Source organism: Gobio gobio (assembly GCF_949357685.1).
Source record: "Gobio gobio genome assembly, chromosome: 9".
Lineage (NCBI taxonomy): Eukaryota > Metazoa > Chordata > Actinopteri > Cypriniformes > Gobionidae > Gobio > Gobio gobio.
In genome coordinates, this window is record NC_137115.1 from 17,990,498 (window position 1) to 18,062,586 (window position 72,089).

Genomic DNA, 72,089 nt, shown 5'->3' on the forward strand with positions numbered 1-72,089 from the left:
CGTGTGACATCTCCTCGAGACGCAGATCAGCACAGATGAAGGCACCATGGCTGGGAGGCATGTGGGTGGATCATTTCCTTGTACTCACACTTTTACTAGCATTAAAACGGGCATGGTTTTGTTTTGTTACGACTAAATGTGTATTACAAGCGTTTGTTTAAGTTAGAGATCATGTTAAAGTGGTGTTTATTATTAGCTGTGGACTACTGGCTAACGCAAACTGTCTGAAGTATAGCCAGCATCTGCTGTTTATATCTCGGTCTCAGTGTGCACACTTTTATAGCATTTCAATGTTTATAGTTTTATTTTGTTAACTAAATGTGTATTACCAGCATTTGCTTAAAACCTTTTAACGTTAAAGTTACTGCTAGTTTTAAGTTGTAAATAGAATGTAATTAACTTGACAGACTATACATCATTAAAAAGATCTACTTTTTGAGTTTATGATCATTATGAGATCACTTCCTTTCACTGGAGAAAATATAGTACCTGACCGTTACTCCATTAGATGGCGGCAAAGACTGTCTTAATGAGTGAGTCACTCAATAGCAAAGACTTTTATATTGAACTTGTGAATGCAGAACAAGACTCAACTGACAAATGCTTGGACTAGCACTGTCAGGCACGGGAAAACCCCATTATGGTTTAAATGACAAGATATCGCAGCGGACATTCAAATAGATGTTTTATTATGAACATATGACTGACCTGAATAAATAATACAGTAAGCTTCAATTAACTATAAATGAGAATAAACATGTTTATGTTGCTAAGGGTGTTGTGTAGTGATCAAACAAACATCAACAGTAGCTATAAAAGTGTGCACACATTCTGAGCGAAATGAACAGCAGATGGCTTTTTCAGACAGTTCACGTTAGCGGGTAGCCTCTAACCTAAACACTAAACATCACTTTAATTGATCTCTAACTTCTTTAACTTAAGCAAACGCTGCTAATACACATTTAATTAACAAAACCAATCATTAAAATACTATAAAAGTGTGCACACCGAGACTGAGATAAATAAACAGCAGATGCTGGCTATTTTCAGACATTTTGCGTTACGCCCGTTTCACACATACTCCGTTTGCAGTGCATATGCGGTGCATATTTTTTCCGTACCAATGTTTATGGATTACAGCTTTCACACTGCACGTGGATGCTGTCCGTCAGTCCATTCCAGGGGCCTGTTCTTCGTACGTTGCTTATTACATCTGAGATGATTTGACAGATCCCAGATCTTTTAATCGTGATAACTGATCTCTGGCTAATTTGGTTCTTCAAACGAATTTGCGGATTGGATTAAAATATCTGGATTAAATGATCTAAGATTACTGAGCATTCTTTTTTTCCCTGAAGAGGGCAGATGCATCGATACTCGAAACCACGATCAGCAATGCAGCGATTGGCTGGCGTCAAGACAGCAACGTAATGACATCATATAATTAAAAAGCCACCTGGCAAAAAACTTTACAAATTACACACAAAAAAAACACGAATTTCTGAACCGTTATAAGGAAACAGCCAAACGACCAAACCAACATAAAAGTTATAATAGATAAATGATAAATGTTTTTGTGGTTTTTTTTAAACATGATTACCAATTATTTATATTCACGATTTTATACAGTATTTGGACACCCTTTACATTTTTATTTCAATGTTGTAATTTAATTTTTAATTTAATTTGAAGCAGATTTGTACGGAGCCCGGCACGTCACCTATAGGAGAAAAAAAAACAATCCGTGCCGGCGGTTTTGCAATCCGTTCCCTCAGTTTATAAACCGTGATCACGAATTCTTAAACTGTTCCCTCGGTTTAACAAATCGTGGCCACGGATTAATAAACCGTACCCACGAATTTCCAATCCGTGCGCTCAGATTTTGCAAACCGTACCCTCGGTTTTTAAATCCGTTCCCACAAATTCATAATCCGTGCGCACGCTTTAACAATCCGTGCGCACGGGTTTGTAAAAACTTTACTCACAGATTCATTTTAGAAGAAGAACAGCAAACTCCCAGGTAGCCTACGTGTTAACGAATCTTATTGTTTTATTGTGTATTATTCATCAAATTATATTAACTGCAGTGATTCTCTATAAACGGGTGGCGGAATACAACGATTTAATAAGAATTATGTGCGTCAAAATCTTGTTTAACTGTAATAACCTTAGCACTTATTATTATTGCCTAATAAACCTTGCATTGTGTATGACTGACTTTTAATTTATTTGTTCCTGTTTTCTTCTTCTAAATGCATGTAGCCTAAATGCAAAAATATGCACCACACACCCTCTTCCTGATTAAAAAATATATATCCGGGATAAATATATAAAAATGTTTCTCTTCAAACTATGCAGAACAATAATAATTAATAATTTATTCGACATATAAAAAATATAAACATAAGAATCACTGCCGCCCCATGAACGTCGCTGTGCCTTGCAGAGCCGTGACTTATGGCGGACCCTGGTGCAGCCACAAATATCATAACTAGCCTAGGCCTACTGTAATTAAGACATATATTCAAAGAATGTATCAAAAACAGAAAGACGGGCTTAGACTACTCAAAGGCCGCATAAACAGGCCAGTGGGTTCGTACGTACGTCAATACATTCCCAACGATATTGGTTTGCTTCTTATTTATTAAATATACAGCCATTTAGTGGATGAAACCTTGATCAAAATTAAAATACAATTTATAGAAAACGAAATTCACTTTAAAGAAATTATTTCTGCAAAACAACACTCAATAAAAATCATGCCTGAGCCCACTCCATGTCTCCGGACATATTGCGAGTTGTATAGCCTATCTTACTCATGCAGCTCACTTTTCATCATCAACATATGAAATTAAAACAATAATATAATAGGCTAATATTTAAACATATAGCCTAACTATGAATCTAAATAGGCTACGTTTTGCATGTAGCCTACTCCACTCCAAACGCTTCAAAAATGTATTTTGTTTATTAAACGCAAAGTTTTTAATTTCAAATTTAATTTCTAAATTCAGTTCATATTTCCAACAAACGAAATTCCGAGCCAAAATAACTGGCTCGTGGTACAAGTGGTACAAAAAACTGCAAAAATGATAAATATTAAAGAATTTGCGGGCGCTTTCGTCAACATGATAGGCTATAAGACACGCAATATGTCTGGAGACATGAGTGGGGTCAGACATGATTTTTATTGAGTGTTGTTTTGCAGAAATAATTTCTTTAAAGTGAATTTCGTTTTCTATAAATTTGTATTGTAATTGGTATTAAAATGTATTTTGATCAAGGTTTCATAAACTAATTGCCTATAGCCTATATTTAATAAATAAGAAGCTAAATAAGAACACCGGGAATTCGGATTAACGTGCATAATGAACCCACTGGCCTGTTTCCGTGGCCTTTGAGTAAGACTGAAAGCATCTTTCTTTTTAATACATTTCTAGAATATATGTATTACAGTATAACATTCAATATATTACATAAACATTTCTAAAACTGTAAAAATATTTTTTTTAAATAAAGCATTCATTAATTATTTTATTATAAACATACTGTTTTAATTGCACTCATTTATAATATTCATTAAAAATAAGTGATAAATAAATACATTTTAAAAAATCAATACAATAAATAATAATAATTTTGTTTGTTATTATTATTATTATAATTATTATTTGCCTATTGTTGCATTTAGGCTACATGCATTTAGAAGAAGAAAAGAGGAACAACGAAATTAAAAGTCAGTCATACACAATGTATTAGGCAATAATAATAAAGTGCTAAGATTAGTACAGTTAAACAAGATTTTGACGCACATAATTCTTATTAAATCGTTGTATTCCGCCACCCGTTTATAGAGAATCACTGCAGTTAATATAATTTGATGAATAATACACAATAAAACAATAAGATTCGTTAACACGTAGGCTACCTGGGAGTTTGCTGTTCTTCTTCTAAAATGAATCTGTGAGTAAAGTTTTTACAAACCCGTGCGCACGGATTGTTAAAGCGTGCGCACGGATTATGAATTTGTGGGAACGGATTTAAAAACCGAGGGTACGGTTTGCAAAATCTGAGCGCACGGATTGGAAATTCGTGGGTACGGTTTATTAATCCGTGGCCACGATTTGTTAAACCGAGGGAACAGTTTAAGAATTCGTGATCACGGTTTATAAACTGAGGGAACGGATTGCAAAACCGCCGGCACGGATTGTTTTTTTTTCTCCTATAGGTGACGTGCCGGGCTCCGTAGATTTGTAACGTGACAGTTTCTTATGGGTCAAGATAAAATTATCCTCTCTTGCGCTGCATCAAGCCACTCCCATAATATCCGTGATCACTTAATGCACGGCTCAGAGTAACTGTACAACATGTGTGTAAACCAATAAAAACAAAATTATATAAAGTCATTATTCCATCACAAATAAATCGCTCAATCAAGTGGCTGTGTCTATAGTATTATACATTCTCATATACATATACAATATAACATTTTTATATTATTATTTAAAATTATTATTATTGCCCCTGGTTCAGTAATGCACTCTTGTAATAAAGTAGCTGTGGCTGTAAACAATGTAAACAATGCACACTAATATACCACGCTGGCTTAGGCAACGGCTAGCAAAACGTCTTTACTCGCGTGAGATCACGTGGTCAGCACGCTAACAAATGCGACTACAAACAAAAAGCCCACTATACCACACCACACAGACAATGTTCTAAATAACAGATGAACTACTGATCAACTGAGAAAATGTATACAGTACCCACACAGTAGTTGTTCTCCCTGTCGGTCGATTCCTTCCCACTAAACTGAATGTAAACAATGCACACTAATATACCACGCTGGCTTAGGCCACGGCTAGCGAAACTCTCCCTGTTGTTCTCCCTGTCGGTCGATTTAACATCATCTCTAACTTAAGCAAACGCTTTTAATACACATTTGGTCATAAAACAAAACCATACCCGTTTTAATGCTAGTAAAAGTGTGAGTACAAGGATACGATCCACCCGCATGCCTCTCAGCCAAGGTGCCTTCATCTGGGCTGATCTGCGTCTTGTGGAGGAGGCGTGACCATGTCAGCTGAACACGCCCCAGTTTCTTGACTCCACCCCCCATGTCATAACAGTGCCACAAAGTGAAACGCACAGAAAAGTGAAGCGCAAAGGGGAAACAGTATCGCAAACACACTTGACTGAAACGCAGAATAAAAGTTGCGTTGCAAATGAAACCAGTTTATTTTCCTTTTGCAAAACTTATAACTTAAACCTTTTCTCAATATTTTATTTTTGTTTTGCAATTCTTTATTTTTGTTTGCAAAAATTCGCAAATCTTTGCAAATTGTTCGCAAATCTGTGCGCCGTTATATTGACTCCATATGAATACCTCTTAAGCAAACAAGCCCTGGAACATAACCTGCTCCGGAGCAGGTTATGTTCAGAGAGTGAGTTGCTATGGCTACTTACATACCCTGAGAGTTACCTCCGTTTTTGGAACCGAAGGTTGAGGTTATCCGCTTACTCTTAAACATACCCGGGTATGCCACATAACCTGCTTTCTGGAATACCCCACAGGAGATGCAGATAACTTTGTGAAAAAAAAAATGCTGTCTGCTCTGCCATTAGAAAAAAAAATCTTGACCCTTAATTAATGCAGTCACATAACAAATCTGCTTCACAGGTAAAAATTTAATTAATTGCTAATTACAACATTGAAATAAAAATGTAAAGCCTGTAAAAATACTTGAAATTGCGAATAGAATAATGAAAATAATTGGGAATCATGTAACAAACAGTAAATTGAATGTATCTATTATAACTTTTATGTTCTTTTGGTCACTTGGCTCTTTCCTTATAAAGTTCCAGAAATTAAATAGTTTTAAATAGTTTTTCGTCAGATGTGTGATGTTCTTTTTTTTAATATGATGTCATTACTTGCCGCCAGCACATCGCTGCATGGTTTAGAATAGCAATTGTGCGCAGTAGGCCTAATTTAGACATTTTAATCAAATCTGCAAATTCGTTTGAAGATCCAAATTAGCCAGAGATCAGTTATCATGATTAGAAGATTTGGCATCTGTCAAATCATCTTAGATGCATTAAGCAAGGTACCAAGAATGAACTCAAGAAGAGCAGATACAGTAGCAAATCAACATAAACATCAGCCATGTGCTCAAACAGAACACATAACATGCAAGACCAACAGAGGGAACCAAAGCTGAAGCCATGAGCATGGAGCAAATGTCAGAATACCCACACTAAAAAACAAAACCATACCAAAAGACATGTCTAAATCTACACACCGCACCCCAAACTCGAAAACATGGTAGGCTATAACCACCTATATGTCACCTATCACCAATAATAAAAAAATAAAATAAATAAAAAATAAAAACAAAAAGACAGAATTCTTTTGGCATTCTGATTTTCAATCATTTTCACTAAGAATTTTCAACATACATTATGAATCTTTATCTTTGAAGTTTGAATGTTTTTTCACATAAGTACACCATTATAGAAAATGAAAAACACAATTTTACTTCATTGAATTCATTAAATCATATGTAATTAACTAGAATTAATCAGAGATGTGTTTTGTGCATTTGCATATAGTCATTTACTTTTTTTTTAAAAACATAAGAGGCAGCAAAACAAATTGTATAATCACTCTTGCTGCATGTACAGTACTGTAAGAGTTCCAGTCCTCCCTCTCCCTCTCTCTGTCACTCTTATTTTATCACTAATCTACCTTCCTTTATCCATCTGGTTGTTGTGAGTTGATTGCCGTTGTGAGTTGATTAGCTGTCCTTTTACAGTATTTTTTCTTTTCTTTTCTGAAAAAGGGGACGGCTTAGAATATATATATATTTTTTTTTTCAATTAATATGTACCACTTAACAAACATCATGTTTTTGCAGCTGCATGTTGAGGAATTTTCCAGTGACATTGTTATGTGCACTGTATTATAAATCGCTTTGGTAGGAAACTGTCTGCAAAGAAAATGTCAATGTTTGTAGCTGCTTTCCTGGGATTCTGACACAAATCAAGCCCATTTTTTCCTGCTGAGAAGCCAAAGATTTCTGCATTAAAGGACAGTAAGTCCATTTTCTTCAACATGGGGGCGTCCACACAGAGCTTCAGTGGATTTCAGGTGATGTCTCCTGTCACCACACAGAGTATTAGTTCCTCATTAGGAGCAGATCCTGAGCCAGAATATGCTTCTGCAGCCTCCTGCCTCCAATTAGCTTATCTAATGGATGTCACCACCATCCAGATCAGCTTTTATGTTTAAATAAACGGCTGGAGGGCCCTGCCATTCTTTATCATACATATACAATCACCTAAATCCTGATTCTCTACTTAAAAATCTGTCCAGATATAGAACTGGGGGACTAAACTTCTCTGAGTAGGTAGATGGGACCAAAGTGCAGTACAAAGAAAGAAAGAAGTGAAAATGCTGAAATACACATGCAATATAGGGTATATGTTAATTTTAAACAACACATGACATATTTAAAAAAAGAAAAAAAAATGAATGAACCATCAAGGATGTTGATGGTGTCACATTCATCTGGACCAAACAAAGACTGATGTTTGACCTATTAGTGGTGTAGTTAAGTCTCTGAGCCTCTTTTAGCAGCAGGGTCCATGATCAGAGGTCAGAGAGCTACAGCTCATCTCTGTAAAGGATCCAGGAGCTGTCAGACCTGCAATGTCCTGCTTTAGACTGATGTGGTCCAGGGTCAGGGAGAGGGATTTCCCTCCGCACCAGGGATGAGGGGATGAAAAGAGGGGGGTGGTGAGAGGTTGCAAATCCTCCTGTCAAACCTGTCAGATGCATTTCCGCCCTCAGGCAGAGAAAAGAAGGGCATGATAGTGTAAATATATCTGTGATCCCTAGGACTGTTTGATTAAGCATGCGTGTCTATAAAAAATATCACGCAAATTTCAAAACCTGTCCATGCCTTTTACAGGTTTTCCAGAAATGTCAGTAGTGTTGAATACATTGTTTAGATGCTTTAATAGATAAAGAAGGTAATGTGGAAGTGAATATAAATATAGCGTAAATGTCATATGTTTATTACTACTCTGCAAGTACAGAAATTAGAGGGAACAGGAAAGTATCACATTATAGAAAATGTGATAAATCCACAGCCTAAAGAAGCTTATTATTGTCTTTATTCTGATCTGATTCACAGTTAGCACCATCAAAGAAGACATGCTGCGAAAGTCTTTAACTGTTCTTTATTTTAACTTTATCTTCCTTGCAATGTGTGAAGTGAGGACATAACCCTTGTTTGACAGCTCTCTCTCTCTCTCTCTCTCTCTCTCTCTCTCTCTCTCTCTCTCTCTCTCTCACGAGGACTACTCATCAGGTGTGTGATGTTTGACATGTGAACACAGCAAGGGTTTATCAGGCCCATTTGACAGGACCGACTCCCTGAACATGTTTACATTATCCCTGCATGCTGATGAAGGTCAGGACTAAACAACACAGTAGCATTGTGTGATTTGGCTACCCAGAGCCAGTAGCTATAACATACTCTCACGCCTTAAAATTTTTAGCAGTTTTGGGAGGAGTAAAAATCACATATGTTAGCAATTAAACACATATGTGAATCGCATGGGCTGATTACGAGCTACAGGCAAAACAAGTATGTCAATTTTGATCGAATTTAAGCTTTTCACAAAAATTGGTTAATTAAGCCCTCGTCTAGCGATCCCAGTGCTCTAAATAGCAATTAAACACAAAATTTTCTTTGAAAAAGTTTTCTGAGAGGTGCATCTTCCTAAATCTTTCTATGAATCTGAACCAATGAAATGTGATTTTCAAACCCATGCTAATGTACACAAAACCAGTTGAAATAACACCTTCGATGATTAATCAAAACACCCCACGCGATGGCGCATTGTGGTATCATGGACGTGTCCATTCTCTGAAAACTCGAAAAGTAAACAAGACAGGAATGTCAAATTTACAAGCTTTTAATTCAATATTTTGTCGATATATGTCTGTTTTGTAATGGATATGGATGCTAGTGAGAGTGCTCAGTCAGTGGCAAATGCTTTAAATGCACTGTGTATTTACAATAAAGTTGAACATGTTTTTTCGCTATAGATATGGGTTTTGACTTGTTGTGTACCAAATGTGGTGTCATTACCAGGGATTTTAAAGGAACACTCCACCGTTTTTAGAAATAGGGCTTATTCAACTTCTTTCCTACATTTAGATATGTGGGCAAATGCATTTTTGTCTCAGTGCATGCATTGTTTTAGTTTGGGAGGGTCGCCACTAGCTTAGCTTAGCATAATGAATGGAATCCTATGTTGCCAGGTAGCATGTCCAGAGTAAAAGTGATCCAAAAAAAAAAAAACCCCACCTAATTACTTCTTGTGGCCTGCGTATTCACAACGAGTACAAATAGCGATGCAGATTAAGACTAGGCAGTTTCCTAGGCAGATATTGACTTGGGACTATATTATGGGGAAGCACTTGGGCACAGAGATACACGCAACACATGATATCCCCAAACTTCCGTCAACATACCGGCGTGAATAGTAGCTGGCTACTTTTCATACAGTAGCGTTACATGAATGGCGATGAACATGGCTGATTTTGTGAGAGACGAAAAGGGTTACTTCTTAGACAGTCAAGATCCAGAACCATACCTCTATGAACCAGAGTACTCAGAAGAGGAGCTACATCAGCGTGCTTTAGATATAGAACGACAGCAGGAGGAGGTTGCGATCGCTCAACAGCCAGAGGACGTGAGGATGAGAGCCAACACGAACTGGTGATGTGAGTGTGGTGGAAAATGTCACTCTATGCCGACTGAAATAGAGTATCTGTGCTGTAGCGAGTGGGACAAGTTACTGCCATCGATGACCAGGCTCAACGCGTCAGATCAAAATGAGCGTGCCCGCAGTTGTGTCACAGCTACCGAGGATTTCACGGCGTTGATCCATCCTGCAGTACTCTATTTTTTTTTTCTGGTGTGATAAAGTGAACTGGAAAAAACGTCCCACGCCGGATGGACCCAATGGACAGCTGTCCACAGAGTAAGTGATTATTTTAATTACCATGTTTGCTGTAAATGTAGCTGTAACTTGTCAAAATAAACAATCCAAAAGATAAGACACTCTGTGCAGGTCACGCCGGTATGTTATACTTTTTTTTCCCGTTTTTTGTTGCGTTGCACGCCGGTATGTTGACGGAAGTTTGGGGATTTCATGTGTTGCGTGTATCTCTGCGCCCAAGTAGCAGTGCTTCGCCTGTGCTCCCCCATAATATAGTCCCAAGTCAATATCTGCCTAGGAAACCGTCTAGTCTTAATCTGCAGCGCTATTTGTACTCGTTGTGAATACGCAGTATTAGCTGGGTAATTAGTAATTAGGTGTTTTTTTTATTTTTATTTGGATAACTTTTACTCGGGACATGCTACCTGGCAACATAGGATTCCATTAATTATGCTAAGCTAAGCTAGCGGCGACCCTCCCAAACTAAAACAATGCATGCACTGAGACAAAAATGCATTTGCCCACATATCTAAATGTAGGAAAGAAGTTGAATAAGCCCTATTTCTAAAGACGGTGGAGTGTTCCTTTAAGGTATTGCTAGGTAATTTTTGTTTTGTAACCTTCAGAAAACTCTCTAAATTGACTTTGCTGATTTTTATTGGAGTAGCTCCTTCATTTTTTTATTGGAGTAGCTCCTTCTTCAGTCCAACAAATCATCATTTTGAAGGTTTTGTGAAATGAATGTGAGAATAAATATTATAATAACAATAACAGTTGTCGTTTTTGAAAATTTGCTCATTCTGACTTATTTTGCCAGCACGAGTCACATATCAACAACCAGATGCATTTACACTTGTCCAGCTGTATGTTAAATTCGTCTAAAATGGGTCTCAAACCACCTCCTGAAATGGTTTGTGCGATCAGATTGAAATCCATCTTGAATGCGTTTTGGGGTCTTTTCACGATCAAATAGCTATCCGATCAAAGAAAACACATGAAGCAGACAAGTGTAAATAGGCCATATGATTAAGTTGTAGGTGTCTTTGATGTCCATCCAGGATTGAACAGTAGAGAAGGTTGATGTAGAGTCCATTTGGGAGCAGCAGGAGTTCATACTTTTTTTCGAAAATTGTAGAGACATAGATGTTGAAAGATTGTTGCTGGTCTCATGGCAGAGGTTGTGATTTGTAGTTATCGGACAGCAACATCAAGCTGTGCCAGAGATGGATCTTGCAGACTCCAATACCCTGAATATCTGGAGGGGGGTATGGGAATGCAACCAAAAAAAAAAGACTAATATTAGAGTTAGATGTAATTCAATTGATTTAACCCTCTGGACCCGAGAAACGCAACGCGCGTTTTGCTTGATTTTTCCTCATGACAGTGTAAAATAACTTAAAATACTCCATTATTTTTGGCCACACAGACATTAACGATATGTCTTTACAAAGCTTAAAGTGTCTACTTTTATTTGTGTACACTCAAAATAAAAACTAAATGTTGTGCTTTTCGCTAAATAAAGAAAACAAACAGGATGCACGTTCTCCCGTCTGTCTCCCTGTGATGTCTACTCTGAAATGCATAAGAAAATATACTCAAAACTCAGAGAAAACTTGCCACACAGACACGACATATCTCTTTATAAAGCTTGGAATGTGTACTTTTAAATGAAGTCATTTATATAAAAAAAACTAATATTCTCTGTTTATGTAATCCGTATGAAAACAGCGAGAGGTACAGTTCCTCCAGCGGAGCCTCATTATCTGTAAAGTGACCACACCCACACACGCGCAAAGTGATTCACATGCAAATCGTCCACATGGAAGGAACGCGAACCTGTAAACGCCCCCATCACTCCAAACCAAAGAATCAGCTTCATCATTTTCATCGAGTTAGAAAGACACGCTGAGTTTACCTTGGATTTACCTCAGAAACAGAACGCAATTTTAACATGAGAATTTTTATGGTAAACATTTCTTCTCACTTATATGAGTGTTATTGATGCATACACTTCACATTGTAGGCTACTAGTTGAACTATTGCCAGACTAAAATGTGAGAAATCAACGGAAACATATGTTGTAATATGAAATAGGTAGGCAACCTTTCAATGCTAAATAAAGATACACGTACGACATGGGGGTATTTTATGCTCTATAATATTAAACACCGCATGATATAAAAATAAGGTTGCCAACTGTCCCGTATTAGCCGGGACGTCACGTTTATTGGGCCTAAATGTCCCGTACTTGACTGTCCTGTTTATTGACTGCTATGCTGATGTAACCACTGACTTAACCGTTCACATATGTTGCATCTTTTTTGCGCTCAAGTTTGTTATTTTATTCAACGCCGTCATCATGCTCATGCGGTGCGGCGCGCTCGTTTTCCCAGGCGTGTCTATGCGCAACGAGATCAAAAAGCTTAGCAACGTCAGACGTGGCAGGAGCATCTGTTTGTGTATGCATTTGTAGATTACATTGCAAACAAATCATTATGATATTCACGGTGATACTGTAATGAGAAATCCATGTTGAAAACAGTTATGTACATTTTGTTCAGGATTCTTTGATGAATAGAAAGTAAAAAAAAAACAGCATTATCTGAAATAAACTTTTGTAACTTTTTACACGTAATGCATTCGTGCTGAATAAAACTATTTCTTAAAAATGATTAATTATTACTTATTAATAAAACTTTAATTTAAAACAAATTCTTACTGACCCCAAACTTTTGAACGGTAGTGTATAATGCTACAAAAGCTTTAGTTGGTTTGAGTGTAACAATTGACATTAATTTCTATGATGTTAAAATTCTTTTTAGGATTAAATTGTGCATTAATAGGTTGAGCAAAACAAATGTGTTTATATCTGAGAGCCTTTTATACACACACTCAACTGCAGACACTGAAATGACATACACAGTGTGGTAGCTACAGTACAAACATTTTGAGTGTCACTTATAAATAACCACGATTAGTCTGCCTCACCAGACGTTTAAACAAGCCGATATATTTAAATACATTTATTGTAAATTGCATCTATTCCAGTAAAATATTTCTGTTAAAGGACCCACCCACATTTGTTTGCTTCTGACGCCCATACAATATAGTATAAATAGCAGCCTACTATATAGTATTAAATATATATATATATATATATATATATATATATATATATATATATATATATATATATATATATATATATATATATATATATATATATATATATATTGTAGCAACAATGAGTTTCGGGGAATAATTAATTCAAATGGTATTAATATTCATGAGTCTATGAATATGATTTGCTTGTTGTACAGACAATATTACGTATAACGGAACCTTTAATCATTTAAAAGTAACCTTTATCCAAATTGATTTCTTCATCAATTATCAATCTTACAAACCTTAAGAAACATTGATCTGTTTGATCAGGACAAAAAATATCTCTTATGTTTGTACCATTTGTATCACTGAAGGAGTAATACAAGAAAATCAAGCTTAAATGGGTAGCTAAAATCTTACGTCTCATTGACTTTGATATTTGTGATCAAAACAATACGGATTCAATTTAATGCAATCATTGGGTTTTAATAAAACAACTACAGTTTACAAAGCTACGATTCATACGGGGGAAATATGGATATATATGTAGGAGAAAACAAACAATATGGTACAAACAAGGAAACATGAAACTTAACGAATAATAAAAAGGGAAGAAGAATTAACAAGAGAGAGAGAGAGAGAGAGAGAGAGAGAGAGAGAGAGAGAGAGACAGCTTCACAGTCCTTTCGCAAGAGCCCACAAGAAATTCATATAAATTCATAATTCAGACAACCTTTCCCAAGCAGTTTGATTGTGAAATAGAATACTTGCATTACTACGGCTTCTCGTGTAAGTGTCTGAGTTTGAATCATCGGGGAAGTTCGCTAAGGATTTGCGAGTCCCAGATGAGCTTCTTTGAAGTTTAGGAAAGTCGCTCCAGAAGTCTGCCTGTTTCTCTCTCCGTGCGGGGAGGCCTTCTCTCAGGATTGGGAAGACCAGGGTTAGTCTTCCCCTTCAAGGCGAAATGCCAAGAGGTCCGTTCCTTGTGGTGGCAGAAATGCAAAGAGCTGATGGTCGGTTGCAGTTTTTATAGAGGGGAAGGCCGACGGCCAAAGAGTTCAACGCTCCAATCTCTTGCGGCGATGCGATGACGCCTCGGATCTAATCAGCGTAACACACAGGCCCTTTGTTTAAGTATGATTTGATTAGACAAGTCACGAGGGCTGTGAGGTGTTCAGACTTTGGTCTATCCTGCCACATGACTGATTGAATCATTACTGTTACAGTCCCCCTTTTTGTCGGATGATGTCCTATGGTCATTATCGGACAACCCACATCACAATGGTCGGATGGCAGGTGAATCGGGACGGTTGGGTAGCAGGTGTTCGTTATGGCTGCGGAGCCCGCTCGATGAGGTTCGCATCTACTTCTGGCGTGGTACCCTCCCTCCAGGGTTTCCATCGGAGACCTCCAGACACAGCTGTCGTGAGTTTGGCTGTCGAGGTTCTCATCTTGTTGAACTTCCTGTACAGGAGACAGGCTATGCCTAGGGTTAGGGTATTGCTGATGATCATGGAGATACATAGCGCAGTGTCAGCTGCGGTCCAGGTTTGGACAACAGGCGAGGTATTCAGGATAGGCAATCGGGACAATGCTTGGAGGGCTGTGTCGAGGGGAGCAATGTCAATGAGCTGAGGCCCCCCCTTTTTCAATCCACCGTTCTAGTTCTGGATCTAGGGTGAAGTTGTGGTCCTTGAAAAAGTCTGGGATTTCTAGCTCTGACTGATACTCTTCACTCGGAAGATGGTACAAAGCCAAATCGTCCAGGTGGAGGATGGCCCCTCGCGGTACTTGGATCCACATGCTCTGGTCAAACAAGTTGATACGGGTGGCGGTGTCGTTGGGTGCTGGCAGGCACTCTACCCATTTGGTAAACTGGCACACCACCGTGAGGAAGTACTTGTTGCCTCTTGCGGACCTGGGCAGTGGTCCCACCCAGTCGATTTGTAGGTCTGACCACGGGAACGTGATCCCTCTGCTTTGCAGTGGGGCTCTGTGGTTCGGGGTTTGCTGGTTGGGACTGGCAGCAAACCAGGCACTCTCTGACATACTCTGCCACATCTTGTTGCATCCCGGGCCAATATGTCACCTGTTTCAGTGTGTCATACGTGGCCCCGGTGCCGTGGTGTCCAGCCCATGGTGTGTCGTGGGCGTACATTAGCATCACCCCCCTTTGCGACCGTGGCACCACAAGCCTTGGCGCTGTGCTGTCATCGGGTGCAAACCACAGAATGTTGTCCTGTAAACGCAACATGTGTCTGGAGTTATGTAGGTGTTTGAGGCCTGAGTCATCAGTGAGCTCAGAGTCAGTGATAGGGTGGCAGGAGGGGTCAGAGAGGTGGTCAAGAATTGTCTTTATTGCAGTGTCAGAGGCTTGCATATCCGCAATGTCATTGTTGGACATCTGCGGAGTTAGCGATAGCGGCTGCGAGGCGGGCATTGTAGCCGGTGCCGGTCGCTTGCTGCGGGTTAGCACTGCAACTTTGGGGCTGGATGTGGGGTTTGGGGGTACCCACATGTCGCCGTGTAGTGCGCCCGTCTTGGCGAGGGCGTCGGTTTGGTAGCGTCGGTTTGGTAATTTAAGTCTTTGTCGAGACTTGGTAGCTTTGAGTGTGCTTTTACCTTCTTCCAGTACACTGTCAGGTCATGTGTTCTTGTGATGTTGTCACATTCCTGGAACAGGTGTTGGTGTTTGACTGGCTTGTTGTTAGCGGTCTTGAAACCATTCTGTTTCCAGCTTAGAAGGTGGCACACGAAACTGAGTCTGGCATAGTTAGAGTCTGAGCAGATGAGCAGTTCTCTGATGTCATGTGCTGATGCAATCTGTAGGGCTATGAGAGTAGCTGCTATCTCTGCATATTGGTATGACTGAGGACCCAACTTGAAGTGTTGTGGTGGGCACGGCTGATCGTTCACCCACAGCACTCCTGCACCTGCCTTGAGGACGCCATCGTGGTTGTAGGAGCACCCGTCGACGTAGGCCGTGGGCATGCCCTGGCATGCATTCGGTTCAAAGTATCTTTGACAGGTCAGTTGTTGTTGTTGGGGTTCTTATGCATCCGCTGCAGCAGCAGGCGTGTTATCAGAGCAGTTTTGGCATGCAGCCAGGCCATTGCCCAGTGCAGACTTGATTCTGTGCGTACCGTGCCTCAACATTGCGTCCCTGGAGGGCCATTAACCACGTGGCTATACGTGAATTAGTGACTAGGCCATCTTGGATGCGTTGGCTGTTGAGGAACATTATGGGCTGGTGGGAAGTCTCTATGATAACTTTATGTGCCCCAATGTAGTTGTAGAATCGCTGAATGGCCCACACTGTGCAGAACAGAGCTTTTCACAGTCTGAGAACTTGCACTCTGGTGGGAGAAGCGTCTTGCTGCCACATGTGACCACCTTCTTGTCTTGGTCATGTCGTTGATATAGGCCAGCACTGAGACATTAGTCAGAAAACCCGGCTTCCAGGTAGAATTCCTTCTGTGGATCGGGGTAAGCAAGGCATGGAGCTGTGCATAATGACTTTTTAGTGCCGTCATGGCGTATTCTTGAGCGTCTGACCAGACAAAAGGGCAGTCTTTCTTCAGCAGGGCTGTTAGAGGTCTGGCAATGTCTGAGTAGTTTTCAATGAACTGTCGGGAGTAATTGCATACCCCTAGAAAACTGCGCAGCTCAGAGGTGTTAGTAGGAGGCTTGATGTTTTGAATGGCATGAATACAGTTTGACTGAGGTTCAATGCCTTGGGATCCGATTAGCAGGCCCACGTAGTTGACCTTGGCCTGGCACCACTGTCCTTTGTGGGGGGCGATCTTGGCACCGGCTGCGGATAGTTGGTTCAAAACATAGTCTCTTTCTTTCAGGTGGTCGGCCACCGTTGTGCTCTTCATGAGAACGTTGTCTACATAGATCAGGTTGGTCTTGAGAGGTGTAGCAGGTTCATCAGTCTCGCCGACAGGCTGGTGGGAGACTGTGTATACTGCGAGGTGACTGTCCTCAGTCAGCTCCGTTCGGCACACCTGGTCTTTGGTCATCGGCATGACAGACGTGATGGCAATGATTTGAAGGGTGCAGTGAACAGCGTGTTATCTGTACTCCCTTCGGGTATCAGTGCAGGTGGAATGGGCCCAATGATGGGTAGTACAAGTTCAAAGTCATGAAAGTCATGGCTCACTAGCCATCCCAGCCGGTAGGCCTTGGGAATGTTGATGTCAGTTGCTCTGCAGTTGTTGAAGAGGATGTAGACTACACAAGATGACATTTCAGTGAGGGGTGTGGCTTCAAGTGTGAGTCCGAGTTCCACACATTCAGGTGAGGGTTTGAAGAAACCCAGCGTGTGGTTTAAAGGGGTCATAGAATGGTACATGCACTTTTACAAGTTGATTATACGGAAATGTGTGTTGGCAGTGCCTGTACACAACCATCCTATAATGATAAAAATACATCCAGTGTTTTTTTTTAATCTCCTTATATATTTTCCCCTGTCTCAAATCGAGCCGTCTGATCGTGTGACGTTACACGGTGTACGCCCCTCCTAAGATTGTTGATTGACAGCAGCGTTTCAACACAGACCCGCCCTGAGCGAGCTGTCATCAGTCCGCCATTGTTGATACGCTGCAGCAGAATGGCGTCTAAGCGATTGTGGTGTTGTGTTGTTGGGTGTAATAACGAACACAGCAGTCATTTTGATGTTCCTAAATCCAAACCGCTGAAGACCCAGTTGCTGCTGAGTTTTGTTTTAGAAGGGAATATTCTCCCCGATCAACGTCAATGTTTGCGCGAATCATTTCTCAGCAGACTGCTTTATAAACGAGCGTCAGTATAAAGCAGGTTTTGCTAATAAGCTGCTCTTGAAAAAAGGATTGTGTTCCTGCTGCACCTTCAGAAGATGTGAGTGTAACGTTTTATTAACCTTTATATTAATCTTTGCAAATCGCTTGCACGCTTCACGATGAATGAGGCTAAAGTTTACAGGGTAAGTTACATTACGGCATGCTTTCTGTGTATGACGCTCTCAATATAATTCATAATCCCACGTTTATAATGAACAACGCGTTATGTTTGTTATTACAAACTGTGTACTCGGGTGATAAAGTTAACGTGGTAACACTACACTAAGCTTACTTTTGTACATGGTTTATAACGGTGTCTGTTACTGATTAAGAAGTAATGTAAAAAAAAAATCTTATAACATAACATCAATCTGTCAATGAACTAACACATCAGTAAACACATAGCAACTACACTACTCTGCCAGTACAAAGATAGATCAAAGTGACATGACGTTAACCAACCATTCAGAAACGTCCTGTTCGAACTTCGATGGGTTCGTCATCTGTTCCTGGTCCGACTCCGGTTCAAATTGATAAGGTTGCTCAGATGTGTCCTCAGAGACTCCCGTTGCCATTATTTCTCGAAAATATACCCTCAAATGTTGTCAAGGCAACACTCCACGTGTGTTGTGTCGGGTCGAACCGAACGCCCCACAGAGCAGAGGGGGCGGGGTGAGCAAAGCTCATTATCATTTAAAGTCACATACACTGAAATGACTTGCTGAAAACTGAGCTGGTTTTGACCAGGTAAATTGAGTGTTTTCTTACAATACTAATGAGAATTTTTAATTAAAGTATATTACAAACTTTTCATTTAGACACTAAAGAATCATATTAACTTGTACAAAAATGTCATTCTATGACCCCTTTAAGGTTTGGCCACATCGCATGTTGAGCCGAACAGCGACCCCTTTGGTGTATGCTGGTATCACCGTTCCCTGCTCGTTGACTAGGGTGCAGACCTTCGGGATGGTCTGTCCTGCCATGAGGTTGTCATGACTGATGGAAACGTGGGGCTGTAAAGTCAGTGGGGTTTCAAGTCGACCTTGCCTGAGGTCCACAGCAGCGATTAGCCCCTGGTCTGATTCTGGATCAGAGTGTTCGTGAATTAAAACTCGTCGTAGCTGCCAGTAGTCTGCTTTGACAGTCTCTGGTTGACGGTCTAGAAAGCTGCGTACGTCCCGGTTAGAAGTGATTCTGAGTAGGAACAATCTGTCCCAAGTGTTCGCGTTAGCGACAGTCTGCAGGTGAAAGTCTATGTCTTGCAAGTAGGCATCAACGTCGTCTCCTCCTGCAGGGTCTGGGCTGAACGTAGGGATATTTCTGGCCAGCTTGTCAAGGTCTTTATGAGCTACGTGGCTGCTGGCCCTGAATTCCTGGAAGTGCTTCCCTTCCTCTGCTGCTGGCGGGGGTTCGTGGAGGCTAGCGGGTGACAGTCTTAGCAGTGGGTTGTCACCCCCCTTTCTAGCTCTTGGTTCTTGGCAAAAAGGTGCGGACCAGCTGTTCGGGGGAAACTTTGTGTGGTGCGTTCCCCCTTCCCGGTCACTTTGCAGTTTATAGGAATGTTTCAGTTCTCTTTGAACAAGGTCAAGTTCATCTTGGAGCTCATGTCTTTGCTGGACAAGCTCATTGATCTCGGCTCGGGCAGCCTGCAAGTGGTTTTCGGAGGCTTTGGCTTTAGCATCTCTGTCTTTGAGTGCAGTGTTGGCTCTCTCTAGGAGAACTTCGCCTCGCCGGAGCTGTTCGTTGAGTTCTTCCCTGGTGTCTTTCTCTGACTGCTCTCTGCGGTCTGTGTCCAGACGCAGATCTTTCAGGGCCTTTTGAAGTCTTTTTACTTCTTTCTCTCGTTCTGTGTCCATTTCACCCTTTTTCTCGGTCTCTAGAAGTAGCTGGTCTAGATGATGCTGGGTGAGGGCCTGGTTTCTCCGGGCCTCCTCGGCTTGGAGCTTTAATGTTGCCGCTTCCTGTTCCAGGTCGGTGTGGCTCTTTTCTCTTAGCCGTGCATGGGCGACAAGGTTGTGGGCGAGGCTCCCGAGGATCTTGGCCAGTTCTTTGTGAGAGTAACTCTGCGTCGGGTAGTGTGCCGTCAGCTTGTCTGTGTCCAGTTCCTCCTGGCTCAGCTGTTGCAGATCACTGGTGTCCTCCGACGGAACAGTGCTCGTCATCGCTTCCAGCCATACCGCTAGGCGATCCCAAGGGACAGCGGGACTGGATGAACGGGGCATACTGGTTCACTGTGGGCGAGAGAAATACAGCACACACACACAAAGAGGCCAATGCAAGTTTGTTCTAAGGTTACAAGCTCTTGTACGGACTATGCCGTCGACAAGAATTTTGGATAACTGATGTAGACAGTTAGACAATTAGGCGGGCCAATTTTTGGGTCGGCCTGAAATAGAGGCTTTGACAGGCGGTAGCCCTGTGGGTCACCTGGTGACGCCGGCTGCTTGGTTGTCACTCTATTACTTTGCTTTCCTTGGGGTCTCTTAGTGAACTGAAAGAAACAAGATTACAACAGTCCGGCCAGTGAAGGTAGGAAAGAAACAAACACAAAAATGAATTGGTCTGCAATAAAATGAGAATAAGCGCGAACGCTGGGAGTGTTAGAGAAAGACTAAAGGGGCTAAGCCTGCTACCTTTCGTGAGAGTTTCTGATAGGGCCTACAGCATGTGTGGCTATCGGGTTAGGAAACCTAGGAAGAGGGTGCGGCTTAGAGAGGAAAGGTGGGCCAAACGTTTAGGCTACACTCGGGGGAGTATCTAATATTCGGCTTATAATGTGGGTTTTATCACATTTAGTTTATCCGGGGCGAATTGAGGTCGCTCAGGTGGAAAACCAGCGACGCAGTCGGCCTTCCGGGCGTTCCCAAACACCCAACTGCCGTGTCCTCGGTCCTTCGTTACTCTGTATCCCGTTACGCCCACTCAAACAGTTTAGACTTTAAACACAACCTGACAGCACCCGCCCGTCAACCGCCAGCCGCCAGCCAGCACAGCAAAGTTGGCACGTTCCCTAGAACCCTCTTTTTCAAGAGTGGCCTCCCCTTAGACCATGGTTTAGGTAGAGAGGAAGAGAGGAAGATTTCTTCGTTCAAGTCAAGCGGGATAAAACAATATTACGCATGTACGGACTGTACAGAGATTTCTTTATCTCTGCAGGACATCTAATATTGCTAAATTAGCATCTGTTAATATGCTTAAGCTGAGCTCGGCGTTGTGCCTATTCAGAAAGTGAGTTCGCTTTGCGCGATTTGTCTCACAGTTCAAACAAACGAACGAAAACGCACGTGCATAATATTAATACCCAAAAATACACATGAATATGAATATTAATATTGCTCACAAAAACAAAGTTTGAAACGTGCCAAAAATTCTCCACCAGAACTGTAGCAACAATGAGTTTCGGGGAATAATTAATTCAAATGGTATTAATATTCATGAGTCTATGAATATGATTTGCTTGTTGTACAGACAATATCACGTATAACGGAACCTTTAATCATTTAAAAGTAACCTTTATCCAAATTGATTTCTTCATCAATTATCAATCTTACAAACCTTAAGAAACATTGATCTGTTTGATCAGGACAAATAATATCTCTTATGTTTGTACCATTTGTATCACTGAAGGAGTAATACAAGAAAATCAAGCTTAAATGGGTAGCTAAAATCTTACGTCTCATTGACTTTGATATTTGTGAGCAAAACAATACGGATTCAATTTAATGCAATCATTGGGTTTTAATAAAAAAAAACTACAGTTTACAAAGCTACGATTCATACGGGGGAAATATGCATATATATGTAGGAGAAAACAAACAATATGGTACAAACAAGGAAACATGAAACTTAACGAATAATAAAAAGGGAAGAAGAATTAACAAGAGAGAGAGAGAGAGAGAGAGAGAGAGAGAGAGAGAGAGACAGCTTCACAGTCCTTTCGCAAGAGCCCACAAGAAATTCATATAAATTCATAACTCAGACAACCTTTCCCAAGCAGTTTGATTGTGAAATAGAATACTTGCATTACTACGGCTTCTCGTGTAAGTGTCTGAGTTCGAATCATCGGGGAAGTTCGCTAAGGATTAGCGAGTCCCAGATGAGCTTCTTTGACGTTTAGGAAAGTCGCTCCAGAAGTCTGCCGGTTTCTCTCTCCGTGCGGGGAGGCCTTCTCTCAGGATTGGGAAGACCAGGGTTGGTCTTCCCCTTCAAGGCGAAATGCCAAGAGGTCCGTTCCTTGTGGTGGCAGAAATGCAAAGAGCTGATGGTCGGTTGCAGTTTTTATAGAGGGGAAGGCCGACGCCCAAAGAGTTCAACGCTCCAATCTCTTGCGGCGATGCGATGACGCCTCGGATCTAATCAGCGTAACACACAGGCCCTTTGTTTAAGTATGATTTGATTAGACAAGTCAAGAGGGCTGTGAGGTGTTCAGACTTTGGTCTATCCTGCCACATGACTGATTGAATCATTACTGTTACAGTCCCCCTTTTTGTCGGATGATGTCCTATGGTCATTATCGGACAACCCACATCACAATGGCCGGTTATGGCTGCGGAGCCCGCTCGATGAGGTTCGCATCTGCTTCTGGCGTGGTACCCTCCCTCCAGGGTTTCCATCGAAGACCTCCAGACACAGCTGTCGTGAGTTTGGCTGTCGAGGTTCTCATCTTGTTGAACTTCCTGTACAGGAGACAGGCTATGCCTAGGGTTAGGGTATTGCTGATGATCATGGAGATACATAGCGCAGTGTCAGCTGCGGTCCAGGTTTGGACAACAGGCGAGGTACACTGCATGAAAAGTGGGATTTTCGTCAGTATGTGGCACTGTAGATTGCCGTGGTACTTCAGGTTTACGACTGTGCACGGCAATTTGCAGGCAACACCGAAAACTGCCGTAAATTGTCTGAAATTGACGTGGGCCTTGCTTGGCAGTTGTCCCCCCATGACCCCCCCTCCCCTTAATTCTAGGGGAGGCTTTATCATGTAAATGAACATGCTGTGAGCTTTCACAAATGCAAATCAGAGTAGCAGCAGGGGGAGTTTTATCTAGGTTCTGAATTTTTTTAACTAAAACAAGTTTAAAGTTTAAGTTAAAATGTTAACTTAAATTTAAGTTAAAAACTCCTTAAAGTTCATGAGCGCGTGCACGGGTTGAAGCGCTATTTTTAGCACGAGTGTAATGTTTGTTAATAGATTTAACGTAAAAAAACATCATTAATCTTGACAAACTATATATCATTCTAAAGGTCTAACCCTCAAGCATTGAGGACAGACCACTGTTTTTCAGTGAAAAGCTTATAACGGCTGTATTTTTGCATCAATGTAAGCAATACACATCAACGATTTTATAAATAAAAACAGAGCACATACCTTTTGTGTCCTAATTACGAGCCACACACGCATCCACTCCAAACAATACCAGAATGAATGGAAAGGTGAGGGTCCACTGAATAACATCCCATAGAGCATTTTTAATCCAACGAAACGATAATGGTGTAATATTGATGGTTAATCCTTTGTTTACATCGCATTTCTGCGGAGCGGAGTATCATACTAGACTGTTATGCAATAAAATAATGCACCAAAAACAGTCTCCCGGTAGCATAAAGTGGCATGGGTTTAAAGCTTAGAATGTTACGAACATTCTACAACTAACCCCACTCAAAAACATGCAAAGATAGCCGCGATATAGTCAAAAATATCCAACCATTGTACTCGTTTTAGGTGATGTCATGATGTGCTCATCCAATGATATTGTCTGTTTATCTGGAGCCAATAAAAGCATTGAATCGTCATGACTGACAGAAAATGTAGCCAATGAGCACACGATTCCAACGAGACCTCTCATGTTTATATTTGTCACATGGGCGTGAATATTTATTCATCTGAATGTGCCAATGTGGCGCTATCTCCCACGAGATGCTCCGATTCTGACACCCCCCCATTTGACAGCTAAAAGCTAACGGGCTAGTAAACAAACTGAGGTCTCTTTGTAGTAACTGTTTGCTAATCTTACTAACTGGACGGAATTTATTATCCAATGGATCGTCAAAAGAAGTTTTTATTGTGCTGAAGATGCTTTATTTGAGCTCACTCGAAGCAGCGATGTGGAAAACCATTGAGGAGAGTGGAGACAGCGATGACGGTGCTTGTTGACAGAGAAGTTGATCCAATAACATACCGGTGAGTTGCTATGTGTAGTTGTTTATGTATATTGAGAATGTGTGTGAGAATGTATTTATTTTATTGTTTCTGTGTGCTAGAAAAAATGCAATATACCAGTATGCATTATACATATGCTGATATTTTGCATTTTTCCTAGCACACATGGGGAAAAAGTATAAATAATTTTTCCCCATGTGTGTGTAAATAAAACATATATATATATAACACATGTAATTGTTTATATATATATATATATATATATATATATATATATATATATATATATATATATATATATATATATATATATATATATATATATATATATATATATATATATATTGAGACTGTATTTATTTTATGTTTTTCCTGTGTGCTAGAAAAATTACAATATACCAGTATAGATTATATATATACTGATATTTAGCATTTTTTCTAGCACACACAGAAAAAAAAAAAAATATATATATATATAATATATAAAATGCATTTTTTTCCCCTATGCTACAAAAAACAAATTGACGAAAAAAGAAAAGTTCTGGACGGCCGACCATCTGTGTGATTGTTGAATGCTCACTGTATCACCGGCCATTATATTGATTGTAGGACTGTGTGAGAATGTATGGGCCACCGTCAATATGAATGCTCACTGTATAGCCGGTCGTTAGATTGATGCTTGGGCTGTGTGAGAATGTATAGGTGGCCGTCAATATGAATGCTGTCTAACCGACTGCCCATCAGTTTCATTGTTCATGGGATGGCCTGTAATTAGAGTGAATGATGACAGTGTGATTGTTGATTGAATGGGCAAACTATACAGAAATAGGACATGCAGTGCTAATTCTCTTTCCTTTCCTTGCCATTCTACAGGCATCAGGTTGAGTCTTCAGATGAGCTATGGCATCCAAGCACCAGCCAACCAGCAGAAAAGAGAAGAAAGCTTTCAGATTCTTCAAGATCTGCACTTGCTGTTGTAGACCTGAATCCGCCAGTAAAAGGCCAGTAAATGTTTTTTTTTTTACATTTGCAAATTGTGTGTGTTTTTATAGCTATATATTTATATTATATTGTTATTTATATTACTAGTTATATTTATAGTTATTATACTTATATTACTTGTTGTATTTTCAGTTGCAAAGAAGTTTAGCTCTTTTTTATTAATATTTCATTTTTATTATATTTTTATAAGTTCTGTTGTACAAATAAATCACTAATACAAAGTCTTATGGTTCTGCCTATTATTTTATAGTTGAAAAAGCATTCAAGCATCATATATGATGGCTAAAACAGCTTGCAGTACACTTCATAACATTAGGTTATCAAGTCTCCTGTAGGTTTCTTGGCACCTGGACATATTCTTAGAAAAAAGCATGCAGGAACCCCATTTTTCATGATATCTTCGTCAAATTTTAAATATAAACTGATGAGACTTTTGCCTTTCAATTCATTAACTAACTGGATTCCTCCAGGCTTATTTTCATATATTTTTACATCAAATAATAAAGTGTTCATTGTAGTACAAATCATCTTCAAGACACTTCAACTTCTATAACTGTTTGTCTTTCTAAGTTTTTTTCTACTTTAATGTTTGGGTAATAAACTCTAAAGTGTCTTCTTTTTAAAGATGTCTAAATTGTGCATGTAGTGCAAATTGTTTAGCAACTGCAATTGTTTTAGTTGGGAGATGTCATTTCTGGGGATGTGTCTCAAGCAGGCGGAGGGAGAAATGGAACAGACATAGTCTTGGAAAAAAGCTTGCAGGAACCACATTTTTCATTATATCTTCCTCAAACTTGAAATATAAACTGATAAGTCGTGTGGCTTTCAATCCATAACTGAACTGGATTCCTCCAGGTCTATTTTCATATATTTTTACATGAAATAATACAACATTCTGTGTAGTGCAAATAATTTTTGAGGCATTTCAACTATTATAATTTTTTATCTGTTTGAGAATTATCAACTCTGATTGCTTTTTAGTAGAGTCCCAAGTGTCTTCTTTCCAAAGATACCTTAATTGTGCCTGTAGCACACTGTTCTCAGGAGCTATAATTGTTTTAATTCAGGTAGGTCGTTTTCAGCTGTGAGCCCCAAAGTGGGGTTGCAGTTTAACAGGTTAAATGTACTCGTTTTAGTTCACATTACTAAATTTTTAGGGCAACCAGTTTGCTCCAATTTTTTAAGTAGATTCAACTTGTCCGGGCTCACAGTGTAGATTAATTACTCTGTATGTCATTAGCAATAACCAATGTTATGTAAAAAAAAAAAAATACAGGACAGCAGTTCATGTCTTCAACCTTTAGAGAGGTTATGTGATGCAACAAGACAATGAACCAAAGCACACAAATAAATCAAGTAAAGCATACAGTTTACATACCAAAATTAATTTTTCCACCCTGCACTGTGAATGATTTCTAAATGGCTATTAATCATAAATGTGAAAAGTACAAGTTTGTGTGTTTATAGTTAAGTCAGATTGTGTTTTTCTGTAATTGTCATTTAAATTGAGCTCACACCACATTTTATGAATTATCAATGCAGATTTTCAAGAGGTGGTTTCCTGGACAGGGTTTAAATTATGCCAAGAGTAGGCCTAATCTAGTAAATCGCGAGTTAAAAAATTGTTGCCTGGAACAAAGATTAAGCACAGATTACTAACACCTGGACTATGAGTCCTGAACTAAAATAAACTGGATTCATTTACAGTTTTATCTAATTGCTTACACACAATTTCTGAATATACGGCTCCATTTCTTGTAACTCTACACACAAAACACACAACATGCAAAACATCAGACATCGCTTGCAAAAGCAACACTTTGTGCAAAACTATTTTAACTCTTCCAAAAATGTTGTTTTTGCATATATCTAACTACACACAAATATGCACAACTGAGGAATTTACAGTTGAACTGAAATCAGCTGAACTGAATCAACACTGAAGTCACTTGAGCTGAATATTGACACTATATTGGCTTGTTAGAGCCGGTTTACAGCAGAATTTGTTTTGAACTTGTTACTGAAGCTGCTATGAAACAATATATTTTGTTGTATGCATATTCTTTATTTCTCAAACCTTAGTTTTGATTTCTAAGTGATCAATTTATGTATAAGTGTTTTCACACATGATCATTGGCTGTATGGGTCCTCAGTAAATTAATGTGGCATTTAAATGGCAAAAGTTATTCTTGTCTCTATGACTTATGGCTTCCTAAAGACACGTTTATGGTAATTAAAATATTAATAATATCAATAAAATGTATATCAAAACATATTTTAAATATAATGAAGTCATTTTATTATAGCACTCATCAGATGTTCCTGGAAACAAAACAGAGACAGAACAGTATAAACAAACTATACAACAAACTAAACACCAAATTACAAAAACATTATTATGTGAAAGTGAATAAAGTTGTGTGTGTGTGTGTGTGTGTGTGTGTGTTTTCAGTTATAAATATGTGCTGTGTAAATTAGCCTATATATACTTTTAGAAATTATATATAGCCTAACTTTAAAAAACAAACAATAACCCATATAGATAAATTATAATAATTGTATAATATTAAGCACTTACTTAATATACATTGTAACATTAGGCTACTTTACTCTAGCACAGTAGTCAGTTAAGCAATTAATAAAAATCTTATATTAATATGTATGTAGCCTAGGCTACATCTAAAGGTAAGTCTGCTTTAAAAAATATATATATTACACTTCGACATGTACAGAATGTGCGCGTTAAGAAACATGTTCAAATGTGTCTTCTTAACATGTTAAAACTGTGCGTCGACTGTGCGTGTATGCCTGTTACACGACCAGAATGTGCTTGTCTACACATACAGAAGAAACACGTAAAAAATTGCTGCGTTGACGCGGAAAACAGTGCGTGTTGAAACCATAGACCGTAAAAAACAGTCATAAGTCACGCGTTTCGTATAAAGAGATTTGGCCCCGGGCGCGTTCCATAGTAGAGCCCTAGTCCAATGACGTGCAAGGTCGAGGTCATGGCCATGACGCGTAGAAGACGAGCTTTAAACTTTTTTTTTTTTTTTACATTTCCTATGTTTTTTGCTGCTTTCCTTTTTCGCGATCAACTATGACAGGACACCGTCTTCAACTTTGCATGGACGCAACCAACTTTTTCGACTAATTTTCAGGAGGCTGTCTTCGTCTTCACAACTCTGAGACAAACTGCAGGCGCTATGAACAAGGGCATGGGTAATGTAACGGGTAATGTTACGATTTAAAGAATATGCTTTTATTCAGCTGTATAAGGAAATGGATGCGTTAATAGATCCAAGCTTAAAACTGCACATTTTGTTTTCACAGACTATCCTCGCCTCATAACGAAGCCGTGAGCTCTTGCTTGGAGCGATTTCCAGATTTAACCGCTGACCATGACGACATTGTGTGTAAGTAACTTCTAATGTGTTTCTCATTCCTTGTTTAATTTTACCGTGACTGTTTTTATTAATACCAGTCTCATGTAATTGTTTTCCAGCTGCCTGTAAGACGTATTATGAATCGACACGCCGCAGCTTCAGATACAAACAACCTGAACTTACATAGCAGGCGGAAACTGCGAAGTTTAGCTCGGAGTCGATCAAGAAGAAAAAGGGTAAGATTTATTATATTAGATCCATTTTTTGTCAATGTGAGTATTTTTCAGGTTGCTTATTGTCTTTATGGATTGTATTACAGTTGCTGGAAGCGAGATACTCTTCACTCGGAAGATGGTACAAAGCCAAATCGTCCAGGTGGAGGATGGCCCCTCGCGGTACTTGGATCCACATGCTCTGGTCAAGCAAGTTGATACGGGTGGCGGTGTCGTTGGGTGCTGGCAGGCACTCTACCCATTTGGTAAACTGGCACACCACCGTGAGGAAGTACTTGTTGCCTCTTGCGGACCTGGGCAGTGGTCCCACCCAGTCGATTTGTAGGTCTGACCACGGGAACGTGATCCCTCTGCTTTGCAGTGGGGCTCTGTGGTTCGGGGTTTGCTGGTTGGGACTGGCAGCAAACCAGGCACTCTCTGACATACTCTGCCACATCTTGTTGCATCCCGGGCCAATATGTCACCTGTTTCAGTGTGTCATACGTGGCCCCGGTGCCGTGGTGTCCAGCCCATGGTGTGTCGTGGGCGTACATTAGCATCACCCCCCTTTGCGACCGTGGCACCACAAGCCTTGGCGCTGTGCTGTCATCGGGTGCAAACCACAGAATGTTGTCCTGTAAACGCAACATGTGTCTGGAGTTATGTAGGTGTTTGAGGCCTGAGTCATCAGTGAGCTCAGAGTCATTGATAGGGTGGCAGGAGGGGTCAGAGAGGTGGTCAAGAATTGTCTTTATTGCAGTGTCAGAGGCTTGCATATCCGCAATGTCATTGTTGGACATCTGCGGAGTTAGCGATAGCGGCTGCGAGGCGGGCATTGTAGCCGGTGCCGGTCGCTTGCTAAGGCGAAATGCCAAGAGGTCCGTTCCTTGTGGTGGCAGAAATGCAAAGAGCTGATGGTCGGTTGCAGTTTTTATAGAGGGGAAGGCCGACGCCCAAAGAGTTCAACTCTTCAATCTCTTGCGGCGATGCGATGACGCCTCGGATCTAATCAGCGTAACACAGCGGGCGGTCCAATGGAAGACTTCGCCGCATTCGTGGAGTGGGTACTGGTATCCAATAACTCGCATATATATAACTTCCATATATATATTATACTATACAATTTGTACATAAAAAGTCTTTATTTTTTTAATTAAATGCTTATTAGGGCCCAAGCCCTGAAAGGGCGCAGAGCCCTATTGTTCTTCCTCAGATTATTCTTTGTTTTTTTTTTTTTTTTGTTTTTTGTTTTTTTTTTCGACTTCTCGGGTACTTTTGGGGCACTTAACATGCTCGAAAACTCTTGAAACTTCGCACAGGCGTCGGAATGCGCGGCCATCAGAGCCGGGCTGAAGCTGGTACCCGGGCGTGGCAGGGGGGCTCGACAGCGCCCCCTTAAGTGGGGTCTGAAAACTTGGTCCATATATCAAACACACTTGCACGTACATGTATGAAACTCGGTACACATATAGACCTCATCGGGCCAAACAACTTTCGTGCTCATAGTTATGCGTCAGCCCAACAGGAAGTGAGCTATAATCGGTTGTTCGGAAAACCCATGCTCTGGAATTTAATATACTCCTCCGAGGCCATTGTTTCGATCATCGCCAAACTCGGTCAGCATGAAGAGAACATATCCAGGATGCTAAATTGCGAGCGGATTTTTGATATCTCAAATGGTGTGGCCGTGGCGAAGCAACGAATTTATGGCGAGAAAAGGGAAACAGGAAGTGTGTTATAACTTGTGCAAACATTGACTGATTTGGATGAAACTTCAGCTGTGTGTTTGTTGTAAGAGGCCGATCACATGGATATGACTTTTGTGAGTCAAAGTTATAGCGCCACCAACTGGCAGCAGGAAGTGTGTCACTTTCAAAAATGCTTTGAATCACCATCTTATTTTCACCCCATTTACTTCAAACTTCATCAGTATAATGTGAAAACATGAGAGATAGAGACGTATGAAATGGATTCCTGAAATTTCAAATACTGTTGCCATGGCAACGTGTCAAAGTTTAATAATCTTTTGGCTGTTCTGAGGCTCTTAGCATGCTTGAAATTGCTTGAAACTGCTTGAAACTCAACACACACATCAGAGATGTCAGTCAGTACACATGGGCAAAGCATCAGAAACGGGCGGGGATGAGGGGCTCTCTAGCGCCACCTTTTGACAAAAGTGAAGGGCTTCGTTTCATCTACAATCACCAAACTCAGTATATATATTGACCTCATCGAGCCGGACAACTTTCTAATTTACAGTCATTAGCTCCGACCAACAGGAAGTCAGATATTTTGGTTTGAAGGTAAATTTTTGGTTAAATCGGGGTCTGAGTTTTTACGTTCTCCTCGTAGGCGTTTTATTCAATCTCCACCAAACTCGGTCAACATGAAACAAAGATACTGAAGATGCTAAAATGTGAACGGATATTGGATATCTCAAACGGTGTTTCCATGGCAAGGGATTAAATAAGGACAAAAAAGGGGAACAGAAATTCTCTGTCTGCTGCTCTCCCCTCAATGAACACAAGATGGCAGCATTGTATTAGTTTTGAAGCAGGATAAAAAAAAACTTGTTTCTCTCTCTCTCTCTCTCTCTCTCTCTTGTTTGTGATTTATGAGGACACAAATTTGTATAATGACATGGGTATTACACTGGTATTACAACGTGTATGTGTGTGTGTTTAAAAACATACTAAAACAATGTTTTATTAAAATGTAACCAAATAGCTTTAAAATAATCATACTATTTTTCAGATCAATATATTTATTTTATTTAATATATTTCTTCTGAATATTTATTCTCTGTCTGCCCTCCCCTCACTAAAGGGTGGCAGTGTTGTGTTATTTTTTAAACTCTCTTTCTGTGTGTGTGTGTGTGTGTGTGTGTGTGTGTGTGTGTGTGTGTGTGTGTGTGTGTGTGTGCAGGCCCGTCGCGACAAGGCAGGCAAACCAAGCAATTGCTTGGGGCCTCGAGCTGGCCTGGGGCCCCAAGACAGCGACAGGTTAAGAATAAAATGAAACGACAAACTGTGTGAGCGCCCCATTGATAGTCAATGCAGTAAAGTGCAATGACACTGTTATCGGGATCCCCCTTAAGGGGCCCCTCTCAGAAGTCGCTGACAGCAGCCAGCCAACCACGCGATCTCTGCTGTCGGCAAAATACAAAATCTTCGGATTTTAAGCGGAATTTTATGCTTCAGGAAGCCAGAAAAGAAAATAGAGAAAGGAAGAGGAGGATAAGAAAAAACAAGATAGTGGTATGTGATAAATTACACTGGATAAAATAGCTCTACTTGTCTTGTACAAAAAAAGTGTAAGTTTGCAGCAGGTAGGCTAGCAAAAATATGTTTATGTTAGCTATCGTTACCTGCCTGACGGCAAATGCTGCTTGTAACGAACAGTTAGTGCAACTTTTTTTTCGAAAAGACGGAATGACATGAGATTGCTATAGCTTTGTAATAGGTTTTGATGAAAGTGGCATAGCATGCTCTACTAACTATTATTTATGCTATGCATAAATAACCTGGAATAGTTAATATAGCATGCTATATTAACAATTATTATAAACATTATTTAACCAGAAAGAGGCAGAGGAACATGATTTTTTTCATAGCTTATCTTAATGTGCTAGTGTCGGGATATATACGGTAGTGACAGTTTATGCAAATATGACATTATTTTTATGAGTTACCAATAGATCTTGAACAATTACTTTATTCTGTGGCAATTTTTACACTGTTACATTTTGAAGTACAGTATCAGGACAACCCACATGTTTGACTGGTACTGTTTACATGTTTTACTGGTACTGCCCACGTTTTACTGGTACTGTTTATTAACTATTTAACAAGGTATTATAGTCATCGGTTGCAACTTTATAATAACCATCCAGATAATGTTTATAGACAGTTTACAAAACAACTAGTAACCCTTAAGTATTCCCAAAGTGTTAGGAATATCTGGTCCGTCTATCTATGTAAAAGTAATGTTTATAGATGTTAAAAAAATTGTTACTTAAAGGTTTAAAAAAAATTTAATGATACAGTGGTGTTTTTTGCAAATGTTTTCAAATTTTATGCACAGTATATGCAACAACAGTATTTGCACTGTAAACCTTTTTATTAATATAAAGTGTAGGTGAACTTAAACTGTATGGCTATGCTGGTATGCTGTGTGTGTGTGTGTGTGTGTGTGTGTGTGTGTGTGTGTGTGTGTGTGTGTGTGTGTGTGTGTGTGTGTGTGTGTGTGTCAGTGTCCTATCTGTGTGGATGCGTCTCATGTCAGCTAATCAAGGGACACTGACACACACACACACACACACACACACACACACACACACACACTCGACGCATAGATAGACTCGCGTCAGTTTCCTGCTCACATCGAGTTCTCTTTTGCTCTTGAACAAACAATAACACAGAGGATTTTGAGTATTCTCATATTAGAGTCTTAAATTAGTTAAATAACGTCTTAAATGAACTTTAAAGAGTTGTGAGGAAATGAGATGCGCGGGACCGCGCGTGAGATCCACGGCTGTTCTTAAAGTGACAGGAGCACTGATGATGCCTGTCATTAATGTTCATCAAAGAACAACGGGAACAGAGAAAATTGTAGCTTTAATGATGATTCATCTATATTTCATTTATTATTTATGCAGTTAAGGAAGGTTTGATAACTATTACATTTCTGTATAACAGGGAAGGCCATGGGTAAATATAACATTTATTATTTTGGTGATTTAGGTAAAATGGTTTAAAAAAAACACAGCAGAACCACAGCGCATCTGATATGACTGGCATAACGCTGGCGAAGTTAGGGACCGTCTGCAAAGTTACATACAACATTGAAACGTGTATAACGTTACCAAACTTCACTAGCATTTAAAGAGAATGACAGTCATAAAACTGACTGTAAAGTGTTCATCTAGGTGTCAGGTATGATGCACACATTTTGATATTTAATAAAATAAACTGTCAAATCATATGGAAATATGGATATGCATTATTTCACTTGGATACTGTTTGGGCTCTAACACAAAATATGCTTGATTTAAATGCATCGTAGCTGAACACTGATGAGAATATTTATTGAGAATATATTTACAGAGATAATATTAGAGATTATATTTACGACAAATTATTATTATTTATGCGTTATGCGTTGCTATTGACGACGGCCATTAAGTAAAGAAATCCCACAGAATCTAGCTTAAAAAAGTGCTTAGAGCTGCTTTAGTTATTTGTTGTTTGTTTAATTTCAAATATAAAACTTGTTGAAATGTTTTAAGTGTGTGCATCTGTTCTTTTTGAACACTTTCATCTTGTTTGAACAAAACCGTGATAATATTGATAACCGTGATAATTTGGGTCACTATAATCGTGATGTTAAATTTCCATACCGTTTCATCCCTACTTTAGTGTGAATAAGTAAAAAAGAACTACAAACACCTTGAATTAAATACTGGCCTTCTGGACTTACAAAATTTTGAGCAGGAAAATATAACTTTTATTTATTTTATCCTATGATATTAAAATTAATCTAGATTTAAATTACATCATGGGTGTGGCTTGTGGTGATAGTGGCACCAGTTGCTGCGGTAAATGTGGCATATTCGAGCGATTCTAAAATATTCTCCTGTTTAAATGCCTATTGCCTGCCGTGCACAGTTAAGCTGATGCCACCGGCGTGGCGGTGCCACCGGCTTGGGCCCGTCATCGCTGCTCGCAGCTTTAATTAATTACTTTATTATTCATTACCCTTTCCAAGTAAGTTCAGTGCCACACAAGTAAAGAGCTATAGGGTTAACTTTAAGCTTGTTGGCTCGTTTTTGGAGTAGTGGAGTAGCTAATGGAGAAGGAGGGTACATAGGGCGAATCGGACAGCGGTAAGGTACTTCATTCAGGGCGCGACTCTATCAGTGCGTTGAGAGTAGCCTACACCGTCTGGTTGAGAGTGAGAGCGATTCAAAAGCATAAGGAGTCGTTTCTCGTTTGCTTTCTAAACGCTCTTGCGGGACTTTGCTGTCATACGGCGATCGGGCATCGAACAAGCATATTCTCCAGCGCATACATCTACTGTACACTCGTTATTGCGGTGCATTGTGGGATTGAATGAGTGCACTCAAAAACGTCCACTATTGTTTCAGACACCACTACAAATGGATGTTCACTCAAACAGTGCCCTATTTAAGGGTATAGGGGGCGATTTCGAACACAGCCCTAGTTTTCCCCAGTCTGTCTAATTAGTAATGTCAATCACCTTGTTATTCGCATTTGTTTTGTCTACTTAGGCCCTCAGTTCTCCCTCAGTGTTTGTCGGTTCTCGTCTTTAGTTCTACGTGTGAAAGAGTTTCCTGAGTTTTATTTTAAAGTGCCTGTTTCCTGTTCACCCATAGACGGAAATTACATTAAAAAAGGTCATATTCCTCCATTCAGATTTATTTGAATAAATCTTGCATACATGATCCACACAAAAATCTTTTTTACAGTCTTTTCTGGAATAAAGTGGAAACAGCCCAAACTGTCTGCAGGGTGCTAGAGCACACAGGGCCTGAGTTACACACTTTCAAAAATGAATTTATAACCAAAAAATAAATAAAAAAGCGTCTCTTTTTTTGGGGGGGGGGGGGGGGGTAATCACAGCTCAGACAACATATACTTACATATTTATCACTTTTAGCAGTGGTTTATGTAACTTCAAAGGGTTTCCTCTAAAATGACACCAAAATTGTGAATTTAGACCACTGTATGTGGATATAGGAAGCTTTTCAATTTGGGCAGGGCAAATCCATACAGAAATGGTACCAGAGTAATTTAGTTTAAATAAGTTACTTTGTGTAAAATAAATGCCAAAGTGATGCATGTCTCCAGAAAGTAGAGACTCTAAGCTTTCAAATGGTGCCACATATGAGGTCAGAGCTCCTCCATAGACATTTAAAATTGAAAGTATATACATGATGATGTCATTCTGGACCCTGTACAAATGTACAAATGACTTGTTCAGCGTTCATTTGAACGGGCCGTAAAGATCAACTCTGCAGCGGATATTAATATCCGAACAATAGTGAAACACTATTTAACAGCCAGGTAACATAGATCGGCAGTTTAAGACATTAAAGGGATCCCATGGTGTTAAGACTTGTATGGCTTAATATAACATAAATGATGTGTCATACTGAAATATGTAGTAGAAAACCCATGAAAGATCTACGTTTAAAAAAAAAATCCATTATAAATTTGGACAATGGGCAGCGCCATTTTGTTTGTGTTCTAGGTTGATGATATAGAATGGTTGCACTCGGCAATCAACTGGCGCTACCCGCAGCTATTTATTTTACCACAACTAGGGTTGCCACCCGTCCCGTAAAATACGGAATCGTCCCGTATTTACAAGCAAAATGACGCGTTCCGTATCAAACCAATACGGGACGCGATTTGTTCCGTATTTTACATAGGTCCACACGTAGTTCAATAAACACACAAGGATTTTGCAGTGTGGAGAATACTTATAGCAAATATAAAGAAATCAATTTCACAAGAAGTAGTACAGGAGCTCATTTGTGCGTGATTGCGTTTTAGCGGCTTTGTTGCCATAGCGGCGGAGTCTCGAGAACATGCGCTGTGCCAGAGTGTGCCTGTAAACTTGCGCGTTTTTTAAAAACATGTCGAGCTCGCGTCGCGTCCACCGTTTAAACGCAAGAGGATCTCCAGATATAGAGCTGAATATCAAAAAGGTATCAATGGGTCTGTCCAGTAACTCGTGATGAACCTCAGGCCAACTGCACACTTTATGAGAAGCATTTCAGTGTCTCAGACTGTCGGACTTAAAGCAACAGCGGTGACAGACACATCTGTGCTTCTAAAGTTAGCCTATAGTTTTTTTTTAATGGATAATATCTTAATATAATATTATCAGAGCTTTGCAGACAAAATTATTATTTTTTAGACAGGTTAATTAATAGATTATAGCCTAATAAATGTAATTATTAATTTATAATTTAGCTACGCTATAATCATACATAAACAATAATCCTGTCATATAAAGTTTATGACATTTTAAAAAAAAATTGATAAAAATGGGACAAATAATTACATGATAATATAGTCATAATTTAAGTAAATTAATAAAAAAAAATTACATTTTTGAAATTCAAAAAAGTGATTACTGGTTCAGAATGACTGCTTAAAGGGACAGTTCACCCAAAAATGAAAATTCTGTCATCATTTACTCACCCCCAAGTTGTTCCAAACATGTATACATTTCTTTATGTTGAACACATAGGAAGATTACTATGGAAGTCAATGGTGCCCCCAAAGAAGCCTGGTTACAAACATTCTTCTAAATATCTTCTTTTGTGTTCAGCAGAACAAAGAAACTCAAACAGGTCTGGAACATCATGAGGGCGAGTAAATGATGACAGAATTTTCATTTTGGGTGAAATATCCCTTTAAAGTGCACCAAATAGGCTACTAAAAAGTTCTTTAGAAATAAATAAAATAATCAAATGTAAAATAATATAAAATGTGTTCTGTTGCAAGTTCACATACTTGATCTCATGTTTTCTTATGGTTTATTATTGAGCTGTAAAGTTGTCAATGTAGAAATAATCATTTCATGACGTGTTTTTTTTTTTTTGGGGGGGGGGGGGGGGGGGGTCATGAATGGGTGTCCCTTATTTTGCCACACCAAAGGTGGCAACCCTAACCACAACACACCTCGAAAAATGTTTTAGAGTTAAACAAATCCAATCAATTGCTTTGTAATTGCATTTAAAACACACGTGCACACAAACTCTCTCTCTCTCTCTCTCTCTCTCTCTCTCTCTCTCACACACACACACACACACACACACACCAATATATCGGCGCGCGCGCCCTCACACACACACACACACACATCCACGCACTGTGCGCGCACACACGCTCAATCAGCTGTAATGTTATACATGAGGTTGACTTGCCTAGTTTGTCACCTGGTTCCGATTCGGCAGGCCAGCACTCTCCCTGGCAGAATCCGAAATTTACCCTCAAATAGGGCATTGTTTAAGGGGGCCGCCATTTGTTTGTGTGTGTGTGTGTGAGAGAGAGTGTGTTTGTGTGCACATGTTAGTTTCAGTGTGTTTTAAATGCAACTACAAAGCAATTGATGGGTTTTGTTTAACTCTGAAAATTTTTTCGAGGTGTGTTGTGGTAAAAATAGCTACGGTTAGCGCCAGTTTATTGCTGAGTGCAACCCTTCTACGTAATCAACCTAGAACGCAAGCAAAATGGCGCCGCCCATTGTCCAAATATATAATGGATTTTTTTAAAGGTCCTGTTCTTCGTGATCCCATTGTTCAAACTTTAGTTAGTGTGTAATGTTGCTGCTAGAGCATAAATAATACCTGTAAAATGATAAAGCTCAAAGTTCAATGCCAAGCGAGATATTTAACAGAAGTTCCCTTTCAAAGCCTACAGCGAACGGCTGGTTAGGACTACATCCTGGTATTTCCTGCTTTAATTACGTCAGTAGAGCAGTAGAACAGACTAACCTCCGCCCACAAGTAAACGCGAAAAAAGGGGGCGTGGTCTTGTTGCTGTCCCACGTGGAGAAGAAGAGGACGTCGTGGAGAAAAGGAAGTGCTGCGTTTCAGTGTGTTTGTCGCCATGTCGTCGAGACGCTGTTATTTTCATCCCGGAGTCAAATCACCTTTGTTTGGCTTTCCCAGGGACGCTGTAGAGATTATTAAGCGCGTATATATCTCCCGTTAAGAGGCGTGACCTTTCCACGTGCGCTAAGCTGCTGTCGAATCACAACACAGGACCGTGCTACGTTCGCTAAGCTGCTTTCAAATCGCAACACGGGAACCGCTGACACAATCAGAACTCGTTACGTGTTTCTGAAGGAGGGACTTCATAGAATAAAGGAAGTCTTCAGTCGTTTGTAGGACAGTGAAAACAGCGGTGTACAGATAAGTAAATTGTGTTAAAAATACAGTTTTTTTTTTACACGCGAAACATGAACACATGTTATATTGCACACTGTAAACACAATCAAAGCTTCAAAAAAACACGAAGAACGGGACCTTTAAATAACGTGGATCTTTCATGGGTTTTCAACTACATATTTCAGTAAGAGACATAATTTATGTTATATTAAGCCATACAAGTCTTAACACCATGGGATCCCTTTAAATTCGTAAGCACATAACACAAGAACACTTATCTTTGAATACAAACAGAACTTTATTGACTACTCTAACACATAAAACTAATATCTAACACAAACACTCGCATATTCACACGTGTTGCAGAAAGAAAGAGATGAAAGAATGAGTTAAGAGAGAGAAATTATGAAATCCCAAGTAGCAATATATGCATTTATAACACATGACCTGAAGAAACCATTGATCAAGTAAATAGTAAGTAAGTAAATGTATTTATAAAGCACATTTAAATTCAGCTTACACTGACCAAAGTGCTGTACAAAACAATCATAAAATACAATAAAGATAAAATAATAAAAATAACAGTCCAAAATAGAATAAGAAAAACAAGAAAACTGTTACTAATTAATAACTTAATAAGAAGGGTAATGCTAAAACGGCTGTGTGTCCACACAGCGTGTGGGTGGAGCAGAGGGCCAGAAGGGCAGCAGCGAAGGGCGCACTGAGGAATGGACCAACTGAGGAGGTGGGAGAGGGAGGCTAGGTGGGAATTCCTGAAACTTTGAAGATACTGGGGACGCTGGAGACTTGGAAAACACAGGAGATACAGGGGGTATAGGAAAAACCTCTCCATAAAAGTCCATCAGGTCCACCTCAAAAACTGTCCTCAGCTCCTCCATGTAGCTGCCAGCGGCTTCCTTCAACTCATCCACTGCGGCGGTGTTGTGGGCAGGGCTTTCCTCCCAGCCCTCGAACTCCACAATAACTCCCTCGGCGTTGCCGGCTCACGCACCTGGTCAGACCTTGTTGGTGGTCCGGGCTCCGTGGCGATGACACACTCCGTCCTTATCCTCGGTACGGGCTCGTCACTTGCGGGTGGCCGGTCCCCACAGTCTGCGGGGGGCTCGTGCAACTTCTCCGTTGCATCACTCGCTGGTGGTGGTTGGCTGGTCTCTGGCAGTGGTGGAGTGGGACTGGTACCGCTGTCCTCCTCAGCGGCGCCGATGGTGAATGGCGAGTTATTGGATACCAGTACCCACTCCACGAATGCAGCGAAGTCTTCCATTGGACCGCCCGCTGGAACGCGTGCCTTTGACCGCTCGCTCAGGTTGGCGTGGTAGAATACACAGAGCGAGCGGTCCGGGAAACGGGTAAGGCACGCGTGCTGTAGGAAGTCCCGGGTGTGTGCTTCCAGCGTGCGGTCTCCCTGCTCCAGGCAGAGAAGCTGAACCTCAGGAAGGGCCATGGGGAAGACGGGAAAAAAAAAAGCAAAGACGCCGCAAAAAAAAAAAGGTTCGGTCGGTTCTTCTATTACGGTTACGTGCTGGCAATGAGCTCACGGAGACGAGGAGAACAGGAAACAGGAACTTTTAATAATAAAACTCAGGAACACACTTAGACACGTCAAACATGAACGAGAACCGACAAACACTGAGGGCAAACTGAGGGTTTACATACAAGAACAAATGAGGATAATGATGTGCAGGTGATGGACGAGACACAGGTGACAGACATGACTAATTAACCAAACTGGGGAGAAACAGAATCTTAATCAAAACACAAGACAGGGCATACATGTAACAACTAACTATAGAGTTTCTGGTTTTGGAGTGACCAAATATAATCACCTCAGTTTTCTCATTGTTAAGCTGGAGGAAGTTATTTGCCATCCAGCATTTAATATCCTCAAGACAGTCCAAGAGAGGCTGCAGAGAATGTCTAGATTTCAACGGAAGGTACAACTGGGAATCATCAGCATAGCAATGAAAAGTAATCTTATATTTCCTAATTATATTTCCAAGTGGAAGCATATATAAGTTAAAGAGTAATGGCCCCAGAATGGACCAAAAAAAAAATATATATATATATATATATATATATATATATATATATATATATATATATATATATATATATATATATATATATATATATATATATTAGGGCTGGGCAAATTAACGCGTTAACGCGGGCGATACATTTTTTCAGCTTAACGCAATTAAAATATTTAACGCAAATAACGCAGCGTCCGTTTTTATATCCATTTTTGCTTAGCGTTACATGATCATCACGCTCTTATTCATGTAAATGCTTCCAAGCGTGACAAGACACAAGCGAACGCGCTGTATGCCAATGTCCTGTGTGTGTGTGTGTGTGTGTGTGTGTGTCAGTGTCCTGTCTGTGTGGATGCGTCTCATGTCAGCCAATCAAGGGACACACACACACACACACACTCGACGCATAGATAGACTCGCGTCAGTTTCCTGCTCACATCGAGTTCTGTTCTGTTCTGTTTATCGATTAGGGGTAGGTAAACAGACATGTGCTGAATGTTAGAGACGATAAAAGAGAGTGGGTCCAATATCATTGATCGTAAAAAGTGGGTGGGTCTTGTCCCAGAACTTGGAGAACATCATACCGGATCATCTTGAGGTTAGGATTAGGTATAAATCAACGGACAGGGAGAACAGCTCCAGTAATAAATGGTTTTGGCGCAGGTATTGAGAGGTTAGGGTTAGGAAACAGCTAAGACTAATCTAAACAGGCTATGAAATTGTGAACTTGAAATATAAATCTGAAGACACGCACATATAGCGCTTTTCTTAGTAGGCTATGTTGGATTGACTTCGTTTAACGACGATCAAAACAGACTAGCTGACAGCCTGCCATGAACGTGAGATATATAACCAATCGGAGGAGAGCCCTTCTAGCCAATCATAGACGTAAAAGGCGGTACCTTCCCCTACCATCCTGGGAAAAAAAATATCGCGCGCGGGACAGCGCGTGAGATCCGCGGATGTTCTTAAAGTGACAGTAGCACTGATGATGCCTGTCATTAATGTTCATCAAAGAACAACGGGAACAGAGAAAATTTTAGCTTTAATGATGATTCATCTATATTTAATTTATTATTTATGCAGTTAAGAAAGATAACTATTACATTTCTGTATATGTATAACAGGGAAGGCCATGGGTAAATATAACATTTATTATTTTGGGTTTATGTTAAGATTGTTTTAAGTTCACTTAAATTAAAAGTTGTTTTTTTTAAAGCCTAATAAATGTTGAAATTGGGAGCTTTCAGTTATACTGTAATGTAACGTCATTAATGTTTCATAGACACTTTAGTATCAGTGATACTGGCCTTCATTCATAAAAATATGACAATACAACACATTTAAAATATGCTGTCTTTAAATTGTTTATACATTAATTTGGAGAGTAACTGAAATTATTACAATATCAAAATATTAAAAACGTAAAATATTAAAAACTTGCGATTAATCGCGATTAATTACAGAAAAAAGTGTGATTAATTAGTTAATTTTTTTTAATCGATGCCCAGCACTAATATATATATATATATATATATATATATATATATATATATATATATATATATATAATATATATATATATATATATATATTAGGGGTGTAACGGTACACATATTCGCATCGAACTGTTTCGGTACAGGGCTTTCGGTTCGGTGTAGTGTTGTCAAAAATATCTATATTTCGATATGTATCGATACTGAAATATCTGAAACGATACAATACTCCTTTTCTACAGTATCGATACCAGCTGCGCTCTCCTCTCCGACCAACAGCGAGTTGACACGCACCCGCCTCCTCTCATTCAGTCCGGTTTAAACCCTCTGAACACGGCGCGCGCGTTGGTGTGTTCTGCTGGATTTTTCCTTATGACAGCGTGTTAGTGTTGGTGTGACCGGTCTGAATTTCGCGCGGGACTGCACATAACGTTAATTCTACTCATTCCCGCAGATTTCGCGCTCGCATCTGAAGCGCACACACATACCGTGATAAAGTCGCCTCTGACATACAAGTGCAAAAAATGAGCTCCTTTTTCCAGCTTATTAATGGTCAAATACACTCAAAAATGTCTTAATGCCCATCTTGGTGAGTATTAACGTAAACACAGTCCTAAACAGTTCTGAAGAATGTGTAACAGGAACAGTGTTTTGATTCCCCGCGTGCGTCAGGTCATACAGGGAAAGCAGTTATTTGTTATTCAAACTACAAAAAGACAAACAATCACTTACTGCTCTTGACTCATTAACTTGTGTAACTTTAATGGATTCATCTGTATTTAATTTTTTTCAATGAAGATTATCCAATATTATATTAAATTAGCTTACTTTGTTTTGTTTTTTTAATTCAGTTTCTTACCTGAATACTGTTAGGCCTACCTGAAAAAATAAAGCAGTCTATTTCATTTGTATCTTTATTCTATTGTATTTATTTGTGCTATTTTGATTGTAATTTGTTTATTTGTTCTTATTTTATTATTGTTTACTTGTCTTTTTAAATTCAATTTACCATTTGAAATCAAGCTTCCTTGTGCTGTATGTAAGCTATTGCAAAAAATTAGTTATCAAATATTTGTAAGATAATTTTAATGGTAATTGATCAATGTTCATATATGTCAAGATTCAAGAGCGACCTGAACGGCGACCGAGCACGGCGGCGCCATCTTGCATTCTCAAGATGTGACCCTGTCTGTGAAACACATAAGTTGTTTTTAATAAGTTGACATAAGTCAGTGACACATATCACTGTCTGTGATATGTGACCCTGTCTGTGAAAACCCAGCTAGTCATTTTTTTGTCATTCGCTGTTTTATACATAAAATCATCCTACATAATGTAAAGAACATTCTGTGAAAATATAACCTTGATATCTTTAATATTGACTGAGTAAGATCATGTCAAAAATTTGCTGAATTTCGGCATCAGAAAATCATGATTTTGAGAAATTCCAATTTTAAAATCAAGCTTATTTTTGAAATTGTAAAACATTTTAACCATTATTATTCTGATAATGTACCATATACCACATTAAAGCTAAGATTCTCCCATTTTCAGTGATATAGGACACATTTATGGGAAAATTCTTAGTTTTGTAAAACAAGTCTATTTATTATGATGTGCATGTCCAAAAAGCGTGAAACATTGAAACGAATGGAGCACCACAAGTGCTTGATTTACCAAGTCAGTTCACTCTAATGATTTGTAGGCTATAACTTTATTAGTAAAATTAAATCTCAGTAGAAAATGTCATTAATAGGCCTATATATACTGTATATCCATTAATATATAAAACATCCATAGAAAATCTCACTGTGTAACATTTGGAGTAAATCCAGGACTAGGCCTAATGCCCTAACAAGTTAACAGGTCAGTCTCAAACTTTGTGCAGATAGTTAGTCATAACTGTGAATCTTCACTTGTCTCACAATTCGATTAGATTATGATTCATTAGGATTTTTTCATGGCTCATTGTGCTTAATAACTCTTTTAGCCTACATAAAGCACGTCCTGCACTTTATGTTCTCATTCATGCATGTTCTATTCCTATAGGTTTACAAACCGAAACCAAAACATCAGACGCAAGTGCTTTGCTTCCGAAGGACACATGCAACTTTTTTATATTAATATATAATACGGGTTCTTTATTTAGCCTACAAAAAACAGTAGGCCTATATTAATCCTTATTAATTAAACTATCAGCTGTTCTGTTCCTTGCACTTCACTTGCTGCGGCCTCCCTGTCAGAGAGCGAATTCATAAACCTAGCGCATCAGCATCCAAAAAACGAACTATTTAGACATTAAGCAGCCATTAAATGTCTTTAAAATAAGATGGATGTATAGGCAGAAGGTGGAGTTAGGAAACAAATAAACTGTTCCTGAAATGTCGGTGATGACACAAAGAAATCCACACAGAAATCGGAACCCGGCTTAAGTCGCCGTTTTCTTGCCTTTCCCGACACTGATCTGATCCTTGGTCGTGCGGATTGATATTATGGTCTGTTTGCACTTTGTAATTGTAAAAAATACGTTTCTGAACCGAATGATATGAGAATCAGGAGTTGTTTCTGCGTCCAAAGTAAACAAAGAGATGATTCAAATCAATATTTAAGAAGCCCACGTCCGGTATTTTTTGGTGCAAAATAATAAAACGTAGCGTCAATAAAATCATTAATTTCAGTATTTATAATATTATCAATGAAAAATTGAGTACTGCATCTCAAAGCCCTTGGTATAATCTATTATTTACAGCAATAAACACAAATTGGCTGTTTTGGTCATTTTTATGGCTATGACTACTTTGACGCTCTATATCTCCTAATTAGATTATGCGACTTTAGCCGGGGTTTCACAGACGGGGTCACATATGATAAAAAGCTTAAAAGCTTTATCATATAAATTGATCTCTTCAGAAGAACATTTGAATTGCCTAGACTTTCAATAGACGGACAAAAAAAGCAAGTATATTAAAAATATCTATTTGACAGTGTGCAGTGTTTTTTCCCCCGTGGTATCGAAAATGGTATTGAATATCGATACTTTTTTTAGGTATCGTATCGAAGTTAGAAATCCCAGTATCGTGACAGATGCAATCTTTAACAGTTAACAGTCTGCTTGTTTTAAGCGCATAACGTCTCGGTTACGGATGTAACCCTCGTTCCCTGAGGAGGGAACGGAGACGTAACGTTAGTGACTAACGAATGGGGGTTTCGCTTAGAAGCCTATCATCTTCGAGCTTAGAGAAAACGCCCAATGGCGTGCCAATGCCATGGGGCATGCGGAATTTGCATAAGTGACTCCGCCTCACCGCGTGAGTATATAAGGAAGTACGTGGCAATATCGCATTATGTTACCTGCTTGAGGAGCCAAGACTGAACTCCGCGTTCCAGGCAGCACAGCTGATGTGGCAACGGTACGTTCCATCTCCGTTCCCTCCTCAGGGAACGAGGGTTACATCCGTAACCGAGACGTTCCCTTTCGTTCAGTCACTACGACGTAACGTTAGTGACTAACGAATGGGGGTCCCAATATAATCACGCCACTCAGCTGTCTTCCAGTTCCCTGCGTAAGTGTGAGTACCCTGTCGTAAGACTAGTACGGACGAAGGACTCCCACTGATATCCCAGTGAGGGAATGCCAAGATGCCTACCCGTGGGGAGGACTTAAGAGAACACATATGACCCGCTAAGGGCTGCATATGGAGAACTCTAGGGTACCAGCCGAAGGTGGATTTTTAACCCTAGGGGTGGCGGGGACACGCCAAGGGAAGAAACCCGCTCGCTGCGGAGACTTACGGTGAAATACACGTGTGGGGGTCGCCGGAGGGGAACCATGCACACGGGGCACCTGGCCGGAGACGAGGGTCTGGGCTCGCTTAGAGGGCAGACACGCAGGTATCGGCGTAAACGGTGCTGGAGGAGCTCAGGGCTCTCGGGGAGCTCACCTGAGGGAAATATCGCACGTATCCAGTCTGAGGAGTGGAGTGGCGAGCAAGCGAAGACACCTGAGCCTGGCCCATTACCGGCCCCTCGGGGGGGCGTGTACATAGCCGGACACTGGCTCCACTCTGAGATTGTAGAATCTGGCGAATGTGTTAGGTGTCGCCCAGCCTGCAGCTCTGCAGATGTCTGTTAGCGAGGCGCCATGCGCTAGAGCCTAAGAGGAGGCCACACTCCGCGTGGAGTGTGCCCTCACACCAAGGGGACATGGTCGACCTTGCTGCTGGTAAGCCAAAACAATGGTGTCCACTATCCAGTGAGACAGCCTTTGCTTTGAGAGAGCACTTCCCTTCCGCTCTCCACCATTACAGACAAAGAGCTGGTCTGAGGTCCTGAAACACTGCGTCATGTCTACGTAAGCGCGGAGAGCGCGTACTGGACAGAGCAATGCCAAGGCTGGGTCTGCCTCCTCCAAAGGCAGCGCTTACAGGTTCACTACCTGATCTCTGAAGGGAGTGGTAGGAACCTTGGGCACATATCCAGGCCAGGGTCTCAGGATCACGTGAGAGTTGGCCGGCCCGAATTTCAGGCACGCTTCGTCAACCGAAAATGCCTGCAGGTCCCCGACCCTCTTAAGGGAGGCCAATGCGGTCAGTAGAGCCGTCTTCATCGACAGGAACTTAATATCGACCGACCGCAAAGGCTCAAAGGGAGGCCTCTGCAGAGCACTTAAGACTACTGAGAGGTCCGAAGAGGGTACGAGAGGGGAGCGAGGAGGATTCAGTCTCCTCGCCCCCCTCAGGAACCTGATGATCAGGTCGTGCTGACTTACCTTTTTGTTCTCCAAGAGATCGTGGTGGGCAGATATTGCGGCCACATAAACTTTGAGGGTGGAGGGAGACAGCCTTCGCTCCAACCCCTCTTGGAGAAACTCAAGCACGGACCCGATCGGGCATTTCCAGGGGTCTTCTTGGCGGGAAGAGCACCAGGTGACGAAGAGGTTCCACTTCAACGCATAGGCATGCCGAGTGGACTCTGCCCTAGCGGAAGTGATGGTGGCGACCACCGTAGGTGGCAGGCCACTCAAACCTGCCACGTCCCGTCCAGGAGCCACACGTGGAGGTTCCACAGGTCGGGACACGGGTGCCAAAGGGTGCCCCGTCTCTGAGTGAGGAGGTCCGGTCTCAGAGGAATAGGCCAGGGAGGGGCTGTCGCAAGGAGAATGAGTTCGGGGAACCAGGTCCGGCCGTGCCAGTACGGGGCGACCAAAAGGACCTGCTCCTTGTCCTCCCTGATCTTGCACAGGAGTTGTGCGATTAGGCTCACTGGGGGGAACGCATATTTGCGTAGGCCCCGCGGCCAGCTGTGCGCCAGTGCATCCGAGCCGAGCGTGCCCTCGGTCAGGGAATAAAACAGGCTGCAGTGGGAAGAGTCGTGGGAGGCAAACAGATCTATCTGCGCGTCCCCGAACTGTTCCCAAATCAGTCTGGGGATGGAGTCTCCATTCTCCCGGGAGAGGCTGAAACCGCGAGAGCTCGTCGGCTGCGTGGTTCAGGACTCCTGGAATATGGACAGCACGAAGAGACCTCAGGCGCTTCTGACTTCTGAAAGTAGGCGTCCTTCAGGTCGATCGCTGCAAACCAATCGTGAGGACGAACGCATTCAAAAAGGCGTTTCGCAGTCAACATCTTGAACGGAAGCCGGTGGAGGGATCGGTTCAAGATGCAAAGTTTCAGGATTGGTCGTAACCCACCGGTTTTCTTGGGTACAATGAAGTAGGAGCTGTAGAACCCCGACCTCATTTCGGCTGGAGGGACAGGCTTGATCGCACCCTTCGCCAGCAGGGTGGCAATCTCCGCACGCATGATGGAACACATCATGGCACGCATCATTGGCCCCGATCATGGTATAACAGACTCCCCTGTAGCGGGGAGGAGCCTGCGTGAACTGAATCGCGTAGCCGAGCCTGACGGTCTGCGCGACCCAGCGGGACAGCCCTGGAAGCTGAAGCCAGGCTCCCAGAAACTGCACCAGCGGGGTCATACGGACGTCAGACGTACCCAGGGTGGGGCAGCGAGGCAGTGTTACCGGCCCGGACATGGGAGGCTGTGGGGCGTCCCGGTGTGGGGACGCGGTTAACGGCTGCGTCCTGACAGAGGAGACCAGGGAAGGACGCACGTTCCACTGGGGTCTGCTCTGAGAGGAGGCTGGCGACAGAGAGGGATGCGAGTGGCGGGACCCGGGGGTGGCGCGCACTGTCATCACCAGTCTCTGGGTGCTCAGGGATGGGATTGTCAGTTCTTTCTTTAACCACATTAGGGTGCTGCTGACCCGGGGGCCAGCAGCTGAACAAAAGATTCTCCCCCGGCCCTCCACAGCGGCCCTGCTGCCGTCTCCTGGAAAGAATTGCCCATCCCTGAGCTGTCCGCATCAGGAGCGCCGCTTAGCCTGGCGTTTCTTCACGGGCTGCGGGGCTGGAGCAGACTGGGACGCCTTCCTGCGGTTGAGGGAACCGCGGGAGGGCGTCCTCGGCGGCGAGCAGGCTGAGGCAACTGCGCGGGCGGTGGGGTGGAGGCAGCAGCTGACCGCCGGGGCAGTATGTGTTTTATCGCCTCAGTCTGCTTCTGAGCGGCCGAGAACTGTTGGGCGAAGCTCTCGACCGCCCCGCCGAATAGCCCATCCTGGGATATGGGAGCGTCGAGGAACCGGGTTCGCTCGCCGTCCCGCATATCAGCCAGGGTGAGCCATAGGTGTCTCTCCTGGACCACACTAGTGGACATCACCTGACCCAGGGAGCGTGCGGTCACCTTCGTCGCCCGGAGAGCGAGGTCGGTGGCGGCACGCAACTCATTGCTGAGTCCTGGTTCAGCTCTACCCTCGTGCATGTCGCACAGCAACTGGGCTTGGTAAGCCTGGAGGGTTGCCATGGCATGCAGCGAAGCAGCGGCCTGCCCCGCAGCTCTATAGGTCTTCGCCACCAGAGACGACGAAAACCTACAGGCCTTGGAGGGGTGCTTTGGGTCGCCACGCCAGGTCGAAGCACTCTGAGGACACAGTTGCATCGCAACAGAGCGTTCGACTGGGGGAACCCCAGTGTACCCTTTAGCTGCGGCTCCATCAAGGGCAGAGAAAGCAGAAGAGCTCGCCAAACGGTCGCGGGAAGACAACGGGTTCTTCCAGGACCGCGCAATCTCTTCATGCACCTCGGGGAAGAAAGGTATTGGAGGGGTGGCCGGACGGGTGTCCGGACGCGCCGCCCCCAAAAACCAATCATCCAACCGCGAGCGCTCAGGTCGGGGCGGAGGGTTCCACTCCAACCCAAGCGTCGCGGCGGCCCGAGAGAGCATGGCTGTCAACTCTGGGTCCGACTCGGGCAATGCTGACACACCCGAAGGCGGCAGCACAGCCGAGTCATCATCCTCAGATGACTCCAGCCCACCTTGCGATGCGGCGATAGACATTTCTTCGTCCTCCGCCGCGCCAAACGCCACAGTCAGGACAGCAGGAGCTGGCCCCGATGTAGACGCCTGAACGTGGTGCGGGTCAGGCGCATGAGAGGGGGGTGTGGGCCGAGGCACGAGCTTCGGAGCTTTATTCCACACCGTCACCCTCAGGTCACCCTGGCCACCAGCCAAAGTGCCGCCTCCGGTGGAGACCGCAGATTGGGGTGTGGCAGAGGGGACTCTCGCTCCGGCATCAGCACGGAGGTCACGGAGTCTCGACCGTAACACCGAGATGATCATGTTCCCGCAGTGAGAACATGAATCATCCACGAGCGCTGCCTGAGCGTGCTGAAAGCCCAAACACGTCACACAGCGCTCGTGCCCATCAGAAGGCGAGATAAATCTACCGCACCCAGAAGTGCACGGGCGAGACATCCTGAAAAGGACGTGCCACGTGCAAGCTCTTTTATGAGAGGAAGCCTCGCAGTCGATGCCGAAGCGCCCAGGGAAACGCACACCAGCTGTCAGACGGACCACTGCGCAGATCAGCAGGCAGGAAGTATGCGATCACTGGAACACGCCGTAACACCAACACCGACTGGAAAGCTGCTCGTCTCGAAGAAGCTGACAGAGTCTCAGAAGGCTGTAGGAGTGAAGAGGTAGGTACCCTTGGCTCCGAAAGCAGAAACATAATGCGATATTGCGGAGTCACGTATGCAAATTCCGCATGCCCCATGGCATTAGCACGCCATTGGGCGTTTTCTCTAAGCTCGAAGATGATAGGCTTCTAAGCGAAACACCCATTCGTTAGTCACTAACGTTACGTCGTAGTGACTGAACGAAAGGGAACACACATCAATCCTAGTTCCCACACGAACATATTAAGTATTCAGTCCATTTTATCACAAAATTAAAACGATAAATTCCGTTTTGACGCTCTTTAACCCCCTCGAGTCGGCAGTCGCCTCACTTTTTTTCTTATCAGTGGCAAAGAGATTGTCGTTTTTTTATCATTCAGGCAAGTGTAATACAACATTATAATCTGTTAAATTTCAATTTTTTTTGTGTACAGTCACAATAAAAACTAAAAGTTGTGCTTTTTGCAAAATAAAGAAAACAAACATGATGCGCGATCTGCAGCCTCTCTGTAAATGAGGTCTAATCTGAATGTCTTCAGCAAATTACCTGTAGCTTAGTTTCTTATCACACAAACCTGAGACATATGTCTAAAGAAACGTTGAAATGTCAGGTTTTAAATAATGTAAACCAAATTGAAAAAAAAAAAATTGTGTTTATGTAATCTGTTTGAAAACAGAGAGATGTCAGTTGTTCACAAAACCTCTTCATTATCCGCTAATGCGACCACATCCATGGAACGCGCGTTCTATTGAGATTCAAATACTGACGATCCATGCGTCAATACCCACATCAATTCAAATAAACACATCAAGTAGTGCTATAGCCTACTTCAGCTACATCGTTTTGAGACGCGATGAATAATCCTGGAATCTGGAAGAAAAGAAGCTGTTCATTTCTGAGAGCAACGGATTCCGCCGCTGAGTGTAAGGTAGGCTAAGTTTATTCTATTAGCATCTGTGAATATTAAACGCAAACACCTGCGCGAGGACGCACTGAAGCTTTCTTTGTTTAAATTAGCTCAAAATTACTGTCAGATGTAAGTAATTACCTTGACAAACTATACATCTTTAAAAAGATCTAAGACTCAAGCCTCCATTTTTTACCTCTGTTTTATTCTCAAAGTCTTATAGTGACCGTAATGTGTTAATATGTGTCAGGAGTTATGAATATGAAAACCGGCGTCGGTACCTTTTGATTGTAATATAAGCGTAAGCTGCTCTCATTCATTAAAAAAACTCCTCAATGCCATGAAGACTCGGGGAAAAAACAACATATTTAACAACATTCTATACAGATAAGTATTATTTATTCAACCTTTACCCAAAATGCGCAGATGTAATCATTATGAGCGCTGGATACTCTGATGTGTTGTGTTTTCAGTTCATACTGGCAGCTGGAGGGCGCTCCGTGCACATGTAGTCCATATATGGCATAGACGAAGAAGATAAATACCATGTGACATTCCAGGAACTACCTGACATAAACAAAGCTTCCTGAGATCGCTATAACATGCAGATAGACTAGGGTGACCACCATCAAACAAACCAAATGTGGGACGATTACTAAGTTTGTGTGGGACATGTTACCAACATGAAAACATAACCTGAAACTGTTATATAATCTTAAATTCAACATCACTGAGCCCAAAGGCAGCAGGCATCATGCAGATAACTATTTTTAAACAGTTCTGACCAAGTGCAACTAAAATCCAACTAAATAAATAATGAAACAAATAAAACAACATGAAATTAGTTAATCTTATATATTAATTTATATACAGAACTATCCATTCACTTTCTGACAAGGATCACATGGAACGAATCACAGCTCCACATTTTGATTGACAACCGTCACAACCTACTAGTGAACGTGTTTACTCCTTTCTTTTCAACAATTGGATATGATTTAAAAAACTGCTTTTGTATTTGTGAAAGGCAGAATGTTACTGCTGACGAAGCGCTGTTAAATATAGGTGAAAAACGATGCTGCAAAAATAATAAATAAAATGCTTTCTTAAAAAAGGCAAAAGAACGCATGCATGTTTTCTCAATATGATCATTAAAATCAACAGACTGATGAAAGTGCCGGACATTTTCTCAATATGCGACATGCGGGACAAGGGGTGAATATTCTGTGCAGTACAACGCAAAGCGGGACAGGTGGTCACCCTAAGATAGACACGTTTGAAGACAATAAACACACAATTGCGACAATATATGGTTTATCTGTGTTCGTTATACCATTTTGGGTGTTTTCATAATAGATTATATTTATAATGCAAAGCTATTCATCATAGCTTTTATAATTATGCAGAATATTGTAAAATTACATATTTTCTGTCTGATCTTTTGATCCAAAGCCAAATGAGATCACAGAAGGTTATTTAAAACATTTGACTTGTGATATAAAGTAAGTTTGGTTTTAATCTCATAAATTGTTGTGTTTTAAAGGGGTCATGAACTGGATTTTTAAAATTTTTTATACTGTTGTCTGAGGTCAACTTATTGCGTTTGTGTGGTTTTTACATTCAAAAACATCATAATGAATAAGTAATAGGCTATTTCTTACCTGGCTTTGAGGCTCTCTGAAAAACGCTCAGTTTTGATGGGCGTGCCGCACTGAAGACTGGGAAGTAAACAGCCATGGCTAGGATTGGATAAGATTTGCATATTTAATGAGCTTCTGCTCCCCCTGTCAGTGACAGCATTTGGCAAACGGCAACCAGAATGAATCGCCCAGCCCACAGCCAGGGCTCGCAAAATGTCTTTATCAAACAAACACAATGAGTCATCTCTCATCCACCTGCGATTGATTGGAATTATATTTTTTAATTAATGTTACTTGGCCCGCCCGATCAATGAATACAACCGCAAACTGTATACACACACGAGCGCACGGGTGCACGCGCCCTTCAAATATCGAGTCAAGAGAGTGAACAACGCACATCAAGACCGTAATGAACCAAGAACACCACAAGTAAAGTATTCTCCAGCCTGTGACAGTGTGCAAAGGTATGTTCTGATAGACACGTACACATAATCCATAGATATCAAACGATCTGTAACAATGCAATACTATCACATATAAAAAACATTTTTTACTCACATTAGTGTGTTGCTTCATTCGTTCATGTAATCTCATCCTGTCTGCAAATCCAGTCTCTTGTTTACAAACGACTCCGTGTTTAAATGAACATACGTTCAATGTCTTCCCCACGTGAGCTGGATATTCATTAAAAATAAAGTTCATCCATGCATTCATAATATTGGAATCCGAATGCTTAAGCATCCGAATCAGAAAAGCTTATGTGGTATGTTTACTGCTTAGAAATCCGATGCTGTTTTGCTCTATGCTGCTCTTAGCTGTCATGTTAGTGGCACGAGTCAGTGGGCTGGGCTACAGAATCATGCATTGTTCTTCTTCTGTTGAGGCGGTGATTCACTACACTCACACGTCATAGCCAGGCACATTCTGATATCGATCGTTTGCTGGGCCTGGTGTCAATAAAAGCTTTTCTTTGACTAACAAGGAAGTTTTCAGCTCTGAAACTTACAGGATATTCTTATATTACCATGACCTTTTATATATCAAAACCTCAAGGGAAAGTTGATTTCTCAATTCATCACCCCTTTAACCCTTTAGGCGCCAGAGGTTTTTTCCTAAAACGTTCGATTTTGACATCTTTATTTCAAAAGGCTATATCTTAAAAGTGATAAAAGATAGAGACTTTCTGTAAATTAGAGAAATATTAAGGATGACCCAAAGTTTATGTAGGGATTACATTTTCCCATCTAATTTGCATATTATGGCGTCATATTGTGGTGGTCATCTTGGATTATAAAATTTTCATGAAAAGTCACATGTTTAAATGATAAAATGCAGCACTTCTTTCCCCCCAAAATGTCCCTCACCTTCTGTATGCTATATTGCACAATACTGAATGACCAGGTAAATAGTAACAAACCGAATGCATGTAGCGGTTGGCCTTTTTCTGTAGAGATTTTCCATTTACTACATACAGTAGGCACTCTGATTCCATGTATGGGGCACATATATATTATTCACATGACACACAAACACAAGTAGACTATGCATAATAGCCCCTTGTCACACCGTGTCTGCTCCTGCTACGAGCAGCGCGGCCAGATCTGCCTCGCGCACTCGCAGAGTGTGCAGCACGTGCCTCGTTCCCCACAACACTAACATGCCTGCTAACTTCACGATGAACACTCCGACCCCGGGAAACATTGTTCCCACCACTGACATTGGGCAAAGGACCATCTACATTGGGCAAAGGATTCACTGTTTGTGCGTGGTGTAGTGCTATACTTTCACTTTCATAATCACTGTCATCTTCTGAAGGCATGCAGATATTCCCCTTCAGAATCAGGGTCCGTGAATAGAAGACCCAACACTTCATTGCGGGTAAGCTTTATTGATGCCATTAGAAAATAACAATAATAATCTAATGCAAATACTCGCTGACGTTGACAATATTGCTATGATAAAATGGCTCACTCACACACTAGCTCCGGTTTTGTTTGCAACGATTCAATGCGCTCTTGCTCGAAGATTTTGTATAGAAGTATGACGTTTTTTTGAGTCGGGATGAAGTATGACATGTCTGCCATCTAGTGGAGGGGAGGTTGAATGAAATTTGACACCCTATTTGACAAAATCGGCCGTTTTATTCAGTGCCGCATCTTGTCGAGTAAACTCAACCGTTGCGCCTAGAGGGTAAATGTAAATTTACCCTCAAACCTAAATTGGTTTAATAAATCATAAATTATGGTTTAATAAATCATAAATTGTTGTGGCAGATAATTTAGCTTGTTTTAAGCAAAAACTTTTTTCCCCCAGAAAATTGTACTTATCTAGTATCTAGAATTTTAAATATTTGGACTGGAAACAAGAAACAATACTAAATAAGAAGAGCGTTTTTTGCAGTGTAGTCAAATCTTTTGATAATTTAAAATACAATAGGCCTTTGTTGACTACACTCTAAATAAACTACATAAAAATATATTTCCTTTGTCCTGTTTGTCCCTCACAGTCACATACCTGAAGCTCATTTATTATGCAGGTCATTATGCGGGCCATTATGCATGCTTTTGTCTCTCAGGTGTAATACCCAGTATTATTAATTGATGTTCACGCCTCCTCGCATACTGGCTTTGTAAAGAAAAAGTGTCTTACACATTTTAAATCAGTGTATTGTTTTATGTGAATGTGTAGGCTCAATGATTCTCACATTAGTTTGAAGCAAAAACTCAAGGCAACAACACCCATTAGTCAAAAGTCTTGTGGACACATATCTATTGTGTGTTTTGAGGCCTTAATTTAAAATATATTTTTTTTAGTTTTTTTCAAAAACCACCATTAACATTATTCTCTCAAAAATACAAGCAGGTACATACATGTTGCTTAGATATTATGGTAGCCCAGTCTGTCTTGAATACAGTGTAATTACCCTTTTGCCATTAATATGTTTATAAGCAACTGAAAAAAGCACAAATGTCAGAGCATGTCAAAACTTCTAAAGGGCCCCAAAACAGCTCAGACTTCTAGGGGTTAATGTGGTGTGACTGATCACTTTATAGGCACGTCAGTACAAGCGGCCGCGCAAAGCGCGCACGCACATGAACGCGATCATCTGTGAACGCGATCAATCATCTTCCTTTAGAATAAACATGAATGAACATATGTATGTTGAGGATACATTACATCTTACTTTCATGTATCATGTGGTGTAATCGCTCAATCAGTGTTTCAATGGCGGAAAGACCTCAGTATAACTGCTTGTAAACAATGTCACGTATGTAGCATCACATTTACCTCAGGCAGTCATTCAGTGTCCACAGAATTGTATTCACTAGAGAAATCAACTCTTTCACTAAATATATGCACTATATTAGCCTATATATATATATATATATATATATATATATATATATATATATATATATATATATATATATATATATTAGGGATGCCACAATTCTCAATATAATATTAAACCGTTCGGTACGGCATTCACGGTTCAATACGCGCTCGTGAATTACATTTTTGCATTTAATTAATTATTTTTCTAAAAATTCTATCATTTGCCTCCATCCCAATACTGAACAACGCGACATACATTCACAAACTACGTTAGTGTGTAGAGTTATACTCACGGAACACTATAGTTATTCACAATCAAGAAAGTTCCTTATTTGCATGCATTTTAAAGCCTTGCCGGCTCATTCGTGTGCGCGGTTTTAACATGCGCTTTTCCGAGTGCGCGCACAAAACGTCTGTCAAACACTTGATTACTGAACTAAGTAGTTGTCTTACTGCGCTAATACTGTCAAATACACACAAGGTTAACATAAACACAGTCGGTTATTTCTAAAGGGAAAGTAAAATCGCGTGTCTGTATTTTAGATGCACGGAGGTCTTAAAATGACAGCAGCGCAGCCTAGTGAACACGCTGTCCTTAAAGGGACAGTTCACCTGTAAAATTATGTCATTCACTCTAATATTGTTACAAACCTGTATTCATTTCTCGATGAATTTTCATTTTAGAATGAACTATCCCTTTAATGTTAATACAACAACAAAAGACAAAGAGAAAATCACTCATTGCTCTTGACTGAAAAACTAATACCCAGATAGCACACGTACGTCCCACTCTGTGGCCGACGTCGGCCTCCTATCTATAACATCTAATAAGTATCTGCCAGGCATAGGCGAATAAGCCAGGCATAGGCGAATAGCGCTTTATTTCCAGCTCGTCGGCTTTGGGTCGGCACACTACTGGAGGCCGATGCCGCGCTTATCTGTTTGCGCGTGTCCGTTCATCGTGACCATGGAAACGGGCCGAGACTGGCAGCAACAACACCACAGTAACGGACGGACACGCTCTCACTGTTGTTTTCTCTGCTTTCAGGTGAGTTTAGTCCCTAAAATCACACACACATAATATAAAACTGTTCCTGACACGTTTCTTACCTGTAATTGACACGCTTCTGTCGAATATTTACTTTATTGAAATAGTTCAGTATCTTTGAAAAAGTCTGTTAGCATCTCACAACAGGTGGGCTAATAGGCTAACGTTATAACTTACTTAACGTTAACTCTTATGAAAGTTTGTCTTCCTAATCACGTCTTTATGTGCAGAAGAGAGGCTTTGAGAGTTTTGTTAGGTTTTGCTGGCAATCTGTCAATGGGTAATTGGATGTGAGCTAATTTATTTAACGTTAAACTAACTTACTATAAGTTATGTTAATGGCATCCCTTACAGGAAGCGTGAACATCAAATGAAACGAAATTGTCTTTCATGGTGTATATGATAGGTATATGACATTCTTCTTTCAGACAAATACAATCTGAGTTAAATTAATAAATGTCCTGGCATTAAAATGGCAGTGAAAGGATGTTTCTGTTTTGAAGTCCATAAAAGTGCATCTATCCATCATAAACGTGCATCTATCCATCATAAATGTACATATCCATATTTAAAACTTTATAGACTAAAATAACTAGCTTCTGGCAATCAGCTGTACACAAGTCGACTTGCACAAAAGAGTAACCCATGACGCGATGTACAGGAGCATCTCAAGCTTTGACGCCTCTCGCTGAGAGTGCTGGACAACAAACTGAAGCCCCTCTTCTCTTATATCGAAATCCTCTGCCATTTCTCTTTAAAAATTCTCGTTTTAGACTCTAATTCATGACCGGTGTTTTGTTTTGCTCTATCCTCCGCACTTCTGTGTTTGTCATTACGCATGCGTCAAGGGTTACTCTTTCGCCGTAACTCGACTTGCTGACCACCGGAAGCTAGTTATTTTAGTCTATAAAGTTTTAAGTATGGATATGTTTCTTACACAAACGTGCAACTTCACATTTATTAACACCTTTATTAACCCTCCAGAGCCGCTTGGAGCACTTTTATGATGGATGGATGGATGCACTTTTATGATGGATAGATGCACTTTTATGATGGATAGATGATGGATGGATGCACTTTTATGATGGATAGATGCACTTTTATGATGGATAGATGATGGATGGATGCACTTTTATGATGGATAGATGCACTTTTATGATGGATAGATGCACTTTTATGATGGATAGATGATGGATGGATGCACTTTTATGATGAATGGATGCACTTTTATGATGGATGGATGCACTTTTATGATGGATGGATGCACTTTTATGATGATGGATTATAAAGCTTGGACTTTTTCAATATAACTCAGATTGTGTTCGTCTGAAAGAAGAATACACACCTAGGATGACTTGAGGGAGAGTAAATCATGGGATAATTTTAATTTGTTGAACCCTTTAAATTCATTTAGTCAAGACTACTAAGCAAATTGTGTCATTCCTACTAGACAGCCATGCCTAATAAAGAAAATTGTATCAGATTTAACTGTTTAATTTTGCCATGCCTTATATTTAAAATAATGTCATGTTAACTACATTCCCACACAAACATATTAAATCCATTTTATCACGAAATTCAAACGATAAATGCCGTTTTGACTCTCATTAATGTGGCGTGACTGATCACTGTACAGGAGCGGCCACACATCGCGCTAGTGAACGCGATCATGTCTTCCTAAAGAATAAACATGAATTAATATCTTAAGGTATATTGAGGATACATTAACACTTACTGAAACGTATCATATGTCGTAATCAATATTGTGTTTAGAATTGTGGCATCCCTAATATTTATCCAAATGTGGTTTGTAAATGCATGGATTCCTTATATTTTACATTGATCGTTAATTTTGTATAAAAATTACATATAGAAGAAAATGTGACAAGGTCACTGGGCTTCCCACAAAATGCCATATTAAAGGAATATTCAGAGTGCAAGTCAAAACGTTTATTAAAGTTTATTTTGTGTAATATTATGCTGCAAATATTGTCTATTGAGCCACAGTTACATTGAACCTGGAAGGATAATTTGTGTTGCCAGATGCGATACTTTGCAATGAGTATGTATGATGTATTTTGAACTGTACTATTTTTATTACAGGTTCTCTGGGAATGCCCATGCAGTTAAAGGAATGAAGACATCAGATGTTGGCCTGGACAGATGTACCAACAGTCCACCACACTGACCTTTTATTACTGGATTGCTGATTACTATCATGTTCTGTGAGGGCATCATTATAGCAAAACTGAGCACCTGTGACAGTGGGATTTGTAGTTGTAAAGAATAGTCACACATCACTTAAAGTCAGAGAGAAAAGGTATTTTTAGAAGTTGCAAACTGTTCTCTCTTACAAACAACACAGTTAAACCTTTTCAAATTCTTTTCTGGTGGTGCACAAGTCATATTCTACAAATAACAAATTAAGAAATTCATATGCTCACATTTAAGCTGCGGACAAACAACTTTGACACTGTAACAGTCATGATATGACATCACTCTGCAGTCTTTTTATAAACATGAATTCAACATTTAACAAAAAGTATATTCAAAATATATCTTCTCAACTTTACTACAAACATTTCTTGTCAATGGAATGTAAAGTGTAGTGTGACCGCACCTTTATTCTGCAGTTGCTGCACACCTGCATCAAAAGTATGAAGTCGTGGACAAATTTAATTTGTTAACTGACATGCGAGATCTCACATAATATTTGTAATGATATGACATATCAGTATGTGACATTCACACACATGCTCTATCCAGTGATAAACATGTTCTTGTTGTGGCAGGATGAGTAAATTCCCTCCCACGTATTTATTGAGAGCCTATCAGTAACTCGATTCCTTCCTATATAAGAACTAAGTTTAACCTACCGGGGGATGCGTCATTGTTAGCTCCGCCCCCGTGGCGCGGCCGCGCTGCCATTCAATGCTGAACTAGTGTTTTGTTTGCGACTCCGCGGTGGTGCGCAGGCTGTTATTACCCCCAGGTAGGTTGAGTTTCCATATTTGTTGTGGAACTCGTGGTGTTTGTGGTAACTCGCGTCTATTTTATTCCAGTTTGTTTCCTCTCAATGCATTCATATGCGCAAGCTGCTGTGGAAAACTCTACAGCAATAGTACGTTCTATGCAGTGTTGTGATCACCTGGTACGTATAGATATTCAGAACTTCATGTTACTCATTTGAGCTAACCAACTGATGTTTTTAGCAGGATGCTCGATTCCTTTGAGGGTGCTCCGTCTTAGTGGGAGTGCTGGGGAGATCGTTCCTGCATAAAGGCGCCATCAAGACTGCGCTGCTGTTCTGCTGTTATGCGTATGCGTGTTTTTATTTTCACGCTAAAGCCGTTTGATCTCTTTATCAGTACCGCTGTATGTGCCTGAGCTGTGCACGCGGTCTTGCTCGTCAGCCATTGATACCGGCTGCAGGTGTGTCAACTAGTTTGTTTTCTTTATTTTTTGTTTGTTTGTGTATTGAGTTATTACGTTTTCAGTTTGTCTCTTGTCTTTGTTTTAGTTTGATTTTGTTTATTTTGTAACTTATTCAGTTGTAATATTTTGCTTGCTTTTTGTTGTCTACGAGTCAGTGCTCATTTGTGGTGAGTGTTTTACATCAACAATCATTTGAAAGTAATTGTATCATTTGGTTGGTGTCTTTTGATTATATTCAGTGCATTAGTGTGTATGTATATTGGTTGTCTCTTTTCTTCTTTTTTTGTGTTTATTTTAGGCTGATAGGCCCCGGATCGGGAGGCTAGCTTTTCCTGCCCTTCTGGTGGTGGTATTTCTCGCACAGAGTGGTTTGCTGTGTATAACTGCTTACACCTCACTTGGAGTGTGTGTGGCGTGTATAGTGTGTGTGTGTGTGTATAAGTCACCTTCCAGCTAGACCAACCCGTTACGGGTAAGCCTCAGCCGCTTTAATGTAATTTCTGTGTGTTGACAAACACTCTTATACCGACTTGAGTGAAGCTCTGCATTGCAGCAGTAACCGGAAAGTTATCTATTCATGTGACCTAATAAATTCATTTTTGTACCGATATCCACGTCTCTTTGCCTTCCATGGTAACGAACCTGTGCCCTATTTCCATTGGGTAGTTATTTCCCCTTTCTTTAAAAAGGGGTGGCGTAGTCAGCTTATTATTTAGCGTTACCACCAAGGAGTTGGTGTATGTGATCTCCTTGCTCCCCACCGCCCCGCCACATTTGGCGCAGTCGGCAGGATTCCGTGTTCGGCAGAGACGTGGGTACATTTGGTTGTATTGTTGTTTTTCCTTTTGATTGTTTTTTTTTTTGTATGGAGTGTTGTAGGATGAGTAGCGGCAGAACAGCAGCGTGCGTCCCGTGAAATTGATTCCGAAACTTACTTCGGGTATATTTCCTCTTCTTGGTAAGGGGCTGAAGTAATGGGGCTGTAGGAATTAGGGGAAACGGTAGCTAAATTGAGGGCAGATGAGAGATTGCATCAGGAATGTCTGCCTGCATAATCTAGTTCCTGTGATGCGCTTCGTATTGAGCCTGGGCCTTCTACTACCACCTCTCAGTCAGGTAATGAGTGTGCTGCCCTGCCAGAAAGACTGGTTTTTGGGCTTCAAGCCAGACGGTATTCCAAATTCAATGGCGGGGTTGGCTGTAGTGATGATGGGTGGGTTGAGGAGGTCCAGGATTGTATGCATACCTGGCTATTTAGCTAGGGATTGCGACGGAAAAGTGTTCTCCCTCGTCCTGTTTCGTTGGCAGCTGGGGGTGTGCAGCCTGGCCCATCTGCATCATTGGGAAAGTAGTCCCCGCCGTTAAGCCAAAGCGCGATTGGGCAAGTGACCAGTCTCTCGTGAGTCATGTTAGGCTGAGGTTGTCCATGTCATATTCCCAGGTGGCATGAAGTCGTATATTGAATGAGTGACCAGTCTCTCGTGAGTCATGTTAGGCTGAGGTTGTCCATGTCATATTCCCAGGTGGCATGAAGTCGTATATTGAATGAGTGACCAGTCTCTCGTGAGTCATGTTAGGCTGAGGTTGTCCATGTCATATTCCCAGGTGGCATGAAGTCGTATATTGAATGAGTGACCAGTCTCTCGTGAGTCATGTTAGGCTGAGGTTGTCCATGTCATATTCCCAGGTGGCATGAAGTCGTATATTGAATGAGTGACCAGTCTCTCGTGAGTCATGTTAGGCTGAGGTTGTCCATGTCATATTCCCAGGTGGCATGAAGTCGTATATTGAATGAGTGACCAGTCTCTCGTGAGTCATGTTAGGCTGAGGTTGTCCATGTCATATTCCCAGGTGGCATGAAGTCGTATATTGAATGAGTGACCAGTCTCTCGTGAGTCATGTTAGGCTGAGGTTGTCCATGTCATATTCCCAGGTGGCATGAAGTCGTATATTGAATGAGTGACCAGTCTCTCGTGAGTCCTGTTATGCTGCGTTCACACCAAACGCGAATTGAGCGTCAGGCGCGAGTGATTTCAATGTTAAGTCAATGGAAAGGCGCGTTGACGCGCGTCTGGAGGTCCCGCGGCGCGGAAGGTGCGTTACGCGCGGCGCGAAGGACGCGAATCCGCTTCATTCGCGCGTCCAGTTCGCGCGAATGGCGCGAATTGGACGCGAATTGAGCGTCTTGCGCGATACGCGCGTTACACGCGAATGGTGCTTTTGTGCATTCACGCGTTTGAAGCGAATTCGCGTCTGACGCCCGAGTTGAAAAATTTGAACTTTGGCGTCAATTCGCGCCGCGTTAACCAATCAGGAGCCTGCTTGCTGCTGTCACGTGGTAAAGTGACGTGTATGAGAAACCCTGCATAAATTAAAAACAGTACTATTGTGTCACAAAATGTAGTTTTAAGACGTTTTCAGGTGGGAATTCAGTTGTTTAAAGCTCAAATCTGTGGTTTATTTATAAAGAGAGCGCCTATTTTAAAAAAATAATCTTGTGTTTTTGGAGTTGTGAGATCCAGGCGATCACCGGGCAATCACTGCTCATAACCCCGGCGAAGGCAGCCTTTCCTCGGCCAGTCCTTCTGGCGTCTGCCGCTGGCTCTGATGTCCTGTAGTGGTTCGTTTTGTGTAGATCTAACGGCCGAGCTTTGCTCTCATGAATCTATAATTTGTTGTCTGCCAAATCGTTTTGACTGAGGGCAAAGAGAAGTTTAATAACTTTATATTTTTAGGATATTTAAATATACATGTACTGAAGATGATGTAGGAGTTGCCTGGACCACATTTGTGTGGCTATTAATGCTTAATATATATGTTTAATGAAAATGAAAAGAGGCAGAGTGGTGTTTTATGACATATTTCTCCTGGAGTGCCTTGAACGCGCGTCAATTTCGCTTCAAACGCTCGATTTCTACGCGCGTCCAATTCTCTGCAGACGCGCGAATGCATTCAAAATGTTCGCGCGTGAAATTAGACGCGGTAGACGCGATTTTGACGCTCAATTCGCGTTTGGTGTGAACGCAGCATTAGGCTGAGGTTGTCCATGTCATATTCCCAGGTGGCATGAAGTCGTATATTGAATGAGTGACCAGTCTCTCGTGAGTCATGTTAGGCTGAGGTTGTCCATGTCACATTCCCAGGTGACGAAGTCGAGTAGTTCCATCGTCGGGGCGACGATGCAAGAGCTAGCGGTAGATTGTGGCAGGATGAGTAAATTCCCTCCCACGTATTTATTGAGAGCCTATCAGTAACTCGATTCCTTCCTATATAAGAACTAAGTTTAACCTACCGGGGGATGCGTCATTGTTAGCTCCGCCCCCGTGGCGCGGCCGCGCTGCCATTCAATGCTGAACTAGTGTTTTGTTTGCGACTCCGCGGTGGTGCGCAGGCTGTTATTACCCCCAGGTAGGTTGAGTTTCCATATTTGTTGTGGAACTCGTGGTGTTTGTGGTAACTCGCGTCTATTTTATTCCAGTTTGTTTCCTCTCAATGCATTCATATGCGCAAGCTGCTGTGGAAAACTCTACAGCAATAGTACGTTCTATGCAGTGTTGTGATCACCTGGTACGTATAGATATTCATTTAACTTCATGTTACTCATTTGAGCTAACCAACTGATGTTTTTCAAAGGATGCTCGATTCCTTTGAGGGTGCTCCGTCTTAGTGGGAGTGCTGGGGAGATCGTTCCTGCATAAAGGCGCCATCAAGACGGCGCTGCTGTTCTGCTGTTATGCGTATGCGTGTTTTTATTTTCACGCTAAAGCCGTTTGATCTCTTTATCAGTACCGCTGTATGTGCCTGAGCTGTGCACGCGGTCTTGCTCGTCAGCCATTGATACCGGCTGCAGGTGTGTCAACTAGTTTGTTTTCTTTATTTTTTGTTTGTTTGTGTATTGAGTTATTACGTTTTCAGTTTGTCTCTTGTCTTTGTTTTAGTTTGATTTTGTTTATTTTGTAACTTATTCAGTTGTAATATTTTGCTTGCTTTTTGTTGTCTACGAGTCAGTGCTCATTTGTGGTGAGTGTTTTACATCAACAATCATTTGAAAGTAATTGTATCATTTGGTTGGTGTCTTTTGATTATATTCAGTGCATTAGTGTGTATGTATATTGGTTGTCTCTTTTCTTCTTTTTTTGTGTTTATTTTAGGCTGATAGGCCCCGGATCGGGAGGCTAGCTTTTCCTGCCCTTCTGGTGGTGGTATTTCTCGCACAGAGTGGTTTGCTGTGTATAACTGCTTACACCTCACTTGGAGTGTGTGTGGCGTGTATAGTGTGTGTGTGTGTGTATAAGTCACCTTCCAGCTAGACCAACCCGTTACGGGTAAGCCTCAGCCGCTTTAATGTAATTTCTGTGTGTTGACAAACACTCTTATACCGACTTGAGTGAAGCTCTGCATTGCAGCAGTAACCGGAAAGTTATCTATTCATGTGACCTAATGAATTCATTTTTGTACCGATATCCACGTCTCTTTGCCTTCCATGGTAACGAACCTGTGCCCTATTTCCATTGGGTAGTTATTTCCCCTTTCTTTAAAAAGGGGTGGCGTAGTCAGCTTATTATTTCGCGTTACCACCAAGGAGTTGGTGTATGTGATCTCCTTGCTCCCCACCGCCCCGCCACATTGTCATTATTAATCAATCAGTAATTTATTATAAATGCTACTATTTTACTATTAATATTTAAGACTGTTATAAAGGGATATTTTTGTTGTTTTTCATTCAACTTTATTTGAACGATCTAAAAAAATCTCTTATTTTGTGATTTGTAGAATGGGTTTAGTACAAACTGTTGTATTTGTGATAGAGAAAAGAAAACTACAAGTTTACAAATCCTAATACATGTTATTGTGACTTTTCTGAAATATTCTCTACAAACTCCACTGTCACAGGTGCTTAGTTTTGCTACAATAATACTAGATATTATACAGCACATGCATAATTTGAGTCGATATTCTGATTACATTTTTTACAATTTACCAATGCTGAACCACATCTAGCTTATTAATGACTGTGTGGGTTAAACCTCTTTTTTGGCCCATAATATGCATTTTATTTTTAAAGTAATTAAAAATATTTCTCTATGCTATTGAAATTGTGGGTTACATCTTTGTCACCTTTTTCACCTAAGGAGTTTACATTTGCTGATTTGTACACTAGTTGCAAAGAGTAAGATTTCTTTATAAACTATCTACTCACCCATATGCACTTATTTTGTGGAACACAAAAGGAGTCACTTAGTCTCAGTCACCTTTAGAAACAAACCTGTGATTTGTGACTAAGGCTGTCAGTCTCATTAGGTTCTGCCTTACATCTCCTTTTTGTGATGTGCTCCAATAAAAATAAGAGATTTGGTACAAAACAACATGATCAGCTGTATTCTTGAGTAAGTATTGCTTTTAATTTTTTAACTTGAGACTGTTGATATTAGTCTTTAATTTACTTGAATACCTCTTTGTGTATTTGAATGTAAATGCCTTTTTCTATTAGTCATATTGAAGATTGTATAGATGGTTTATGCTTTAAACATATATTCTATCTGTAACTGCTTTGTAAATATTAAAACAATGTTAACTGAATGTGATGTGTGATTATTACGTAAACAGGCTAATTTATCTTATTAGTATTAAGTAATTGAGATTTTTAAAACAGAAAATGTGTTAACTGTATACAACTTTAACCAAATCAACGTCGTTTCAGCATAAGGTAAGCAAAACATCTGCGTAGATTTACGTTAGTTTTGAATGTCGTGTCTGACGTTGGTCTTTGATGCCGTGAGTAGCCTAACGTTGATTCTATGCCAGTGCTATCTGGGTGTATCCCGAAAGGTTCAGCCTAAATTAATAAAGGTCCTAGAAAGCCCATGTAGAGCGGCCAGGATTTGCATCGTCCACACATTGGCCGGAAAGCACTCGCGATCAGATGCCGATGACGCGGCGGCATTTTCCCATTTAGCAAACGCTCTCTGAGCTACATCTTGCCGATGGAACTTTGTGCATCGGGTCGACATCGGCCCGACGTACGTGTGCTATCTGGGTACAGTATAGCTTTAATAAGAATCAATGTATATTTTATAGTGAAGTCTATGTAGTGTTATTTTTACATTTATTCATTAAATTTCATACTTAAATGCTGCTGTACTGCTCTTGAGATGTCAGTGTAAATCTTTATATATATATTTATTTTATATTATACAATACACTAGGAATGTGTACAAGGGTTTTTTTTTTTTAAAGTAAAGTTTTAAGTTAAGTAAGGTTTTTCAATTCTTTTAAGTAAAATAAAGAAATAGTATTGCAATAAAAAAGAGTCTTTTTTCTCCTTAACCTCTTGTTGTTCCTGGTATGAAAAAACCGAGGTATGTATTGAACCGTGGACTAATTGTATTGCTGCATCCCTAATATATATATATATTTATATATATGACTAGTAAGTCAAAGTCCAAATCACAGTATTTGCTGTCCTAACTTAACTGACATAAGTACCAATGTAGAACATTATATAGAAACTGTGTCTGAACATAACTGTGTAGAACATTATATAGAAACTGTGTCTGAACATAACTGTGTAGAACATTATATAGAAACTGTGTCTATTCCTCGTTTAGTGAGGTCAAACATTAAATCTACTGTAAGATCTAGGAAAAATCTAATTGTGATTAAACCAGAAAATCTCAATATTAGTGAACAAAAACAATGCTGTCCAAACTTAATTGACATAAGTACCAATGTAGAACATTATATAGAAACTGTGTCTGAACATAACTGTGTAGAACATTATATAGAAACTGTGTCTGAACATAACTGTGTAGAACATTATATAGAAACTGTGTCTATTCCTCGTTTAGTGAGGTCAAACATTAAATCTACTGTAGGATCTAGGAAAAATCTAATTGTGATTAAACCAGAAAATCTCAATATTAGTGAACAAAAACAATTTCTAAAACTGGGTCTTCTAAACATTAGATCGCTCACACCTAAGGCGGTTATTGTAAATGAAATGGTCACAGATAATAGTTTCGATGTACTTTGCCTTACTGAAACCTGGCTTACGCCAAATGATTATTTCGGTCTAAATGAGTCTACTCCGCCAGGATACTGTTATAAGCATGAGCCCCGTCTGATTGGTCGTGGCGGGGGTGTTGCAACAATCTATAGAGATATTCTTAATGTTACTCAGAAAACAGGTCACAGGTTTAATTCGTTTGAAGTACTAGTGCTAAATGTTACGCTATTAAATGTAAGAAAGAAATCCGTATTATCTCTAGCCTTGGCTACTGTGTATAGACCTCCAGGGCCCTATGCTGATTTCTTAAAAGAGTTTGCAGACTTTCTCTCAGATCTATTGGTCAACGTCGATAAAGCATTAATTGTTGGAGATTTTAACATACACGTAGATAACACAAATGATGCATTAGGGGCTGCATTTACAGATCTATTAAACTCCTTTGGGGTTAAGCAAAACGTCACTGGTCCCACTCATCGTCTTAATCACACACTAGATTTAATTATATCACATGGAACCAACCCAACCGATATAGATATTATACCGCAAAGTGATGATGTCACTGACCATTACATGGTAACTTGCATACTGCGTACTGCTGAAATCTGTCATGTTGCGCCACGTTATCGACCAGGCAGAACAATCCTTCCAACCACTATAGATAGATTCTCAAATAGCTTACCTGATCTGGCTCAGCTGCTCAGTGAACCCAAACAAACAGATGAACTAGAGGAAATGGCTAGCAGTATGAGCACGATTTTATCGAGTACATTAGAAATTGTTGCACCAATTAGATTAAAAAAGGTTAAAGAGAAAACTAAAGCACCATGGTACAACAGTGCTACACATGTTATCAAGAGAGAAACTCGTAATTTAGAGCGTAAATGGAAACAAACTAATTTAGAGGTCTTTAGAATCGCGTGGAAAGATAGTATGTCACGTTATAAAAAGGCCCTAAAAGCAGCCAGGGCTGAGCATCTCCGCAAAATAATAGAAAATAACCAAAATAACCCAAGGTTTTTATTTAACATCGTGGCTAGACTAACAAATAAACAAGCATCGCCTGAACAAAATATTCCGTCACAGTTTAGTAGTAATGATTTTATGAACTTCTTCACTGAAAAAATAGAAAGCATCAGAAACAAAATTGTAAATGTACAATCTTTAATGATGTCTTATGATTCAACCGCAACTATCGCCCGTCAAGAACTACTACACCGCTTTACAACTATAGGACAGGAAGAGCTAAATAAACTTATCATTGCATCTAAACCAACAACATGTTTATTAGATCCAATACCCACTAAACTACTGAAAGAATTGTTACCTGTAGTGGAAGAGCCTCTTCTCAATATTATTAACTCATCTTTATCTTTAGGTCATGTTCCAAGAATATTCAAGTTGGCAGTCATAAAACCTCTCATTAAGAAGCCACAATTAGATCATAATAACCTAGCAAATTACAGACCAATTTCAAATCTTCCATTTATGTCTAAAATACTAGAAAAAGTTGTGTCCGCTCAATTGTGCGCTTTCTTGCAAGAAAATGATATCTATGAAAAATTTCAATCAGGATTCAGGCCGCATCATAGCACAGAAACTGCACTCGTTAAAATCACAAATGATTTACTTCTAGCTTCTGACCAAGGCTGTATCTCAATACTAGTTCTACTCGATCTTAGTGCTGCGTTCGATACTATAGATCATAAACTACTCTTAGATCGACTTCAAAATTATACTGGTGTTCAGGGACAGGCATTAAACTGGTTTAGATCGTACTTATCAGACCGCTACCATTTTGTCTGTCTAAATGGGGAAAAATCAAAGATAACGTCAGTAGACTATGGGGTGCCGCAAGGATCCGTGCTAGGCCCTCTGCTATTCTCTATATATATGCTGCCACTTGGTAATATTATAAGAAAACATGGAATTAATTTCCACTGTTATGCTGATGACACTCAATTATATATTTCATCACGACCGGATGAAAACGCTAAATTATCTAAACTGACAGCGTGTGTTGAAGATATTAAATACTGGATGACGTGTAATTTTCTGCTATTAAATTCAGATAAAACGGAGGTGTTACTTATTGGTCCAAAAAACTGCCCACAAAACCTCTCGCAATACAATTTTACCTTGGAAGGATGTCCTGTCACTTTATCCACTACAGTAAAAGACCTGGGTGTTATATTAGACCGCAACCTGACATTCGAAAATCATATTTCATATGTTACAAGAACGGCATTTTTCCATCTTAGAAACATTGCTAAGCTACGTAACATGCTATCTATTTCTAATGCAGAAAAGTTAGTTCATGCATTCATGACCTCGAGATTAGATTACTGTAATGCTTTTTTAGCTGGTTGTCCTGCATCCTCAATAAACAAACTACAGTTAGTCCAAAACGCGGCTGCTAGAGTTCTTACTAGGTCAAGAAAATATGATCATATAACACCAATTTTATCATCTCTACACTGGTTACCTGTGAAGTTCCGTATCAATTACAAACTATTGCTACTAACCTATAAAGCCCTAAATGGTTTAGCTCCAGTGTATCTAACGGATCTTCTATCGCCCTACAATCCATCGCGCTCTTTAAGATCACTAAACTCTAGGCTTCTGGTCATTCCTAGGATATCTAAGTCCACTAAAGGAGGGAGGGCTTTTTCACATTTAGCTCCTAAACTCTGGAATAGTCTTCCTGATATTGTTCGAGGTTCAGACTCGCTGTCCCAGTTTAAAACTAGATTAAAGACGCATCTCTTTAGCCAAGCATTCACATTATAATTATCTTTTTATACTACAGTTAAATCGGATCAAAAACATTAATATAATATTCTGAACAGCAGCTACGCTAATCATTTCCCATCTGCTTTTCTGTTGTTATCTCGGGACACTAGTCCAGAGGTAAATAGTTCATCAGCTCCAGTTTGTATCAGCCTCTCATGGAGACTTCAGATGCCCCGACACCTGTGAAGAGACGACTCCACGCCTGTGAAGAGACGACTCAACGCCAGCGTTGTTATGGCCTAAATTAATACACGATTGATTAACTTTTTCGAACATTATTCTTTAACATTGTCTTTCTAACATTTTTACTGTACATCTATGAAATGCACTTTCTGTAAAGCTGCTTTGAAACAATGTGTATTGTGAAAAGCGCTATACAAATAAATTTGAATTGAATTGAATATATATATATATATATATATATATATATATATATATATATATATATATATATATATATATATTTATTTATTTATTTATTTATTTATTTATTTATTTTTTTTTCATTATATTCTACTTAATCTGTTAGTGATGTCTTGATTATTTCATGTATGTTTAAATAAACCTGTCATGAAAATGATTGACACTGTGTATAAATGATTATATTTCAACAACAAATTGGAGGGGGAAAAAAAATTATAATTAGATTTAGAAGTTATTGCAAAAACTGCCTTATGTGAAGTTTACATGTTTGCGTACTATGTTATTTGAGTGTTGATTTTTATAGCTAAAAATAAATAGCAACTGAAATTAGGCTAATAGTTTGGGCTCTGTAACCTTTAATAGTAAAGTGCAAGTAAAGGCTCCCTATAGTTTGCAGCATTATCTTTAAGAAACTTTTAGTTATAATTGAATTAATTTAAGGACAGACACATAATTTTTTCCAGTAAACCACTGTTTAATAAAATAAATAAAAAGCAATTTTGTAAAACTGCTGTACCGAACCCGTACCGAACCATGACTTCAAAACCGAGGTACGTACCGAACCGTGTACCGTTACACCCCATATATATATATATACATATACACACATATATATATATATATATATATATATATATATATATATATATATATATATATATATATACATATACACACACATATATATATATATATATATATATATATATATATATATATATATATATATATATATATATATATATATATATATATATATATATATATATATATATATATGTGTGTACATACATATTTAATTAATGTACACTCGAAATATTTAATCAAAAACATTAACCTCCACTCCCTCTCAAAATGTCATCTGCTCATCTGTGGAGGGTGGGACTAAATAATCTCCACAACTGACAGCAGTTTTTCTCATCCTACAAGCCGTTTCACTCGTCTATACGTCAAAATAAGGAAGAGAAAACTTCAGTTTCATGCTGACTTCAAAGCCAAGTTATGTGTTGTGAGAAGTGTTCTTTACACATGCAATTGTCAATCCTTGAATTGAAATGTTGAACCTGTAAAACAAACAGGTTTTGAAAGTGCCAATAAGCTACAATAATTGTGGTATGTAGGCATATCAACCTACAAATGCCTTGCTTATATGACTCATTAAACTGGATAGGAGAAGAATTTATTCAAAGATTACACACTTCACCTTTAAAGCTAATTACTTTTAGAAAGTAACCTATCTATCTCTGTGTCCTTCTGCCTCTCTCTCTTTCTTATTCTCTTTTCCATCTCCAGGGCAGAATAC